This window comes from Chiloscyllium plagiosum, unplaced genomic scaffold (assembly GCF_037043375.1).
Source record: "Chiloscyllium plagiosum isolate Xiang-an unplaced genomic scaffold, Cpla_swu_hap1 HiC_scaffold_3, whole genome shotgun sequence".
Taxonomy (NCBI): domain Eukaryota; kingdom Metazoa; phylum Chordata; class Chondrichthyes; order Orectolobiformes; family Hemiscylliidae; genus Chiloscyllium; species Chiloscyllium plagiosum.
This window is the reverse complement of record NW_028270141.1, coordinates 28683662-28744609: the sequence shown is the minus strand read 5'-3', so window position 1 is coordinate 28744609 and position 60948 is coordinate 28683662. Positions and strand designations below refer to the sequence as shown.

At 40.5% G+C, this 60948-nt stretch overlaps 1 protein-coding gene across 2 annotated transcripts; it reads right to left on the bottom strand.

The window, feature by feature from the left end:
• Window positions 1-779: 779 nt before the first annotated feature.
• On the bottom strand, window positions 780-44948 carry fbxo25 (F-box protein 25). Of its 2 annotated transcripts, XM_043678874.2 has the most exons (10): window positions 44637-44948; window positions 37376-37479; window positions 30538-30587; window positions 30365-30457; window positions 29497-29590; window positions 16333-16517; window positions 11792-11974; window positions 7996-8139; window positions 1977-2003; window positions 780-1716 (listed from the first exon to the last, which is right to left on the bottom strand). In XM_043678874.2, exons 1-10 carry the CDS (start codon window positions 44774-44776, stop codon window positions 1627-1629), a joined length of 1110 nt encoding a protein of 369 aa, XP_043534809.1. In that variant the 5' UTR covers window positions 44777-44948; the 3' UTR covers window positions 780-1626. The 2 variants fall into 2 exon arrangements, with proteins under 2 accessions (XP_043534809.1, XP_043534816.1); XM_043678881.2 differs by lacking the exon at window positions 1977-2003 and having other exon boundaries at window positions 44637-44945.
• Window positions 44949-60948: the final 16000 nt, after the last annotated feature.

The following is a 60948-nucleotide window of genomic DNA, read 5'->3' as shown; positions in this document are numbered from 1 at the left end:
GGGAAACCAAAAAATAATTGATAAACGTTTTTATTTCCAGATGAGATCGGGAAGCAGCACCAATGACATCATCATTAAAATTACAGAAAGGGCTGTGGGAGTGGGTCCTGTTTCGTACTGAAAAAAGGGCTGTTCAAAACAGAAAAGGTCTAGCAGTATAACGGTATTGACCCTACCTCTGGATTAGAATGACAAATCAAATTCCCACCTCAGGTGGAGATTGCCATAGAAACACAAAACATGCTTGAATAGGGCAATTTGGAAAAAAAAACGCACAGAGGAACCTCTGTTATCCGGCATTCAATTATCCGAATATCAGATTATCCAGCAAGATTGCAAAGTCCCGATGCTTGGCTAAACTATGTTATCTGGCATTCGATTATCCGAAATTGAATTAACTGAATGAAATACTCCCCGCCCGTGTCCTTCGGATAATTGAGATTCCTCTGTATATGGTTGTTTATCCGTAAATACTAATTCAAATATGAGAAAGAATGACAAGTAATTTGTAATCTCACACTAGTAAGACTGTGGACATTTATATTGACTGTATCCTGAATAACCACTGCATCTTCTATGGCTTACACAAAGAGGAGTCAGTTTGTTATCATAAACTCTACCACAGCAAATGCAGCACAAGAATAAAAGGGAAACAAAGCAGTTATTCTTCAATTTTAAGTAAAAATGAATACAACGGTTGGCACTTTATGAACAGAGTATATCTCCGAAGACTTCAGTTTCTAGTATAAAATACAAATGAATAGATTAAACAATCAGAAGTCAATCAAATTCTCTTTATTTCCTTCAATTCTCCAAATGTTTACATGATAGAAGGTTTGGAAGTATATTACTGTTTTTGCACTTAAAAAAAACTTACATATTTAATTCATACATGGGAAATTTTTCCAGTATTAAACAGCAATGGTGCATTCTGCACCATAAGCTTATAAGAATATAGTATTTACTTTCAAATAAGCTTTTTATACCAATAACATTATAGGCAGCTGGAATGATTATTTTACAAATTACTGTACATTTGCAATATATCTTTGAACATACCTTAGGTATTATGATTCAAAGCAGTAATATAGTTTAATCCCATTCACGTGGAATCTTAAAGAATAATGATCGTACATAATGCTTTGTAAGGGCCAATGTTCTCTTCAAAAGACAGCTTAAAAACATAAAGTGCTTTATGTTTTAAAATTATTGTACACTAAATTATAGATTGCATCAATCTCAATGCATCTCAAACATGGGCTGCTAAAACAAAAGCTAAAGCAATTCTTTTGTTAACTAAAATCACATTTCAGACTAGATGTATCACTATGCAAAAATATCCACTTTAACTCAAGTTGTAACATTATTGAAGCTTTCAAATTAAGAATTAACTCCATGCAAACACCTAAGAGCTATGTGTTTATTGTTTATGGAAACAAGTCTACATGATTTTTTTTCCCCCTAATGTAGGCATTGTTTCATCTGCAGTTTTATTATTTTAAAAACCTTTTCTTAAATTGTAGGAAGAACAATGAGTATTGCACTAGAATAAGAAAAGCAGCAAAGTGCTTGCCTACAAAAGAGGGTCCCTTGAAAATAAAATCTTTTAAGCATACATAGTTCTGTTTAAAACTTAAAAAGGTCTATGAAGTGCTGAGGTGACACTGGTGTAGAACAGCTTTCAGGATTGTTGGCTGTGCATGGATGTCCTGTATCCTGATTTAAAAAAAGAGAAATAGCAAATTAGAAACCTTTAAATACTTTGTCAGAAATCAGAAAGACTGGGTTCCCTTTGCTTCCTACTTCTCAAACAAGTCAACATAATATATCCTTATGAAAAATTCTATAAGCAGCTTTACAATCCATTTCTTGTCTTGTAGATTATGCTTAACTAAGGCTTCAACATTTTGACTGTTGTACTGTTCATCTGATTTGCTAAAGGGTTAGAATTTGAGGACACAAATGTTTCAAAATACCTTGAATAATAAAGCAAGATGGTAGTCCTTTGAGATCAAGGAAGGAGCAGGAAGGGCACGCATGAAAGAAGAAGGAAGAAAAATGATGAATAGGTTCTCTTCTCCCAGAGAAACTTCACTAAAATAAAAGGGTCCTGTTGTGATATTTCTTTTAATTTATAAATGGGAAACAAATAAATTAAGTAACAATATTGCTGATATTTTCAAGATATTGAAAAAATTGATTATATTCACTCATTTGTGGTTTGAGCCAACTGTAAAGAATTAAAACAGACTAATTCAGAACAGAATTGATGAATTGAAGATGCTAGATTCCTTACTGCCCATAGCAGATATGAAATACCAGTATAATGCCCCTATTTTGATTCAATAATTGGGGAACACAAATAGAACAAAAACTCAGATCTATGGTAAATGTAATGGTTGAGCGCCAAGAGGCTTTAAACTTTCCATAGCTTACAGGAAGATGACCATATCTCCTTTTATAGTGGTTTTGTTCACACAAATTTTACAATCGGTGCACATACTGATCATTTGCAGAAAATGCATCTTGGCTAAATATGACAGGAAGAGAACCATGAACTGATAGAACACGATAGTTTTAGATTTTTGCAATGCCTATTTTTTTTACCCCAGCCAAATTTTCAAATATAAATCTTCTCCATCAACATTACCAAATTCTAACACTGCATAATGATTCTTGTTTTGCCTCAGTCCATCTGCTGCTCAAAGTTTCATCCATACTCTACTTCCAGAGTTGACCAACTGATCTCTTGTCCAGACTCAGTCATCCACAAGCTTGGGCTCATCCAAAATTGCTTGTATCTCAACTTGCAATAGCCCAATTCACCCACTGCTCAATAACCTACAATAAAGTGTCTGGGAACCAGGAAACAATTTTAACATTCTTATGTTTAAACCTTTCTGTGACCTTACCTCTCAGTTGTATCCCAACTATTCTGAGCTCATGAATTCAAGAACAGAGCTACAACATCTATTGCTATGAAAATAATATAGCACTTTTAATTAGAGTATAAAATGAATGGAATAAGAATCTTATGGCACAGAGGAAGACATTACCAGGCCTGTGCTGGCTCATTAAAGACAAAGCTGCCAAATTAGTCTCACTTCTCTACTTTTCCACTCAGAATACTGGAAATTACACCTCTTCAATTAAATATCCCAAACATCTTCAAAAAGTTGCTACACAGTTTGACTTCACCATCTTTTCAGGTACATACACTGAAATAACTCCAGAGACGAGTAGCCAATCATCAAGTTACCCTTTATTTACATGTGGAGAGTTCTTGACACTGATCTAGCTCCCTCTCAGTGAGCAGGATGTTTAACACTCTTGTTCTTATCTGTCAGTCAGGGCTCCCTGTTTGGACCAGATTAACAGGGAACTCATTGTATGAGGTCCATCTGGCTGACATTGTTACAATCACTATCTCTCCCCTCTCCAAGACAGAAGACATCGGCCACTTCTTGTTTTGTAGCTTCTCCTAGCGCACTTTAGCATTGGTCAGGCAATTCCAACACTGCCCCTGTACAGGTAGCATGCAACATACAATAGCTTGCCTCTTGCACCCAGAACTTTTCAGAAGAAATTCATTCAGTAGTGATCTGGTCACTTCAGGTCCAAAAAGGTTTCAATTCTGGTTGTAACAGCCCTTTTGTTGCCCCCATTACCAACTGTTTCAGTTTTGCCATTATCAAATCTTCCTGCATCCAAAGTCTAATATTGTCAGCTGTGATTGGAAGGAGTCCAGAAGATTTAGAACCATTATGGACTCTAGTGGCAGTACCACCAGTGGTATATCTCCCAATGGCAGGCAACACCATGCCTCCTCATTTGCTACTTGGCATCCTGATGGTGTTCTGACTTAATGGAGGTGATGGCCTAGTGGGGGAGGTGATGGCCTCGTGGTATTATCACTGGACTGTTAATCCACAAACCCAGGTAATGTTCTGGGGACCCAGGTTACAGATAGTGGAATTTAAATTCAGTAAAATTCTGGAATTAAGAGTCTAATAATGACCATGAATCAATTGTCAGGAAAAAAAACATCTGGTTCACTAATGCATGGGTGGCATGGTGGCTCAGTGGTTAGCACTGCTGCCTCACAGCACCATGGACCAGAGTTCAATTCCCACAATGGGCAACTGTCTGTGAGGAGTTCGCACATCCTCCCAGTGTCTCCGTGGGTTTCCTCCGGGTGCTCCGGTTTCCTCCCTCAATCCAAAGATGTGCAGGTTAGGTGAACTGGCCATGTTAAAACTGCCCATAGTGTTCAGGGAAGATGTAGAACAGTAAGGGAATGGGTCTGGGTGGGTTACTCTTTGCAGAGTTGGCGTGAACTTGTTGGGCTGAAGGGCCTGTTTCCACACTGTAGGGATTCTATATCATTCTCTAAAATTATACATACTTAGTGTTACAGCCTACTGCTGAATTCAGCCTGAAGCTATGGGTAGCACTGCTTGTCCCTTTGAAATAGACCTAGCAGAGGTTTGTGGCCTGTTATTATTTAACTTTAGGTCCATAAAGGTAAAATTCCCAAATCCAAATATGACCTTTTCTATCTGTGAAGATTGACATTCTACATTAGCCAAAGTCCTAGAAACATTCACTATTGGACATTTCTCTCTATTGGGCCACCTATGAGCAAATACTACCCTGATGCATTATGGGGAGGCATCGCATGTCAATACCAGATCTCGCTTGGGATCATAGAGTGCCAACACCTTAGAGGATGATCGCTGTTTCTTTACTTCCCTGAAACCATGTAATTATTTCCAAGGCTGACCCTGTAAGAATTGATAAAAAAAAAGGTTCTTGGATGGAGGCCAGGTTATGCATGAACTTTCTGTAATAATTCACCAAACCAAGGAAAGACCTATGCTCTGGTACAGGCATGGGCCAGGGCACCTTTGAAAGCTCTCATTTTATCTTCCAAAAGGTGTAACCCGGTTTTGTCAACTCATCCCCAATCAGGGAACTCATTGTATACGGTTCATTTAACTGATCTCATTAATATCATTACATACTCTACACTTGATTTTAGCAACCCGTATAAAAGAAATGCCTCATTTCCCATCTTGTACTTTTGCAAATTCTTTTTCACTTACACTTTTGGACTAATTTCTCATTTTCTTTTCTTGATCAATTAAATACTCTCAATTAAGAATATCTACATTAAGTCTTCCTTTCTGTATAGGACTGAACTTAATATTTGTTCATACTATTCTAGTAAAACCTTTCCAGACCCTGACATCCTTCTTTAAAAAAATGTGTGAAGGCCAGAACTGTACATGATGCAATTTGGACTTCAGCCAGAGTACTTTGTAAAGTTTTAGCACAACTTCTTTCTTTCTGTTCTCAATGTCTGTACTTATGACACCAATTGTCGGAGGATTTGAGCTATAGGGAGAGGCTGAACAGCCTGGGGCTGTTTTCCCTGGAGCGTCGGAGGCTGAGGGGTGACCTTATAGAGGCTTACAAAGCTATGAGGGGCATGGATAGGATAAATAGACAAAGTCTTTTCCCTGGGGTCAGGCAGTCCAGAATGAGAGGGTATAAGTTTAGGGTGAGAAGGGAAAGATATAAAAGAGACCTAATGGGCAACATTTGCACGCAGAGGGTGGTACGTGTATGGAATGAGCTGCCAGAGGATGTGGTGGAGGCTGGTACAATTGCAACATTTAAGAGGCATTTAGATGGGTATATGAATAGGAAGGGTTTGGAGGGATATGGGCCGGGTGCTGGCAGGGTGGGACTAGATTGGGTTGGGATAGCTGGTCGGCATGGACGGGTTGGACCGAAGGGTCTGTTTCCATGCTCTACATCTCTATGACTCTATTAGCTTTCTTACATGCATTTTCAAACTTACCCTGTCATCTTCAAAGATTAGTAAATATGCACCTGGGCCTCCATTCTTACAGTGCTATCGATGTAGAATCCATTAGATTCAACTGTTTGCAATGCTCGCCAAAGGCCAAAACCTACAATAAGTTTATCTGCTGTGCAGTTACTGATTTAGTCAGTCAGTCTTAGTTCACCTGATCTCTATCATGCTCACAATTTACTACATGACATGTTTTAAATGTCCACCTAGTTCTCGTATATTTATATAAAAGAGAGCTTATTTACTGCTTTCCAGCTTGTTTCAGTCTATACTAGAGGGCATTGGGGGTGCCGGGGGGGGGGGGGGGGGAAGACTTTAAAAAGAGACCTTGGGGCAACTTTTTCACACAGATGGTGGGGCGTGTATGGAATTAGCTGCCAGAGGAAGTGGTGCAGGCTGGTACAATTACAACATTTAAGAGGCTTCAGGTATATGAATAGGGAGGGTTTAGAGGGATATGGGCTAAATGCCAGCAAATGGGACTAGATTTAATTTAGGATATCTGGTCAGCATGGATGAGTTGGACTGAAGGGTCTGTTTCCATGCTGCACAGCTCTAGGACCCCTCTTGCACGGAAGCCTGCCTTGAAGTTTTCCTCCTCTCTCTACAAGAATCTCGGAGTCCCTCTCCCACTGCAACTCCCAGGTCATTTCCTCTGCCTTGAAGCTCTTCAACCATGTCCTGGAACTGTGCTACTTTCTCCCCACCCCCACCCTCCTCTCATTTATCTCTCCACCCTTCAGGCTCTCCGCCTATATTCCTGATGAAGGGCTTTTGCCCGAAACGTCGATTTTACTGCTCCTTGGTGCTGCCTGAACTGCTGTGCTTTTCCAGCACCATTCTAATCTGGACTCTGGTTTCCAGCATCTGCAGTCATTGTTTTTACCTAGCTCTATGACTCTACCTGCTCTAGTCCCCCCTCCAAAATCATTGAAATTGCCTCTGAAATGTTGAGTATTATCTGACATTTTTGTCCCTATCATTATTTTGAAACTCTTTATCCCTCAGTTATATATTTTTAGCAGGAATTTTGAGTTCCCATTCATCCAAGTTGAAACCACATCTCTGGCTATTACATTATAACTCCAAGTTGAAATTTGAGTCTGCAGTTACTTCTCATATTAATACACATGCATTTTAACACCATCTTAACCACTTTGCTATTTTTCGCTATTCACTTTGTTTTTGTTCCATTACTCGTTGTTCTATTACAAATTGTTCTTCCTTGTTTTCTCTCCATCAGATCTCACCTCTCTGCTGTTGTGGTGCCATCTAAATCCACCTTGTACCACTAGGTGTCATTGTGGAGAAGTTAAAGGTCAGCCCGGTTCGGCTGTTTCGTTTAAAAAAAAACAGATCCTTCTTACCCAAAGAGCCTGAAGACTTCATTCCTGAACCCCTCTTAAGCCAGGTGTTCACCACCATCATCTTTGAAGGTCCTTGACACTTTTCCCTAGATCATTCTACCTGTAGAACCCAATCCTATCCTGTCAATGTGACCACAACTTTTAACTGTTTCTTGCAGAAATTGATACTTTTTTTCTTTTAGAAAGCATATTTAAAACTGTTCATTTAGCAGCAAAAACTACTTCTAAAAACATTAACCATTAAAATAAAATTAAATTAACTGAACAATAGCCAACCTAAAGACGAAGATGTGTACACTGTAACCCAGATTCAACCTTACACTACGTTTCTTCAGTTACATCTCTCTGTGGTTGTTGTGGTATACTCAACTACTGCTGTGCTGTCTGTATATGTTAAAGCATAAAACCACCACAAAAGTTACCATGCCAAAACAAGTACAAAATTGTGTATTAGCCTGAGCTATTTTCTCTACTTCTGAATAATGAACATTTGAAAATGATGAAATTTGACCAAAAGTTAATGTTTGAAATGGATGCAAATAACCAGCTAAATTATGCATATAGACACATCTCTAGAGTGAAAGACAGAGCGCGAGAGACTGCGAGCGAGAACCTTATGCATGCAGAATACTGTTTATTAGTCTGTTAATGCTACTCAAAATGACAGACATTTTTTTTAAGCATTAGAAACAGCATAAAATATAAAGATGATTTTCAGGTGAATTTCATACGGAAATTAAAAATTACCTTCCAGAACAAAATACTGCAATGGCGACAAAACTGCAGGGCATCACCATATTGTTCCTTTTTTGGACAATATTTTTGTAGTGTGAAATACATTAGCTTCCAGTCAACACAGCCATTCTCAGTCAGCATCAGGTGTCTGCAGAACTGTAAAGGACATTAGATTCAAAAGTTTGACATAACTTCATCCTTCAAAAAAGTTTCTTAATTGAGATAAAAGAGTATTGAAGGCAATGGAGCTAGCATGGTGTAAATGGACTTCCAGACGGAGATGGATAAAGTGCCATCCAACATGTTTGTCAGCAAATTTGAAGCCCACGAAAGAAAATGGTCAGTGGCAAGGTTAACACTCCAAGTTTTGTTTTCTTATTTAAAGTTTAATTTCCATAAAAAGACAGCTGGTGGAATAATTAGCCTTGGGTAATGTTGGATAGGCAGAAAGAAACTCAAATAGATAAGATCACTTGCAAAAGTGGAATAGCAACTATTAGAAAGCCAAAACAACTGTAGTACAGAGTAGTGTTGGGCTTTTACTTTAACTTTGTTTTAATTAAGATACTTGAAGTACAGGAGTTAATTAGTGTGAGAAAGTGGAATACAGAATATTACATGCATTTACTGCCTGCATTGTGCATTTTTTGAGCAAAACTAGAATGTATCTACAAATATAATTCTGCAAATACAAATACACTTCATGGATGTGTATGTGTGTGTACATGCATGAGAGAGAGAGAGAGAGAGAGCGAGCATGAGAGTGCATGCACGTGTCAAAGCTTGGGAAATTGTGTGTGGGTGCGATGGAGTATAACGGTGTATAGGTGTGTGTGGGGGTGTATGAGAGAGCGTGTGTATGAGAGAGGGTATGCATGAGTGTATGAGTATGTAGGAATGTGTGCAAAATAGAGTGTGTATAGTGTAGTGGGGTCACCTGTTGTGTGACGTGCCCTGAGGTATGGTACATTGGCGAGAACAAACAGACGCTATGACAACGGATGAATGGACACCACACAATCAACAGATAGGGGTGCTCCCTCCCAGTCAGGAAGCACTTCAGCGGTCATAAATATTTAGCTCGGATGGCCATCCTCCAAGGCAGACTTTGGGATAGGCAACAATGCAAAGTTGCTGAACAGAGGCTAATAACCAAGTTCGGTACCCATGAGGATTGCCTCAACCAGGATACTGAGTTCATGTCAGATGACAGGTGACCCCACTACACTATACACTCTCACACATATACACATGCTCTCTCTCATACACACACCACCCCCCACACTCTCAACATCCTCTCACAGGTTTATACTCCGTCATGCCCACACACACTTTACAAAGCTTTCACACATGCAAACACACTCTCATGTGCACTCACATGCACGCACGGAATCCCTCTCGCTCTCTCATGCATGCACACAATTCCATGAAATGATTTTATATTGCAGAATTATATTTGTAGATACATTCTACTTTGCTCAAAAAATGTACAATGCAGACAGTCAATACATGTAATATGTTGTAAATTCCCCTTTGGAAATAGAACCAGTCTGACTTAAGAATGGGATACAGACAGACTGACCTCATACATTTAATGCATTATCTGAGCTGAGATGTCACTTTTTTTAAAAAATAAAACCTTAAGGTATCTCAAGAAGGTGACTTAAAAGTAGTTCTGGGATTTACATATTCATGATTCGAAACCTGAAATCCATTCTAAAAGATGTAAGATTTAACAATCCAGGTTTGTTCAATATATCACTGTATGACACTGTAAACTTTTGCTATAAATTCTGTGTCTTACAATCTTATACTCCACAACAAAATAAACCTGGCATTGTGAGATTTTTAATAGATGTGTTCGGACACACCTCTGGAGCTTGAACTTGGTCTTCTGATCAGAAATAGGGGGCACTACCATTGTTACAGGAACTCTTAAATAGATTGGAAGACCCACTGTTTGATTTTGGATTTTGATGGAAATCTGCAATGGTTTAATTGGAAACAAGGTATTTGGTGGGATTCTCGGGGTTGATATTAGGCCCATCTCTTTTTCCTGGCCCTATTTTAAAATCCAGGCTTGAGTGTAGAGGGCATACTTGCAAAATTTAGATGACAAAATAGTGAACAGTGAGGATAGCAATAGACTTCAAAAGGACTAGGAATGGGCTTATCACATGGGTGACCAGGTAGCAGTTTAAATTTAGTGCACAAAATTGCAATTTGATACAATTTGTTTGGAAGAAGAGGAAAGGCAATAAGAAATACATGGATAAAATTATATAAAAAGGACCTGGTGGTATGGGTGGACAATGTTTGAGAAGATGATAGGTGGTAAAGGTTAAGATGATATGAAGAAGTCTTTGGCTTTGTAAATAGAAGCATAGAGTACAAGATGCAAGAAAGTTATGAGAACTCATTGGTTTAGTTTCAACTGGAACACTGTTAAGACATTAGAAAGGGAGAAGAAAAAAATTATGCAAATAGACAGAGATAGGGGCTTCCATTACATGAATTAATGGAGAGGTGGAACTATTTCCTTTAGAGAAGGTTGATAGAAGACTTGACAGAGATGTCCAAAACAATAAGGGGTCTGAACAGAATAGTAATGAAAAACTGTTCCCAAAGTCATGTGGCATGACAACCAAAGTTAATTGAATCAAGGTGATTGACAAAATAATCCAAAAAAAGTGTGAGGAAAATTCACAATGTACTGTTACTATTTCAGAACTCAGATTCCAAAGTAGATGGAAAATGGAGTTTAATTTTTGGTTATAAAGTCATAGAGAGTTATACAGCAGCGAAACAGACCTTTAAGTCCAACTCATCAGTGCAGACCAGAAATCCTAAATTAATCCAGTCCCATTTGCCAGCATTTGGCCTATATCCCTCTAAAACCTTCCTATTCATGTATCTATCTAGATGCCTAAATATTGTAATTGTACTGGTCTCCACCATTTCCTCTGGCTGCTCATTCCATACACGCACCATGCTCTGCATGAAAATGTTGTCCCTTACATCTCTTAAATCTTTCCCCTTTCACCTCAAACCTATGCCTTCTAGTTTTAGACTCCCCTACTGGAAAATGAAGGTCGAACATTTCTTGAAGAAAAAGATCAAAAATAATATTGAACATTAAGGTTTAAAGCAGCATTCATGTTTTTCATACTTCTTTACTTTGCATTCTGTTCATGATCTTACAATGAATCAAATACTTAGATTTATTTTGCCTGGTTAAGACTCTGCATGTATTCTCAAATCTTATTATATGTAAAGCTATGCTGTTGCTTGCGTACATACCACAGATCCAGTAGAGGTGGCTAGCTATCCAATGAAGATGGATGATTAATAGCCCACAAAAGGCCATGGATACCCCAACCCCTTTTAAAAAAAGTGAATGGACAGCATCAAATCTTTTGGCTCTGAATGCATAATCTGAACTCGTATCACGACTCTCGTATTACTGCACCATAAGTGAGGTAAAAAAAAATTGCATTTTTGACATGATCATGGGAACAGGGAATACACAAGAGTTCCTACCACGAATGGTGCCAAGTAGGTGGAATTGGAGGAGTCAGACAACAGAAGACAGCCACAGTTCTAAATACAGAGACAATGTACACTTGCAAAATACTGAAGTAGTGACTCTACGTACAGCTACTTTACTTTTACTATCCTCATTTTTCATATATTCTAGGAGTAAAACAGCATTTTAAAAGTAAAACTATACACTTATGTACAGTATTAGGTCTTCAATGGAGTGTTTGTATTTTATTAGGTCGTTTGTAACTTCATCTGCTGGACTTACCTGTGTTTCTGCAAAATGGTACTGGCAAAGTTTTTTCCACAGATGTCTATCTTCACTGAGCATGTGCAGGGTAGAAGTCACCTGACCTAAACTGATAATATCCAGACCATCAGAAAACCTATATAGGATGCTGTTTTGCATGTGAAGTGGAAGGTCACTCAGTGTTGTTCTGTTATTCATTTGCTGTAAATACAAAAAAAAAGAATAACTGCCATTAGCCTCATTCAAAACTGGAGAAAACAATATATATTAGGGCTGTTATAATCTGCCAGACCTGGGGTATACGATACCACCTCCATAATGCAGCTACAGCTTACACTGGTTGGGGGTTTTTGTTGGGGGGGGGGGGGGCGGGGAAAAGGTTAGGGGAGGGAGGGAAGGAAAGGAAGGGAAAGGAAGGATGCTTGAAAGACAAAGGGAAGAAAATTGTGCAGATATAAAATCCTCTTTCAATTCAGCAGCTCTCCCACTGGGTGAGAAAATAGCCAGAAAACTGAATGCTTGATAACTAGAAGTTATTTATTGATGCATCTAAAATCACAAACAAAAACCACACTGGCTCCATCTCACAAGAACTTTTGTAAATGCACAATCATTAGGACATAGAGTACAGCAAAATGTTATGAGTCTTGAGAATAGTCCAAATGCAGAGCTGAAGACTTGTGTTCCAGAACTTACTGCAGTGAGTTATTACAATGATTGAATCATTGGTATCTATCAGAAGTGGAAAATTGGACAGGGATCCTTGTCCAATAACTTTGCTGTTCTCAAGACAGCATTCAAGTAGCACTTACTCACCAATACTTTGCCAGGACACACTATTTCAGACCTCATTGCAGTTCTAGGCCAAACATGGACAAAAAAGTAAATTCCAGAGGGGAGAGATAAATGCACTTGATATCAAGACAGCATTAAATTGTGTGTGACACTAAGGAATCGTATGAATAGATTTTTTAAAAATCTTCACTGTCTGGATAATATTTAATGAATTACTGATGGCCAATCATCCCAGCCCCAGGGATTTCCTCAAGGTACAAAGTCCAAGCATTTACAGTGGCTTTATCAATGATTTCCCCACTATCATAAAAAGGTCAAAAGTGTAATTTCCACTGATAGTTGCAGAATTCAGTTTATATGCTGCTTCAATATTTGAAGCTTTATGTCCAATTGTTGCAAGATTTTAACTACAATCAAGTTTGGATTAATAAATGGCAAGTAACATTTACATAGCGCAATTGTTAGATTACCTTCAGTAAAGAAAGAGAGTGTAACTACCCATTCCAGAGAACATCATCTGGATCTTCCACCATTAACATTCAGAATAATGATGATTGAACAGAACCGGAATTGAACCAACCAATAGAGAGTGCAACCACAAGAACAGATCAAAGGTTGGAAATTTTGAAGCAAATGATTTACCTTCCAATTTGCCTACCATCTGCAAGGCACAAAGTCAGGAGTGTGATGGAATAATCTCCACCAGCTTGGATGATTGCAGTGCCAACAATACAAGCTAACTGTCATCTTGAACAGCTGACTTGATCAACACCTCATCTATCACCTTCAACATTAACTCCCTTCACTATCTTTGCTACATGACTGCAGTGAGCAGCATTTGCAACTGCATTACAATATTCTATTAAAGTTTCTTTGATGGCACCTTCCAATAATTAACCTTGTAGTTAACTTTGAGCAACAAGGCAGCAGATACATGGAAATGCCATCAGAAAGCTTCCTAAATTGCACACCATCCTGATAATATATATTAAAAGGTTCCTTTCCTGTTGCTGCATCTGGATATACCAATACCATGCAAGACTGCTAAAAATTTAAGAAATAAAACAAGGAATGCGATGCTAGAGACTGAAACAAAAACAGAAATTGCAGATGAAATTCAATAGGTGTGGCAGCATGTTGGAAGAAAGCAGAGTTAACATGGAGTCTGGTGACTTTGTCAGAACTGCCACAGATATGGCCAGACCTGCTGAGTTTTATCAGCAATTCCTGTTTTTGAACAATTTAAGAAAGTAGCTCACCCAATCACCTTCAAGGACAATTAGGATGAGCAATAAAAGCTGGCTTCACCAGTAATACCCACATCATTAAAAATAAATTTAAAGCCATTTCTACTTCCTTTATGTGCTAGGCTACCTGATGCCCTGCAAACCAAATTCCATGAGTGAGCAATAAAACAATTTGGGGCGGCACGGTGGCTCAGTGCCTCGCAGCACCAGGGTCCCAGGTTCGATTCCAGCCTTGGGAGACCGTGTATGGAGTTTGCACATTCTCCCAGTGTCTGCGTGGGTTTCCTCCATGTGCTCCGGTTTCCTCCCACAGTCCAAAGGTGTGCAGGTCAGGCGAATTGGCCATGTTAAATTGCACATAGTGTTAGGTGTATTAGTCAGGGGGTAATGGGTCTGGGTGGGTTACTCTTCAGAGGGTCGGTGTGGACTTGTTGGGCTGAAGGGCCTGGTTCCACACTGTAGGGAATCTAATAATCTAAAAAAAAATAGAAAAACCGAAGGCCTGCATGAAATTTCATGTAAATTGCCACTTTGGCCATTTCTTTTTAAGGGAAGAAGAGAGTTCTGTATATCTGAGAGGAGATTCCGCTCAGATCTCCTTCAGAAATGTAGAGCTATACTCCCATTCCAACAGTTTTTTCATTGCACAGAACTGTCAAAGGAAGGTAAACCATGCCCCTTTTTCACAGGAGTCAGCTGCTGTATTTTGAAATTTAAACAATTTTGACAGTTTCTATCAAAAAAGAGTAACAGTTGAATATAAGCTCAGTATTAGTGTGCTGGAAGGGTGCTTGATAGATAAGGATAGGGTAGTGACTAAGTGGTCTAAAGATGGTGCCTTGCATGTGTCTGCAAGGTAAAGGCAGGTTCTTTAATAATTACTCAGAAGTTAGACTGTGTATTTAGTAGTCAAAATTTTTTCCTATGTAACTATTTTACTTAATTTCAGGAGCCATTTGAAGTTTCCAATTTTAAGAAATATTTTGGAGGGTTCCAGTCACAGAAATTGCCCAGGAGGAAAATTTAATATCACTTGCAATTCTTTCAGAATATGCTTACCATGGAAATTCCCCAGTGTCCCTAAGCACAACTCAAATTTACAATGGAACAACAACAACTGTCCAGCCAATGGAAAATGTACCCAAATGTCTTTTCACTAAGCCGCTGCCAGAGAGCAGATTGACTGCTTATCCCCAGATCCACGGTAAACCAGAAGAGGGCAGAATGGACATTCAAAAGATGTTAGCCTCCCATTCCTCCATTTTTAGGATTTAAAGTTGCCATTTTGCAGAAGTATGGCCAAAGACAAAATGATCTATCTATGACAAGGAGTGGTATCTTCCATTATGGAAGCCTTGAGGCCACTTTCTCCCATGACAGGTTGAGGTTTTCCACATGACTTTTCAGCTGAGCACGAGAGAGTTGAACGGCAAATGTAAACATACAAATACATGTCAAAATTGTCCATTGCCCAGGATATTTATGCATATTAGCATTCTTTAGTCAGTTGCCTTTAGCAAGCTGTTTTAAGATGGTCTGTCCTGCCAAGACAACTAACTCCAACCACTGCGCCCCACCCCCAACCCACAATAAGATCCAAAGGGGACAGGCAGACCTGATAGTCTTAGTGCACAATCCTGCCTTAAAAGTTTTTAGTTGTATGTCATCCAAACTGTATGCAAAGCATCAGACTTGGAAGTGTAAAAGTATTCTAATTTTTATGCCCAAAATGCAAATGACAATTATAAGATTACTAGCTTACTAGCTGTACCGGCGTGGTGAGAAATTATTGGAAATATTTGAGCCTCTTCAGAGCTATCACTCAAGATCTATCACAGTGACTAAAGCTTTTAACCAAACAGAGAATCTTTATAGGGATCTGGACCTCCTTCCATTAATCAGCAATTCCTACATCCAGATCTCCTAATCCTCACCTTAAAAACTGGTGCTTATACAAATATTTTTTATTTCTCACCTCTCTTCAAAATGAGATCTTGCAAACTCATCCAGACTTTGTATTATAAGAATGTGAAAGCTTAGGTGAGCGAATAATCCAAACCTGGCCTACAGGCATGGCAGGTAAATCCTGCCTGGCGGATATATTCTGCCTGGTGCAAGGTTGAACAAAAAGGGCATTCAACGTCTTCACAGATCAGTTAAGTCACAGGTTTGATTCCCACATGATTTCCACTCATTTCCCTGCTTCTTCTCTTTGCACTGCCAGATGATGTTGAATATATTGGACTATCGTCCAGCAGATGTTAAAAAAAACAATTCATGACATCATTGCCTTAAATCTCTGGAATGCAAAATAATGTACAGATAAATACAGGACTGCACTTAACTTGTCCAGAAGCAACTCCAGCGTGGTGACCAGTTTAAAGAGATCAGACTCAAATTCAAGTTAATCTAACATTCTGATCAACTATCAACATAAAAGACTCAGATGTGATCAACAAGACAGTCAAAACTTAGACAAGTAAGCAAATAATAAAAATGCAAGGTTAATACTCTCACCCTGGTAATTTGCAGATTATTTAGCTGGTGTTGCCAATTCAGAATTGTTTCCATACGGCAAACCCAGATGTTAATGTTCCCAACAAGGACACACCTTCCCACCTCACGGACTAGGATACAGAGGGCAGAACCCAAATCCTGAAGAAGGTTTTTGATTAGTCGAGGATTCTGTTGGTCCTCAAGCACTGTAAGAGAACCGGAAAATCATACTTCAATGCTATACAACTAAGAAAAAAAAGGATATAATTGTAGCTAGCCTAGATTGTGCAGTGGTTTACAAATGATTGTTTCAGTTTGAGTTTGTTCAGACCAATTAAAATCAACTGAGATGAATGAACCCTATCTTTTTCTAGTTACAGATGTGTTTGGCAAGCACCAGCTCAGTTACTAGTTTGTGCAAAATAATTTCAGATTTAATATGAACAAAATCTTTATTTGGGGATCATTAGGCTGGGTGGGATAGGAGTGAAGGTAGTGCCCCACAATTATGATTCAGCTCATTTAAGCAGACCAAGGGATATTTCACACTGAGTTGGTAATAATTACCTGCCCGAAGACAATGTTCCACCTTTGGTAGTTGGCAAAGTTGTTTCAACTCTTCCTTCAACACCCCATTCCACTCCGCCAAGGTCACGCAAGTCCTGGACCTCCTCCACGCCAAATCCTAGCCACCTCTATTTACAGTCTGGAGGAAGAACACCTCATCTTCCACCTAGGGACCCTCCAACCAAAAAAGCATCAACACTGATTTCACCATTTTCCTCAAGTCCCCTCCCCTCACCTTATCCCAGATCCAACCCTCTAAGTCAGCACATCCCTCTAACTTCTTCCACCTCTTCATCTTCCTTCCCGCCTATCCGCTCTGACCTATCACCACCACTCCTCAACTGCATTTACCTATGACCTTCCTAACTACCTCCACACCCCCGCTTTCCCCCCAGCCCCAATCCCCTCCTATTTATCTCTCAGCTTCCCCCCCCCACCCCGAATATTCCTGATGAAGGGCTTATGCCTGAAACATTGACATTCCTGCTCCTCAGATGCTGCCTGACCTACTGTGCTTTGCCAGCACCACAGATTTTGACTCTCATTTCCAGCATCTGCAGTCCTCACTTTCTCAAAGTTGTTTCATTCCTTAGTAAAGGCTACTGGGACTTTTTTAAAAAAAAGGACTTGCATGGCATGAAACCTACCATAATATTTAGCTTCACTATTTAGAACTGCTACCTCTTTCAGAAGAGGCGTACTTTGATTATCCAATTACCCAAGAAAGAATTTACTGGCCAAGGTCTTTTTTTAAAATTTTGGATTCCCCTACCCTTTACAAGGCATAGGATTAAGGTGAGATGGGTAAGTTGTAAAAGGTGTAGGTTTCGTAATTGTTCCTATACCTAGAGATACTATACATATGAAGGTTGATTTTAGGTATGGCAAGATAAGGGAGCTGCAGGTTTACATAAGTAATGTACTACATTTTGTTAACATGTCAAGATTATACCAAAAAATGTAAAAAAAGTTATTTCTGCTTACAAATTAAGAAGTCATGAGGCAAGGACAAAATCCATAATTCAAGGCTAAAGACTGCCATAGTTACAGGAGAGAGCAAGAGAGAACGCGCGAGAGAGAGAGAGAGAGAGAGAGAGAGAGAGAGAGAGAGAGAGAGAGAGAGAGAGAGAGAGAGAGAGAGAGAGAGAGAGCGCACGATCATTTCAATACAACCTATGGCAATGACTGGATAATTCATGACTGAAGTGGCTAAAATCAATCCTATAAAATACACATTAATGCATTAAATCACTGACTAGTTTGTGAATTTCATAAACAAAAATCAGGCAGAAACAAAAGCTGCTTCGGCTCCAGGAAACGCAAAACAAAATAAAAGTCCATTAAACCAAAACCACATCTGCCAAGCTATCTGGCTTGCTATGCAGAAGCCAGTGGACATCAATCTGAAAAAAATTCAAATAAAATATAAATGGACGTAGGTTTGCTCGCTGAGTTGGAAGGTTCATTTTCAGACATTTTATCACCATACTAGGTAACATCTTCAGTGAGCCTCCGGATGAAGCACTGCTGGTGTTTCCTGCTTTCTATTTATATTTTTGGGTTTCCTTGGTTTGGTGATGTCATTTCCTGTTCTTTTTCTCAAGGGATGGTAAATGGGATCCAAGTCAATGTGCTTGTTGATAGAGTTCCAGTTGGAATGCCATGCTTCCAGGAATTCTTGCGAGTGTCTCTGTTTGGCTTGTTCCAGGGTGGATGTGTTGTCCCAGTCGAAGTGGTGTTCTTCCTTATCTATATGGCTACACTATTAGAAGACCCAAAGACACATACACCAAACACCACCAATTTCATCAGCAAGGACAGTATCTGCTTTACTGGTACCATTTTATCTTTCTGGTGTATTAAGCTACCAGGAACAAGTGGCTATAAAAGGGTCATTCTGATCAGATAGCAGAAAGAATAAATCAGGAGACTGTAGTAAATGTGAGGGCCTGGGATGTTTTTTTTTTAAAAAGTTAGAACAGTAGAAGTAGCATGAATGAGTGGAGTCAGGCTCCCACAGTAGCAAGGTTTTACATTAGTTTTTTTAGTTGTTGGAGTTTTGAAGTTAGTTGTGGAAGCTGTCATACATCCCTCTTCGCCAGAATGTTCTCTTGGTGTTCTTTCCTCCTGGACTAGAGAAACACCACGTGAGAAATCTATTTTACTGAATTTGCTTTTGCTAAGGGTGTGTTTATGGAATGTTACCATATTGAAACAGTTGCTGTTTAATAGTCAAATAATCTATTATTCTGTTAAGTTTTCCAAGAGTTAAAGTTGTACCAATTTTTCTTTCTTTTGTTTGTAGTTTAACTGTAGTGCAAGAGTAAAAAGTGTGTGTTTTGTTTAAAGCCGAATAGTCCAACCAATCAAATCCCATCTGGAATGCAGCACCTTGCACTTGCCTGTAAATAAGAAAGTTAGGCTATCTCCTTGATATTTTGAGGGGGTTTGATCTGGTTCATAAACTGGGGACTCTTCTCAGTATCAAAATCTCTAATTCCAGGTTGGGTTTAGGATTTTTGGACACAAAGTAGAGAGTGGTGAGTATTGGGTTTTTGCTGTTGTATTTGGTTGGTTTAAACTGAAGTGCTTTGCGTAATATTTGCTCTTTCAGTTGCAAAGACCTTCTTGGGGGTGGAAGAAGTCACCATGGATAGTTTATAATAAAAACTTGCAAGACAAAACTTTTGGAACTGATGAGCAAGCTGAATTTGCAGCTGCCTGTATCGGAGAGGAAAGAGGAAATAATTGAGGCTATAAGTCAACATTGAAAATTGCAAGGAATGTATTCAGAATAATTGGAAATGGCTAAAATTCAATTGCAAATGAAGCAGCTTGAATTTGAGGCAATGGTGAAGAAAAAAAGAGAAAAGAAAATGTAACAGCTTGAATTACGTTTAAAAGCAGAAGCAAAATGGCCCTATTAGAAGAAGGGAAGAAAAAAAGATAGAAAAGAGGGAGAAAGAATTTTTGAATTTCAGAAGTTGGCAAGGTCAAAGGCAGGAGTAGTGACGAGGTCAGTGATGAAGAGTAAACCCATTATAGTCAAAAACCTGATGGGGGATCTCTTTAAATATGTCCAAGTGTGACCAATGTTTGAGGAGAAGGACATAGAAGCCTTTTTCATTTCATTTGAGAAAGAGGCTAAGAAATCAAAATGGCAATTGCCTAGTTATAGGAAGGATATTAATCAAGCTAGAGAGTGTTCAGAAAAGATTAAGGAGGATGTTGCCAGGTATGGAAGGTTTGAGTTATAAAAGAAAGGCTGGATAGACTGGGACATTTTTCACTGGAACGTAGGAGAATGAGAGGCAATCTGATAGTAGTTTATAAAATAATGAAAGGTATAGATCGGAGTTAATGGTAATTGTATTTTCCCTAGGATGGGGGAATTCAAGACTCGGGGGCACTTTTTAAGGTGAAAGCAGAGACATTTAAAAAACATGAGGCAAACTTTGTTTCTACACACATAGGGTGGTTCGCACATGGAACAAACTTGCTGAGGAAGTAATGGATGCAGGTACAATTACAATGTTTAAAAGACATTTGGATTATTACATGAAAAGGAAATGTTTGGAGGGATATGGGCCAGGAGCAAGCAGGTGGGACTAGTTTAGTTTGGGATGATGTTCAGCATGGACTGGTTGGACCAAAGGGTCTGTTTCTGCGCTGTATGACTCCCCATACCTTTATGATCATGTGGTATTTCTTGATTCAAATAAAATGGTATGTAGGGCTAGTGAGGCATTTGCATCACTATCAGAGGAGGTATCTGGGAAGTGTGAGGTGAAAAAAAGCCATCTCAAGTGCATATGAACTAGTGTCAGAAGCCTAGAGACAGCATTTTAGAAATTTAAAGAGGGAACCTGACCAAACTACAAAGGGTTTGAAAGGATCAAACAAAATAACTTTGATAGGTGGATAAAGGCATTGAAAATAGATCAGACATGTGATGCTCTTACAGAGACTTAGTTTGGAGGAGTTCAAAAATTCACTTCCTAAAGTCATGAGGACTCCTGTGGAAAAACAGTTAAAACTACAAGATTAACAACTGAAATGGCAGTTAATTAAGAGTTTGTTCATAAACCAAAGTTTGGCTTCCACATCAATTTCAATCTGCAAGGGATAGAAATTGGGGGGGGAAAGAGACCTCCTCGTGGTAAAGGAAAAGGAGATCTTATTGAAGATGGAAAAGAAAGTTTACCACAGGTTAAAAAGGAAACACACTAGATGGGGGCAGGTAGAGAAGTAGAAATCCTCGGGTGTTTTCACTGTAATAAACCAGGACACATGAAGTTGCAAAATTGGTGGTTTAAGAAAAGCACTGGGAAGACAAATGTGGCAAAACAGGATAGGCAAGTGAGGCCTATTAAAGTGGTAAAAGGTAATCCCAGTGGAAGATAAAGAGATGCAAAAGAATGAACAGCCTGGTCAGGATTGGTTAATAGGAAAATACCAGATCTGTTTAAAGAATTTACCTGTATGGGTAAGGTTCACTCATGTGTACCATTGAGTAAGAGATGTACAGCACAGAAACAGACCCTTTGGTCCAACTCGTCAATGCTGACCAGATATCCCAACCCAATCTAGTCCCACCTGCCAGCACCCGGCCCATATCCCTCTAAACTCTTCCTATTCATATATCCAAGTTGCAATTGTACCAGCCTCCCCAACTTCCTCTGGCAGCTCATTTCACACGCACCACCCTCTGCGTGAAAAAGTTCACCTTAGATCTCTTTTATATCTTGCCCCTGTCACCCTAAACCTATGCCCTCTACTTCTGGACTCCCCCACCTTGTCTATTTACCCTCTCCATGTCCCTCATGATTTTATAAACTCCATAAGGTCAATCCTCAGCCTCCGACACTCTAGGAAAACAGCTCCAGCCTATTCAACCTCTCCCTACAGCTGCAATCCTCCAACCCTGGCAACATCCTTGTAAATCTTTTCTGAACCCTTTCAAGTTTCACAACATCCTTCCGATAGGAAGGAGACCAGAATTACACATAATATCCCAACAGTGGCCGAACCAATGTCCTGTACAGCTGCAACATGAGCTCCCAACACCTGCACTCAATACTCAGACCAATAAAGGAAAGCATACGAACCTGCACTCCAAGGTCTCTTTGGTCAGCAACAGTCCCCAGGACCTTACCATTAAGTGTATATGTCCTGCTAAGATTTGCTTTCCCAAATGCAGCACCTCATATTTAGATAAATTAAGCTCCATCTGCCACTCTTGGCCCATCTGATCAAGATCCCGTTGTAATTAGAGGTAACCTTCTTTGTTGTCCACTACACCTCCAATTCTGGTGTCATCTGCAAACTTACTAACTATACCTCATATGCTCACATCCAAATCATTTATATAAATGAGGAAAGGTAGTGGACCCAGCACCAAACCTTGTATCACTCCACTGGTCACAGGCCTCCAGTCTCAAAAACAACCCTGCACCACTACTATCTGTCTTTTACCCTTGAGCCAGTTCTGTATCCAAATGGCGAGTTCTCCCTGTATTCCATGAGATCTAATCTTGCTAACCAGTCTCCCACGGGGAACCTTAACGAAAGCCTTACTGAAGTGCATTTCGATCACGTCTACCGCTCTGCCCTCATCAATCCTCTTTGTTACTTGTTCAAAAAAATCAATCAAGTTTGTGAGACATGATTTCCCATGCATAAAGCCATGTTGACTATCCTTAAACAGTCCTTGCTTTTCTAAATACATGTACATCCTGTCTCTCAGGATTCCCTCCAATAACTTGCCCACCACCGATGTCAGGCTCACTGGTCTATAGTTCCCTGGCTTGTCCTTACCACCCTTCTTAAACAATGGCACTACGTTAGCCAACATCCAGTCTTCTGGCACCTCACCTGTGACTATTGACAATAGAAATATCTCATCCAGAGGCCCAGTAATCACTTCCCTAGCTTCCCAGAGTTCTAGGGTACACCTGATCAGATCCTGGGGATTTATCCGCTTTTATGCATTTCAAGACATCCAACACTTCCTTCTCTGTAATATGGATATTTTTCAAGATGTCACCATCTAGTTCCCTACATTCTATATCTTCCATGTCCTTTTCCACAGTAAACACTGATGCAAATAACTCGTTTCGTATCTCCTCAGTCTTCAGTGGCTCCACACAAAGGCCGCCTTGCTGATCTTTGAGGGGTGGAAATGTGTTGCTGGAAAAGCGCAGCAGGTCAGGCAGCATCCAGGGAACAGGAGAATCGACGTTTCGGGCATAAGCCCTTCTTCAGGAATGAGGAAAGTTTGTCCAGCAGGCTAAGATAAAAGGTAGGGAGGAGGGACTTGGGGGAGGGGCGTCGGAAATGTGATAGGTGGAAAGAGGTCAAGGTGAGGGTGATAGGTCAGACTGGGGTGGGGGCAGAGAGGTCGGGAAGAAGATCTCAGGTTAGGAAGGCGGTGCTGATCTTTGAGGGGCCCTATTCTCTCCCTAGTTACCCTTTTGTCCTTAATGTATTTATAAAAACCCTTAGGATTCTCCTTAACTCTATTTGCCAAAGCTATCTCATTCCCCTTTTTGCCCTCTTGATTTCCCTCTTAAAGTATGCTCCTACTGCCTTTATACTCTTAGGCTTCACTAGATCTATCCTATCTATACCTGACATATACTTCCTTCTTTTTCTTAAACAAACCCTCAATTTCTTTAGTCATCCAGCATTCTCTACACCAACCAGCCTTTCGTTTCACCCTAACAAGATTATACTGGCTCTGACTCTTGTTGTCTCATTTCTGAAGGCTTCCCATTTTCCAGCTATCCTTTTACCTATGAACATCTGCCCCCAATCAGCTTTTGAAAGTTCTTGCCTAATACCATCAATATTGGCCTTCCTCCAATTTAGAACTTCAACTTTTAGATCGGGTCTATCCTTTTCCATCACTATTTTAAAACTAATAGAATTATGGCCGCGAGCCCCAAAGTGCTCCCCCAGTGACGTCTCAGTCACCTGCCCTGCCTTTTTTCCCCAAGAGTAGGTTAAGTTTTGCACTCTCTCAGTATGTGGATGTACCAATAAGAATCAGAAAATCCTCTTGCACACACTTGACAAATTCCTCTCCATCTAACCCTTAACACTATGGCAGACCCAGTCTGGAAGTTTGGAAAGTTAAAATCCCCTACCGTAATCACCCTATTATTCTTAGAGAACTGAGATCTCCTTACAAATTTGCTTCTCAATTTCCATCTGACTATTAGGGGTCTATATTACAATCCCAATAAGGTGATCATCCCTTCCTTATTTCTCAGTTCCACCCAAATAATGTCCCTGGATATATTTCCAGGAATATCCTCCCCCAGTGCAACTGTCATGCTACCCCTTATCAAAAACACCACTCCCCCCTCCTCTCTTGCCTCCCTTTCTGTCCTTCCTGTAGCACTTGTATCCTGAAACATTAAGCTGCCAGTCCTGTCCATCCCTGAGCCACGTTTCTGTAATTGCTATGATATCCCAGTCCCATGTTCCTAACCATGCCCAGAGTTCATCTGCCTTCCCTGTTAGGCCCCTTGCATTGAAATAAGTAAGTAGGTAAAGAAGTTAAAATTTTAAGAGATACAGGAACAAGTCAATCTTTGATGGTGAGAGATGAGGAGATGTGTACTGCAGAAGGAGTATTGCCAGAAAAGGTGGTAATATGTGGAATTCATGGTGAGAGGAGTACTGTTCCATTGTATACGGTGAAGTTGGACAGTTCGGTGAAAAGTGGTAGGAGTAATAAAGAAATTCACTGTTTTAGAGATACAGTTTATCCTTGGGAATAACAACAACTTGGTCACAGGTGGAAGTGATGCCTACTGTGATTGGAAAGCCAGTGGAAAAATCAGGCAACTAAGCTATTATAGATAGCGTATCCTGGGATTTTTCCTGACTGTGAGGTAACTAGATCACAAAGCCACAAGTTGAATCAGGAGGAGAAATCAAAGAATAAAGATAAGGAAGTTGAAATTCAATTATCAGAAACTACATTTGATCAAATGGTTGAGAAAAACAAACAAGAATAGGTGGGGGGACAAAAGTAGTGCTTTTAGTTCAGAGAGATTAGTTGAATTACAACAAAACAAAAATGAAAAAAAAGCAGTTGTATAACAAAAGAAGAATCTGAGTGTATTGCAGAATGCTGCTATCTTAAAAATGAAGTCTTGCTAAGGAAATGGAGACCACTGCATATTCAGGCAAAAGTTCAGCAAGTTGTATTACCAGTCAGTCAGTCACAGAAAGTTGATGTTGTAGGTAGCACATGAATTACCAGGAGGTTGTCGTTTGAAAGTAAGGAAAACAAAAACATTTTTATTGGTCTAGACTGCACAGAGATATGGTTGAATTTTGCTGGACATGTCATAAACGTCAAGTAATAGGAAAACCTCGGCAGTGGTAAAACCAGCACCATTCCTGACATTTGAGGAACCTTTACGAGAGTCTTCATTGATTGTATAGAACACTCCACTAAAACAAAAACTGGGAATCAATACTTGGCCATAATAGATTTCAGAGGCCATTCAATTACACAATATCAAGGGTTGTAGAAAAGTTACTCAATTTTTTTAAAAAAATAGATGAGGACTACCCACAGACATGAAATCAAAAATCCAGTTTTTTAAAAAAAATTACTTACAGTGTGGAAACAGGCCCTTCGGCCCAACAAGTCCACACTGACCTGCCGAAGTGCAATCCACCCAGACCCATGCCCCTACATTTATCCCTTCACCTAACACTACGGGCAATTTAGAGTGGCCAATTCACCTAACCTGCACATTTTTGGACTGTGGGAGGAAACCAGAGCACCCGGAGGAAACCCACACAGACATGGGGAGAATGTGCAAACTCCACACAGACAGTCGCCTGAGGCGGGAATTGAACCCGGGTGTCTGGCGCTGTGAGGCAGCAGTGCTAACTGCTGTGCCACCGTGCCACCCACGGTTTTGATCGGAGGAGATAAACTGCTAATACTACCTGTGGTAAGTGAACCTATAAAAGTAAGATTTCGTGGGTCTTATCAAATTCGAAGTGGATTGAGTGAGTTAAATTATGTCAGAAGAACATCAGACAGAAGGAAACTTCAGTGCTCAAATGGTATTTTGATAGGGAAGAAAAGCAAAAGAATGTGGTACTTGTTACAATTCAGAGTGAAGAACCAAACACGGATAAGTTTGAAGTTGATAGCCCTCAAATTAAGTTGGATAATAAAGAAGTCCTTAAAAATTGAGATAAATTGAATTACCTTTCAGTGAAAAATTGAAATGACCTGAAGTTATTACAATCACACAGAGATATGTGGGAATAAACTGGGAAACACTAACATTATTACACATGATGTAAAACTGTTCCAATTAAGCAACATAGTTATAGATTTAACCATCTAACATTGGCACAGGTTCGAAGAAATTGAAAGTATGCTCAAAGACATTACAATTGAAGTAAATTGCAGTGAACAGAGCTCACTCAGTGATGATGCAAAAACCAAATGGTACCCAATGTTTGTTAATTACTGCAAAGTCAATGCCATTACAAAATCTGATTCACATCCTATTCTCTGGCTGTGTAGAGAAAGTGGGACAAGCAATTTATATTTCTAAATGGCACTTACTCAAAGGATACCTTTGTACCTTTATCCAAAAGAAAAGAAAAAGGAAGGAAATCTTGGCAATTGTGACACCAAATGGACTTTACCAGTTTCAAGTTATGCCATTTAGCATTAAAAGATGCACCAGCAACACTTCAAAGACTAACCAACAAAGTAATTTCTGGATTATCCAATTGTGTTGTGTACATAGACAATCTGGTGATTTTCAATCACACATGGAAGGAATAATTGAAGTATTTATCAGAATTGTTTGATCAACTCCAGAAAGTGTGTTTGGTAATAAATCTGACTAAAGAGTTCACTCACAAAAGCCCAAGTCACATTCCGAGGCCACATCATTGGACATTTTTTTTTAATCCCATCAGGTCATCAATCAAAGGTTATTGGGGAGTTTCCCATACCATCGAAGAAGAAGGTACTACAATTCCTGGGCCTGAGTGGTTTTTAAATTGGAAAATCAGACCAAATTTTAGCAACATGGTCGCTCCATTGGTTGACTTGAAGTGCACAAACTTTCAGTGGATAGAGAAATATCAGAAGACATTTGACAGCCCCAGCATTAGTCACACCTAATTATGGAAAGTCATTTCAGGTGCCTATCAATGTGAATGATGTGGATGTCACTGCAAGATGAAAAAGACATAGAAAGACCTGTTAGGTATTTTTCACAAAGTGGAATATTTGTCAACAGAAATATTCCACAATTGAGAAGACCCCTTGAGGTTGGTGTTGACTTTGCAACATTTCACCATTTATGGTGCTAATAATGCATCTGCGACAACTGCAATTATTGATCACTTACTTTTTAACATTTTTGGAAAAAAATTATGATAAAAATATCAGACTGTTCAATTTGAAAATTATATAGATGGCAGAACTAGACAATGTAACTGCTAACATATCATCACAAATTTGGTGAAGGCAAAGGTGTTGAATAGCAGAAGAAATTGACTGTAGTATTGAATGTTTGCATGCTTAGAGTCAATGTAAAGTATGTGTATTGTATTGTACTAATGGTGTAAAGCTAAAGGTTTTTAAAATTGAAATAGTCTTTGGATATTGATGGGGGTGTTTAAAGTTAGAACAATAGAAGGAGCATGAATGGGTGGAGTCAGGCTCCCATAGAACCAGCGTGTCGTTTTAGCTTTAAGTCACTGAGGTTTTGAAGTTGGTTGTGAAAGCTGCCATTCATCTCTCCCTGCCAGAATTTTCTCTTCCTGTTGTTTCCTCCTAGACTGGAGAAATACTGCATGTGAGATGATCTGTTTTACTGAATTTGTCTTTGCCACAAGTGTATTTATGGGATATTACGACATTGGAACAGTAAAGTAGTTGCATAACCTATTATTCCATTAAGTTTTCCAACAAAGTTATACTGGTTCATCTGATAGTAAAAGGGCAACAACTGAGGATGAGCATGAGCAATGACTGAAGGATCACATTTGTGATTGTGGGAGAGAGGGGGAGAGGAGGAAGGAGGAGAGTGGAAATAAGATCTATTGCAATGAGATCAAATCTCAATGAAAAATATCCAGAGTTAGCAAACCTAGCTAACACAAGCAGGTTTCTTTCTTCTATCTCTGATCTGCAGCATCTCTTGTATTTTGAAGTTTAATATATTCTGCTGTTCGCTATGCAAAAACGTTGAAGAAAAACAACTGAAGAGATGGAACCAGACCTTCAAGAGAAAAGGATTACAGCCTATTGACATTGAGTCTGCATGACTATTTAACTTTGAGATCCACGAGTTATTGGTTTGAGATTGGATCAAAGTCAATGTAAACTAATTTAGATATGCCACTTATTTTAGAAAGCAACATTTGGATTTACCCAAGACATTAACAGAAGTGTCAAGAGTACTTTCTAAAAGTGGAAAAAGGATATGTAAACCTTGAAATAAACAGGATTTTTGGTTTGAACAATCGTGAGGCACCAATGGGACTTACAGGGAAGTGAACAATCAGTAGCTATGTGAACTAAGTGTGTTCCAACTTGGGAATTCACAGTAAACGGTGAAAATTGGTCAGCGTTCCCCACATTAAAATAATACAATTCACCAGCAGTAAAGCTCGTATCTTGAGATCATGAAAGATGATGCAATAATGCAAGACTTTGTGTTTAAACCACTAACATACAAGTATTATTTTATTTGAGGCAAGCATTCCAAAGGCCTTTATTGCAAAGTGAATTGAGTTTAAGAGTTGGGATGTCAGGAAGCACATGTACAGGACGTTGGTTGAGCAACTTTTGGAATACTGGATTCAATTCTGGTTTTCCTGCTACAGGAAGCATGTGGTGAAACTTAAAAGGGCGAAGAAAAGATCTACAAGCATGTGCCAAGGTCAGAGAGTTTAAGCTACAGGAAGACGGAGAATAGGTTGGGACAGTTTTCCCTGAAGTATGGGAGGCTGAGGGATGACCTTGTAAAGGCTTATAAAATCATGGAGGGCATGGATGGGACGAAGAGCCAAGGTCTTTTCCCAGGGTAGGGGGGTCCAAAACTAGAGGACATAGGTTTAAGGAGAGATTTAAAAAAGGGACCTGAGGGGTATCTTTTTCACACAGAAGATGGTGTGTGCATGTAAGTAACGAGCTGACAGAGGAAGTGGTATAGGCTAGTAAAATTGCAACATTTAAAAGGCATCTGGATGGGTAAGTGAATAGAAAAGGGTTGAGGGATATGGTCCAAATGTTGGCAAATGGGACTAGATTGATTTAGGCTATCTGGTCGACATGGGTGAGATGGACCAAAAGGTTTGTTTCCATGCTGTAGAATTCTGTTACTCAAAGTCTATAGTGTCCCAGACAAAATAAGTTGATACAAAAAAAGAGACAATCATTTCGCATTGCGTGGAATTAGACTTAAGTGCTTCTTAATACAGAACAAAAAAAACCAGTCACTTTTTGGCAATTAATGCGTCAGTGTGTTGGGCAAAAGGAGTGCTCTGCATTTCTGCTGAGAAACAGGCTTTACATATTTGCACATTAAAAACAAACATGGTCAAGTTTACCTTTCCGAACAATCTTTTCCAAAATATTGAAGTAGTTCTTCTGTGCAGCTCCACTTAGAGAGGTCAACTGTGAATTTGCTATAAGCTGCAAAAGCTAAGTTTTTAAAAAGTTAACTTAGCTCATATAAGTATCTTTTCTCAAGGCAAAATTTAGTAACACTGGCTATAAAACAGTTCTTATTGAACAACTGGCTTTCATGTTAAATACAGTTTCTGAAATTGTAAGCCTTTTCTAAATAATGAACTCTTTCACAAGAAGCACTCAGACAAAGCAACATTAATAATTTGCACTGTTCATGCTATATAAAATCAATATGAAAATCTCAGATTTCCATAGTGTCAAACAGCACTAAACTATTTCATGAATAAGTAGAATCTCTTTGCCCTGGAACTCAAAGTTCTACTACACCGTGATAGGTGTTAAATGTCAGAGGTGTCTCAGTTAAGTTAAATATGTCAGATAAGGATAAATCCACCTAACTACAAGCTCACTTCTTTGATGTGGCTTCTTACTCAAAACTAATATAAGTATCTGAAATCTGCAAGTAAATTAGAAAGTTAATAATAGAAATTAGCATATTCTAATCAGGAATGAGGTTAATTTTGATTCATTTTGTATATAAATCAAATGTACTCATAATACCCATATTTAAATTTTTTACTATTAAATTTATTCCATGGCAATGCAATCTTCTGCATAACAAGCCATGCAATTTTTGCAATCAAAGTTGTGATTAAATACAAGTCAACATTTCATGGTTACTGTGTTTTTGGAGACAATAAAAGCCCAAAAACATCGGAGGGGGGAGTTGTAGAGAATACAGGTATAATCTTTAAAAGAATGCAAAGTTCAAGGAAAACAACTTACTTTAACAACATAGTTGAATCTTCTCATGTCTTGAATTGCACTTGAAAAATCTAAGCGGTTAAATGCTTCTCCCAGTGTACAATAACCATGTCTCTGCAAACAAAGTACAGCCACAACATTTAAAAGAAGGATAAAAATTAAAATGACAAAGATTACATAGCAAATAAACCTACTTCTCTGGTGCTTCCTTTATGAACATAGATCCACTTTTCCTGACAGAAGTCTGAAAAACAAAATGAGAACTTTTTTTTAACCAGAGTACTCCATTGTTCATGAATAGGTGATGTGACATTAATATATGCTAAGTAAATGGCTGACTACTAAAGTACTTTGCATATTAAGATTTTTAAAATTCAGTAGAAAAGGATGTTATAACATCAAAAGACTGATTGTGAATATTTTCATATTATTGCTCTTAAAATTTAGTCTGTACAAAATGCAAACTATAATATATCTTCTACTTATAGCTGGTAGAAGAATCTATAAATTCTAGCATGGGTCGGAACCCACTTTTAAATCTCAATCTAGATTCCCCCATTGTTGAATCCCTGCTTCTATCTACTCAACAGATCATCATTTCTTGCACAGAATAACTTTTGCCGACAACCATCAAAAGGCCAAGAAGTTATAGAGTCAGAGGTGTACAGCATGGAAACAGACCCTTCGGTCCAACTCGTCCATGTCAACCAGATATCCCAACCCAATCTAGTCCCACCTGCCAGCACCCGGCCCATATCCCTCAAAACTCTTCCTATTCATATACCCATCCAAATGCCTCTTAAATGTTGCAATTGTACCAGCCTCCACCACATCCTCTGGCAGCTCATTCCATACATGTACCACCCTCTGCGTGAAAAAGTTGCCCCTTAGGTCTCTTTTATATCTTCCCCTCTCACCTTAAACCTATGACCTCTAGTTCTGGACTCCCCCACCCCAGGGAAAAGACTTTGTCTATTTATCCTATCCTTGCCCCTCATAATTTTGTAAACCTCTATAAGGTCACCCCTCAGCCTCCGACGCTCTAGGGAAAACAGCCCCAGCCTGTTCAGCCTCTCTGTAGCTCAGATCCTCCAACCCTGGCAACATCCTTGTAAATCTTTTCTGTACCCTTTCAAGTTTCACAACATCTTTCCGATAGGAAGGAGACCAGAACTGCATGCAATATTCCAACACTGGCCTAATCAATGTCCTGTACAGCCGCAACATGACCTCCCAACTCCTGTACTCCATACTCTGAACAATAAAGGAAAGCATATCAAACGCCTTCTTCACTATCCTATCTACCTGCGACTTCACTTTCAAGGAGCTATGAACCTGCACTCCAAGGTCTCTTTGTTCAGCAACACTCCCGAGGACCTTACCATTAAGTCCTACCATAAGTCCTACTAAGATTTGCTTTCCCAAAATGCAGCACCTTGCATTTATCGAATTAAACTCCATCTGCCACTTCTCAGCCCATTGGCCCATCTGGTCCAGATCCTGCTGTAATCTGAGGTAACCCTCTTCACTTTCCACTACACCTCCAATTTTGGTGTCTTCTGCAAATTTACTAACTGTACCTCTTATGCTCACATTCAAATCATTTATGTAAATGACAAAGAGTAGAGGGCCCTGCACCGATCCTTGTGGCACTCCACTGGTCACAGGCCTCCAGTCTGAAAAACAACCCTCCACCACCACCCTCTGTCTTCTACCTTTGAGCCAATTCCTTCCCACAACAAAAAAATTGTAAATTTCTACACCCATCTAACATGTTTCTTCCATCAATTACAGCAAAGAAAACATACAGCCTGGTCCAAGTATTTCACTGACTAATGAAGTGATGTGAATGATCAAAAATACCAGCTGCTGTAACCAGGTTTCTTTAACTTCCCAGCAGCAAGAAAAGAGTGATTTTCCATGGATATTTTAAACATTTTAAGAGGCTTGTGTGTGGTCAAGATGGGTTACTGTGTTGCATTTAGCCCACCTTTAACACAAGATGGCATCTTGATTAAAAAAAGGTTATATGCCACTGAGAATACCCATGTCAAGGATCTGATCAGACATTAGCAACTCCAAGCAGCCAATTTAAAGATGTGGCACATCCCTGTTTTTCTGGCTGACATTGATAGCAATGACCTCTTCCAAAAGCAGCCAGCTAATACTGTTATGTTTGCAACTGAGTAGTTTAAGTAGCATGAAAGACCCATCTTAACAGTGCTATGTAAATGGGACAATGAATTACTTACAAAAGTTAATTGTTAGATTATTCCAACTAATTTTTGGAACATTTCTGTGTTTTTGGAATTATCTTATATTTGAAATATTATACAAAGTGTCTAAAGGGAGGGGTTTGTTTGGTGCTTTACTACTTTTTTTTTAAAAAAGTAATCTAAAGGTTTACGCTGAAAAAAAAACTGCCTTCCTGTCATAGTTGGGTTGGGTGTCTTCCTTTTGAAATTGAGCATAACAGAATAACAAGAAACAACCACTGCAAAACCAGAATGCTACAAAACAGAAGATGTGAGAAGGGGCTCTCTGGAAGAAATCAGAGGATCTTTAGGGTGAAATTCTCTTCGTCAAACTTCAGCAATGACCTACATACAAGACACCTGCTCTTCAATTTTTCTTAAAAAGTAAATGACTGAAATTTAGTGTTGTAGTCACAAGAAGTTAATTTTGGAGATGGCAATAATTGAATTGCCCAAGGCGGTCAGTCATTACAGTTCTTAACTGGTGGTGTGTCAGACTCCTTCCAGGTTGGTACTGGATATAAGCAATGCCTTTTATCTCACATTATGCTGATGCACAAGATATATCAAAAGACACTGTTAGAAACAGCTGCAGAAAGTAGAGCAAGAGACAAGTTTTCAAAGGCTTCCTTGTGGTGCAGGATTTTGTGTGCATGCACGTAATACTTGCGTGTGCCTCTTGACTTCAGCCATTTTTCTGAATGCAAAGGGATACCAGACCCCGAACGCATGTGGTTGCAAAATATTTGCACGATGCATCATACAGGTGAATGGAAGTCGTCACCAATCCTTCACTCTATAATATTCCTCTGTTCCAAATGCAATGTATACACCACAGCAAGGCATGAAGAATACTGTGACAAGGTTTACTTATTCATGAAATGACTAGTGCAGAATCCACATACTTTAGATCCACACTTCAGACTTATAAATGAGAACACAATGACTTCAGAAATACTCTATTCCTGGACAACGTGAAGAGCCCAAGACAGTCAGCTGGGTAGCTATCAAGATCTGTGGCATGCATCCTGGCCATTACGAGCAAGCAACCGTTGCAGCCATCTGTCAGGTGAGAGCAGAAACAAGGAAATAGGAAATACATGACACTAGACAGATGGAACAGGAAAAGTTAATCAAATCTAGCCTCCCTTGCTGTCTGGCTTCTATCAAATAACGCCAAAGCAATACCAGTTACCTCAAACACAACTCTCCATTCAGCAACAGTCCCACACTTCTCACCTTTCTTCTGACCATTGCATCATACTTCGGAAGGAGATGCAAGACAAGTTATTTAGAAATGAATTCAAGAGAATAAACACACAATAAAAAGGTCACCTTTGTACATTGTTAGAACATTAGACGAAGCAAAGGCACAGGGAAGAGGTACTTTAAAAAAAAAGTGTTTTTCCCAGTGGCAGGCAGGAAGTAGCAACGGCACTAGCAAACTTGAATGGAGGGGACACAAATAGAAAACAGTCCTTACAGAAAAAGCAGTAAGAGAAAATATAGTTAGTAACAGTTACAGGAATGAGTGGGATGACAAGACTGTAGCATAAAAATCCTATCCCCAGAAATGGGGATAGAAAGAGTCAAGGAAGTGAAGAGGCTAAGAGTTAGAGCACACGAAATTAGCAGCATAGAGTCATCGAGCTGTACAGCATGGAAACAGACCCTTCAGACCAACTTGCCGATGCTGACCAGATATCCTAAATTAATCTAGCCCCATTTGCTTGCATTTGGCCCATATCCCTCTCAACTCTTCCTAATCATATACCGATCAAGGTGCCTTTTAAATACTTTAACTGTACCAGCATCTACAACTTCCTCTGGCAGCTCATTCCATACACGCAGCACCCTCTGTGTGAAAAGGTTGCCCCTTTGTTCCCTTTTAATTCTTTCCCCTCTCACCTTATACCTATGCCCCTTAGTTTTGGACTCTGCTACACTGGGGAAGAAGATCTTGTCTATTTATACTATCCGAAGGGACTGTTTCCAAGCTGTACATCTCTATGACTCTATGCCCCTCATGATTTTATAAACCTCTATAAAAAGTCACCCCTCAGCCTCCTACATTCTAGGGAAAATAGCCCCAGCCCGTTCAACCTCTCCCTAAAGCTCAAACCCTCCAACCTGACAACATCCTTGTAAATCTTTTCTGAACCCTTTCAAGTTTTACAACATTCTTCCTATAAGAGGGAGATCAGAATTTAATGCAATATTCCAAAAGTGGCCTAACTAAGATCTCCCAACTCCTTTACGAAATACACTGACCAATAAAGGCAAGCATTACAAACGCCTTCTTCACCACCAGTCTAACTACAACTATACTTTCATAGAACTTTAAACCTGCAACCGAAAGTCTTTTTGTTTGGCAACACTCCAAGACCTTAGCATTAAGTGTACAGTCCTGCCCTGATTTGTCTTTCCCAAATGCAGGACTCACTTATCTAAATGAAACTCCATCTGCCACTCTTCATCTCAGTGGCCCATCTGATCAAGATCCCATTGTACTCAGGGATAACCTTCTTGGCTGTCCACTACACTACTTATTTTGGTGTCATCTGCAATCTTACTAACCATACCTCCAAATGTTCACATCCAAATCATTTATATAAATGACAAAAAGCTGTGGACCCAGCTCCAATCCTTGTGACACACCATACATAGTACATTTTCTACTGGGGAAGAGAATAGGTAATACAGCTAATAACAACATTGACACACAAAAAAAAACATGATCCTGTATTTAAAAAAAAAATAAACAAAGGAATGTTCCACATAATTCATGAAAAGCAACTTTTGGTAATGATTCTACTTACAATGCCTCTTATGTTTCTTGACCCTCTCCTTTTGCTTTGCATCAGCATCCCTTTTAATCTCTCCTATCACATACATTCTTCAATCACTCCTTATTCTCTTATTTCTGCACTGCTGAAAACCTGTTACATCTCCAGTTTTTTCTACTTCTGACAAAGGTTGAAACTTAATAGTCTCCCTTTCTTATACAGAGATAGAGTCATAGGGATGTACAACACAGAAACAGACCCTTTGGTGCAACTTATCCATGCTGTCTAGATATCCCAAACCAATCTAGTCTCACCTACCAGCACCCGGCCTATGTGCCTCCAAACCTTTCCTATTCATGTACTCATCCAGATGCCTTTTAAACGTTGCAATTGTACCAGCCTCCACCACTTCCCCTAGCAGCTCATGCCACACACGAAGCACCTTTTGTGTGAAAATGTTGCCCTTTAGGTCTCCTTTATATCTTTCCTCTCTCACCCTAAACCTATGCCTCTCGTTCTGGACTCCCCCACCCCAGGGAAAAAACCTTGTCTGTTTATCCTATCGATGTCCCTCGTGATTTTATAAACTTCTTTAAGGCCACCCCTCAGCCTCCGACACTCCAGGGAAAACAGCCCCAGCCTATTCAGCCTCTCCCTATAGCTCAACTCCTCCAACCCTGGCAACATCCTTGTAAATCTTTTCTGAACCCTTTCAAGTTTCACAACATCCTCCTCTCAGTCATATCAGAATATTTTCTGCTTTTATGCCTTCATGTAATACTTTACACTCACTAACAGATTCCTGCTGCTGAGTACAGCCATTGAACAGTGTGGCGAGCACTTGCGTGCTCCATGAAATAATTTCACCCAGAAGGCAGCCTGAATTTGCCATGCTTCCAGCATTAAAGTAAACAGATGCCAGTTAACTGTACCATCACAACTGTCCAATTTAACCCCACATTCTACTGCTTGTTATTAGTTTGACCTTTTCCATTATCAAAATTTCTCAAATGCTTCCCTAAAAAGGTCAAAGAAACTTCAAAATTGTTTGGGCATGTGGATGATTATGAACATAGTGGTTTTTGTTATAGATCTAGTAACAACCTAGCAAATATTTAGTGCACATTACCAGGAACGTGTTCTTGTTTTACATGACTTTGTTAAAAGGTTGCTGCTAAATCAGGCTCATTCTTGGAGATGGTTGCTGTCCTCACAGCATTCTGAAAGCAGAAATTTGCACATATTGTTCTTTGAGCTAGAGGGTCCTTTAATGGGAACAAGCATTCTGAGCAATTACACTCCAGAACTTCCTCTTATACAAAACAGATAATGTTTGAGTATCTCAAAATGGAGCAGTTTGAATAACTTGCTAAATTATGTATACTTCAAACAGAAGGGGAGTTGGTGAGCTGAGTTGGCTGGACAGCTGGTTTGCAATGCAGAGTAATGATAACAGTGTGGCTTCAATTCAGGCACCAGCTGAGGTTACCATGAAGAGCTCTCTTTCTCAACCCCTCTTCTTGCCTGAGGCATTGTGACCCTCAGGTTAAACCACCACTAGCTATCTCTCTCCAATGACAGAGTAGCCTTAGGGGGCTGGTGGGACTCTGGCAACTTTACTTTTATATTTAAAAAAGGAAGTTAGGCTTTCTTTTGAAAAACAAATTAGAAAAACAAATCCTGCAGTAAAGAAAGGTCGGCTGTTTTCTAAACACAAAATGGATGAGCATACATTTTAAAAAGGTATTCTGTTCTCTAAAATCAAAATGGATGTGGATACTTTTTTTAAAAAATTAACAGTTTGGCACTGAGTCAATCAGGGTACTTTATTAATTAGAGAGTTTGGAATTAATGAGTAATTTGATTAATGTACCTAATTTACACATAGATAATCATTTGCAAGTTTTGGTATAGCTGAAAAGCTCCAATAATTTGGAGCTCCAAAGCCTACCATGTTCGCTTCAAAATAAGTCGCTTTAAAAAAACCTTACACTGAGTCTTTGTGTTGTTATTGAAGTGATCTTTCTTCCTCTTTTTCACTATCACCTCACAGTCTTCCCCAATAATTCTATTTTCCTGGCTCTCTTCCTGCAATCTATTGAAAAGAAAGAAGTTCAAAACACTTTATGTAAAAAACATGATATAGTAAAGATAAGACTTTTTTTTTACAAAACGTGCTTGTGAATAAATAATTAAGATCTATTGTGTTAATAAGATCTTGTAATGAAACAATACACTCAAAGAGGATTCATAGTTCTTAAAAAAACTATATCTTATGAAAATGGGGACAATAAGTTTTTTAAAAAAAAATTCCTATTTTATTCTATGTGTTGCAGATTGTTCACTGGTGATTTTACAATTTGATATGAATGCATACAGTTCCAAGGATTCTAATAATGTCACACAAATTGAACAATTAATATACATTTATATTTTATGCATAAAATATAGTTGCAAAGATTGCCTCATGGTGAATGCCTCATCTGATTTATTGTGCGAATGATTATCAGCACAAATATTTAGATTTAATATTAATTTATTTTGGGGATTTCCTGCAGACATGCCTTTAGTAAGTAATTGTGGATTGAGGTGGCATGCAATTATAACAATGATGAGAGTGTGGTCCAGACAGATCCCAAACAGTTTTTCTTTCCCCATGTTAAATTATTAACAAAAACATGTTCGTATTCAGCAACCTGCAATTCACTCCTCAGTTGAGGCAGAGTCACGTGACCTGAAACGTTAACTCGGATTTCTCTCCACAGATGCTGCAGAGTCTTTCCAACAATTTTGTTTTTTTGTTTATTTACAGCATCCGCGGTTCTTTTGGTTTTTATTTGGTATTCAGCAATGTTTTTGTGTGCTTTACAACCCCAAGCATATTCATAGGTGCCTGAAATGTACTCACTGAGTTCTTCAAAACTGAATAAATCAAATGCAAATACGAAAAATAGTTACAGATTAATAGTACCTGTAGCAATACAGGTATTTCACAGTGGCAGAACAAACAACTATCACACGTTAGAAATACCTAATGGTGGAGCAGAAGGGGATAGAGTGTGTGATTATAGATTCAGAACCTATTGAAGTAACAATAAACAAAGCAATTAGGACACAATACCAAGACAGTTCAGTACAATTCAGAAAATATCATAATTAAATCATAATGTGTCCCAATCAAACTGCATGTTGAACTCTGTTCTATTTTTCCCTCAGTCATAAAAGCAAAACACTCAAGCAGTGCAGAGAAGGACATTGCAGCTAATTCCTGGCATTTAACATTTCTGATCTTAGGACAGACTGGCAAAATTAAGACTTTCCCCACATTGAAAATAGCTAAAGATAGGATCCTAAAAATATTAAAACATAATGATCATGTTTGGAAAAAAGATAGCTGAGTAAGTAAACTAAAAGCAACATTTGGACATTTTATTTAATGTCTGTTAAATAATGAAGGGAGAAACACATGCAATTTATTTCAGATTTGGTGGCATGAATGAGATTCAATTGTACCACTTATAAATGGTACAAATGTCTCAGCAAAATTGCTGTACTTGAAATAAATAGCAATAGTTCAATGACAAATTTAACTCAAAAGTGTATATTTGACATTAAATACAAAAAAAATGAATTCAGGCTACTTGATAATGCAAAGTTCAAACAATTTAAAACAAGGTGATTTGAAATTAAGTCTTAAGCAAATATTCAGATTTTTATACTTAAAAATTCAAACCTTCTAATTTGAATTTAAGTAAGACAAGGTGGAATGAAATTACACAAATCAATATATGTGGCAGACTGATCCAAAGAATTTTCTCCTTACCATTCTATGGTGAAGCATATCACTAATCAGAGATACTCTGATACTCTTATTAATGAAAGAACCAGAATCTGATCTTGATAAATTTGTAGATTTAGACGATAAGAAAATACCAAGGCTTGATATCTGGACCCTAATCAAGTGATTATGTACAGGAAGAAGACATCCAGTCCTGTGATGCATGTCAGCTCTGAAATCAGTGTCCAGAGCTGGTTATGCTACCATGGCCATGAAAGTTTCTCCAGCCATTTTCTCTTGAAAGGGATTATCAACTGTTTCCATCATCCTTCTTAGGCAGTGTATTCGATATCATAATTGGCATTAATATTCTTTATCATGCTTCTGGTTCATCAATTACCTTAAATTGGTGCCCTCTGGAACTCTTTGCTACATGTAACAGTTTCCCCTTATTGACTATCAAAATACCTTCTTCCACCTCCCCCCCCCCATACCTCTATTAAAATAAAATCTCCTGTATTCCACTGACAGCAATCTCAATTTATCTAGTTTTTCTACAATGAATTCCTCATTGCTGTTCAAGGCCTTCACTTCTTACTTGCAAGCAACCTTGAAGCAGAGTTTTGGGCAATATATTGAGACTGTCTGTCTCCAGCTACTTCACCAGTAAGAATAAAAAATCCTTAAGTCGTAATAGTTTTTCATTCTGCAAATATGCACTCAAGCCAGCAATGGTACCTCTGCTTTAAGAGAGTCAGCATACTTGGAAGAAGTGCCTTTGAGAGGACTGCCACATGTGTGATCTACCCTGCTTGCGATAAAAAAAATTCATCCAGCAAGGTGAAAATTGGGCTTATGTTTCATGTCCAGACAGCAAGAGAGAGCAGAGGCCTCAAAACCTTGCATTTTTGTCCTAAGTATTAGCTTGATGTTATTCCATGCACATTTTGTGAAGATTCTGAAGGTGGTATTTACTTTCCCTATGCATACAACTAGCTCTGCATTCAGAGATAGATTATTTGTCATCATGGACACTAGGAGGCAAAATTTGCTATTCACCTAAAATAGGGTGTTATTTGGTACAATGACATATTCTGTTTTGCTTACTGCCAACAGAAGGGGGGGGGGGGGTTCATCTGATGAAAAGCAGTTACTAGAATCATAGAATCCCTACAATGCGGAAGCAGGCTATTCAGCCCATCATGTCTGCACTGACCCACCAAACAGCATCCCACCAAGACCCACCCCCACTAACCTTAATTGCTTTAACGCTGCATTTCACATGAGAAATCCACCTAACCTGCACATTTCCGGACTGCGGGAGGAAACCCATGCAGACACGGAGAGAATGTGCAAATTCCACACTGACAGTCGCCTGAGGGTGGAATCAAACCAGTGTCCCTCATGCTGTGAGGCAGCAGTGCTAACCACTGAGCCACCATGCCACGCCATTGATAGAAAGATTCCCTTTATCCAACTAAACGCTTCCAAAATTAACTTGCTCAAGGTAGGATTCAAACCTTGGGCATGTGTTAGTTAACAAGCAGTTTAATACTTTAAGGTTCTATACACCAGAGAAAGTATGGGCATACATTAACTAAATTGCCAAAGTACCACAAAAGCTCTTTTTATAACGATCTTAGTTAGCTTCAATTTATACCTGGTTAACAAATTTAAAACTGAAAAGGGAAAATAAAATCCTATTTCTTTTGCACAAACAGACCACATATGTAATGCAGCATTGCTAGTCTTGTTCAGAGTATAATGGAGTTTTATTTGTGACAGATAACAGAGCTAACCAAAAGCAAGTGCAATTTGAGTCTATTTATTTTCAGAGAATCTGCAGTCAAAATATCCATGATTCAACTTCCATCTAAGCAGTGAGGGGGATAGTCATCAGACATTAGTTCTACTAGCAGCCTCCCCAAAATGCCTTCATTAGGGAATGGAATTGCAAGACCCAGTCAAAATTCACCAAAATTTTCCAGTCTTCCTGGAACAACACATCAACAATAAAATTTGAAAATTCATCGACTGCAAAATTGTATTTGAAGTAATGTAGGCTGAAGAAGTTTAGGTGGTTTAACTTTAATGGTTCAGTGATAATTCAAAGAAGAACTTATGTTCATCAGAACACAGCTATAAATATTGAAAGAAAACTGTACTAAATGAACATTACCCAAGAAATCAAACTTGTATCCTTTTCACAAAGGCAAGCATCACTTACTGATAGGTCAGATGCAGTGTTCCACTGGAACTCTTACCATACTGATCTAACAATAACAAGTGACTACTGATGAACAACTGCAAAAAGAAGTTTCTTTCTGTCTTTTGTGTATATTCTCCTTGGATAGTATATCATCCATGTGAAATTCCTCCAAGTCCTAAAAAGAAAAGCCCAACTTTCCTTTTGAAAAAGTAGAAGCACCAACATCAAAGTTACACTGCAATCATTTAACTTTTGAAACTTTTGAAAAATATTGAAACAGTATACACAAGATGGTTTTAAAAATTTCGGTGTGGCTTACAAATTTGTAAATTCAAACTTTTGGCATATGCACTTCTAAAATAAATCCCTTGTGTCTAACCCAGTTTAAAGGATGTCCAAGGATAGTAGTTCAATTTTTAGGAAAAGCTTGTTTTAAACATGCATGAGAGTACATTTTTCAGTTCCATGTAAAAAAAAATGTTTGTGGGATGTATTGGTAGAGGAAGAAATGAATGTTTGAATGGTGCTGGATTGTGTGGCAATCAAGTGAAATTCTCTTTCTGGCACTGTATGAAACTTCTCAAGCGGTAACTGAGCTAGAAGGTTATTTCTGATCAATGATGACCAACAGTGATGTGGTTTATGTAGAGACCCTTGCTGGAAACAGTTATTCCCTGGCATTTGTTCATTTCTTTGAATTATATACATATATAAATCCAGAATGAGAGAAGTGACACTAAGAGGGCAAAAGAGTAATTGGTAATACCACTGCATTCAATCACGCTTTGAACAGAAATAGATATTTCCTTTAAATCATAGCAAATTATATTCAATTCCTTTTTAATTACTTAAGTGTACTGTAAACAGAACAATTATATAAAACACATCACATGATGAAAATAGCACCTGTGACATTGCAAGTTATCAGGCCCTTGTTTCTCCCACTGTGCATGCAAGACAAACCAACCTTGCAGATAACAATGTGGATGGTAATTATACAATTTCAAACTAATAAACTGCCAAGTGTAAATTTCTAAAACACCCATTCTACATTTTATCATGATAAACAAATGAACCTTCTGAAACTACTGTGACATCTCAAAAACATCAGCTCAGCATCTCTATCAAATATGAAATATTCTTCTCTATGCTCAAATCTGCAGGTAAACAATACAATGAAATTTATTATTGACCACAAAATCTCCCATGGTTAACTATCCAAGCTTCTAATATTTGTCTGCATCAGTTGTGTTCCAATTTGTTTGAAAACAATTGCCATTTGCTTCAAAATAATAACTGGTTTTTGACATGTGACTATAACACAAAAGCAGGTCACAAAACAACTGACTCACAATAGATGAAAATGCAGAATTTAAAATAGCTAAATTCTCTTCTGAATTCAACACATATCCAATGTTGCTCATCAGTACATCAAAGAACACTGATCCTTTACTAAGGCAACTACAGTATGTACCCAGAACACCCAATATCCTTTACTTTGTCTATTGTAGGCCCGTGAATGGTGAATTTTACCAGACTTTAGAGAAAGCCAACCAGAAGATCCTCAGCCAACTTATGCCCAGCACACCAACACCCACACCCACCACCATTAATAACACATGCTCCTACAGAATCAGTGGTGGTGAGAAATTCAGCTCAAACATTAGGAACATCTCTTTTACAGTCAAAAAGGAACTGCAAGCTTGAGACTGCATATACATGTACTTGATGCATCAATTCCACTGCAAGAGTACATGAGATATTCAGGAAGTGGCTCAGTAATCTTCAGTGTCACTGGACCGCATAATATCTCCCATCGCAAACATCACTGGTGCCAGAATGGATTTCCATAAAAGTTCTCTTTGCTGCCTCCACTATCCACAAGAATCAGTCACTGAATTTATCAACAGTCACTGTCCCTTGTTACATCATGTACAATTAACAAGACAGACCACCAGTTGGCTGCTGTGATAACATATTGGAGTGCAGTGGGTCTAGGAGTCTACACAGGGTCTAGAGCCCGTGAAGTGGGCAGCACGGTGGCACAGTGGTTAGCACTGCTGCCTCACAGCGCTGGAGACCAGGGTTCAATTCCCGCCTCAGGCGACTGACTGTGTGGAGTTTGCACGTTCTCCCCGTGTCTGCGTGGGTTTCCTCCGGGTGCTCCGGTTTCCTCCCACAGTCCAAATATGTGCAGGTCAGGTGAATTGGCCATGCTAAATTGCCCATAGTGTTAGGTAAGGGGTAAATGTAGGGGTATGGGGGTTGCGCTTCGGCGGGTCGGTGTGGACTTGTTGGGCCGAAGGGCCTGTTTCCACACTGTAATGTAATGTAATGTAATCTAATCTAATCTAATCTAATAGTCTCACAACATTAGGTCAAAGGCAAAGATATCTTCTGCTGATTATTACACCAACCCACCAATGAATCCTGAATTATGCACCACTTGGCAGAAGCACTGCAAAAGAAAACTCCACGACGTCAACATCTATAACTGAAAATGACTCAGTAGCACCTCCAACAAAAGTGCTGACCAAACCCTGAAAGAGGTAGATGCCTGACCAGGTATGAGAGGGCCAAAAAGAAAATCTGACTTCACATCAACCTCAACAATCCAACCTGCTGCAGAGACCTGTATCTGCAAGACATCTGCTGGCTTGTTGACCACTAGACAACCCTTGTAAGGACCAAGCCCCAAGTTCTCCATTAATAAAGAGGCTGCTCATCATCTTGCCCACCGCCATGTCAAACCTGTAGAAGGTGCAGACAGCTCTTGCAAGGATGCAGTTTCGTATCAAAAGTGTGACACAAAGGTTTTTTGCTGTTTCTCTTAAATGTTACAAAACAAGCAGAACCTCTGAAGTTGGTGCAGTGTCTTTGTTGGGATCTGGGAGTAATTACAGTGAGGGGCTGGTTATCCAGATCCGCTCCTGCGATCTCCCCCCTCCCCTGCCCCCCCAACATCCAACCTGATAGCCACAGGAAGCTGGAAACAACACTAGGTTGAGGATTACAGGAATGGACCTGAACACAGCAGTGAGCCATAATACCAAACAAAATGAAAATCAAACCAAACAACAGGGAGAAATAAAACAGAAGAGGAATCCACCCGCAAAACAAAATAAAAATGACAAACAAAAAACGTGGAAGCATTTGTTTACTAAAGTGCAACTTTTAGTTAACGTTCCTGATATTGCGGGGTAAAGAACACTTGTCGCCAGTGTTTATGGAAGGAGGGTCAATCCCCCGTTTGCTGACCACTCACTGTCCGAGTTCCGGTTGGCGCCTGTGGCTGCTGCTCTCCTCTTCCTCCTCCCGTCGGTAAAACTCGAAGCGTTTCCAGCCGTCGTCAGATTTCACCCAATACCCTCCCGGGGATCGCCAGTCCTGCCCTAAGAACGGCATCTTTCCTCCCGCTGGAAGCAGTGGCTCCTGCTGCCTCCCGTCCCACTTGCCCAACCTCCACCACTTCAGAAGGAACTGGGTATCTACTGACGCTCGCGCCGCGGCCGTTAGTCGGCGGTTGCGATCAGAACGCACGGACAATCACAACTCGCGACACCTGTGTTTACAAACAGCGAACAGGTCCCGCCCCTTCCTGGGCCTTTATTGACGGAAACGCAACGGCCATCCGACCCGAGCCGGAAGTCTCTGCTTCTCCCGCCCCTATACCTTATCATAGCCAATCAGCGATCCGTTTCGTCCTTCCGCCCCACCCCTTCCCCGAAAGCTTCACATTGTCGGTCCTCACTGGTGGAGGTAACAGTCAATCATCGAGGAGGCGATTTGGACGAATACTGAAGGACGCCTATGAGGCAGTGTCCAATGTCTTACATTCTCTTTCTCCTTACACTGTTTTTCTCTCCCTCCACAGGTGCTGATCGACATGCTAAGCACCTGCCAAAACGTCGATTCTCCTGCTCCTCGGATGCTGCCTGACCTGCTGTGCATATCCAGCACCACACTCTCCACTCTGATCTCCAGCATCAGCAGTCCTCACTTTCGCCTATGCTAAGTTTACCAGTCTTCTCTGCCTTTGTTTCAACCATCCGTTCTTCTTGAATCTGTGGCAGTCACAGAGCGCAGTGTATGGGAGAGATGCTGCTAGAATTGTGGAGGGTGGGGGGCTGTAAATATATCACTTCCTTGTGCATATCCATCTGCACATGCAAAGTCACCCAATCTGCACTGTGTAACCAACCAAACTTTATGGGTAAACGCTGGCCAACAATACCCACTACAAACCAAATGATTCCCACAGTTACCTTGACTATATATCCTCACACCCACTTCCTGTACAGACTCTGTTTCATTCTCCCAGTTCCTCCATCTCCATCACATCTCTCCTGATGATGCCAGCTTCGAAAAGGAGACCTCCGAAATGTCCACCTTCTTGCTCAACTGAGGATTCCCCATCATAGTTGACAGCGCCCTCGGCTGGATCCGACCCATCACTCATATTTCAGCCCTCACCCCCCCCCCCCCCCCCTTCCCTTTCACAACAGCGATTAGGGCTCCTCTTGTCCTCATCTACCAACCTACCAGCAACCACATCTAGAGGATCATTAGCTGCCATTGCTGCCACCTCCAGCAGGATGTCAGCATCACTCTCCTCTCTCCTCTCCTGTCAGTCTTATGCAAGGACCGTTCCCTCTGGGGCATCCTGGTCCAATTCTCACTCACTCCTAACACACCCCACTGCCCCATGGCATCTTCTGCAACTGCAGAAAGTGTAACACCTTCCTGTTTATTACCTTCCTCCTCAGTATCGAAAGACCTAAACACACTTTCCAGGTGAAGCAGCATTTCACCTACACCTCAATCTAGTCGATGTCATTCACGCCTGTACATTGGCGAAATGAAGCGAAGACTGGGTGACCGTTTTGCAGAAGACCTATGTTCTCTCTGCAAAAAAAGACCCTAAGCTTCCAGTTGCCTGCCACTTGAACACATCACCATGTCCCCTGGCCAATACTTCTGTCTCAGGCTTACTGCAGTCGTTCAAGCACAGCTCAGCACAAGCTGGAGGAACTGCACCTAAGTTTCATCTTGGGAACAATAGCCTGCTGAATTCAATATTGAGTTCAACAATTTTAGGGCTTGATGCACGTTCTCCCATATCCTTACCCCAACACCCACACACCAGAGCTTGAATTACACATGGTCTGCTATTACACACAACCTGTTGTTAGCCACTAATTGTTCCCATTAGTACTTATTCTCCAGGCTGATGATTATCCATTCCTTGTCTGTCCAACTGTTCTCTCTGGGCTCTATTTGCACCTATCACTTATCTCTTATCCCTTCTCCCTAACCTGTCTTCTGCATAAAAAAAAGTTTTCTTGCTACCATCAGATCTGAGGAAGGGTCACTAGATCTGAAACATCTGATTTCTTTCCACAGATGCTGCCAAACCTGCTGAGCTTTTCAATAATATCTGTGGTTTTTTTCTGATTTCCGAAATCTCTGCAGTTATTTTGGTTTTTATTATATGAACTATGTTGAATTGAACCATGATGCGGTGAGAGATCTTGCTGAGCCTCACAGAGAGAAACTCTCCATGAAACACAACAAAACTGACATAGCCAGAAAACAAAATATTCAGACCTTGGTTTATTAGTTGTGTTAGGCCGAAGCATCACTCTTTTGAATAAAGGTGCTCTACCTCTCATTTTCAACCCATTGTTACCTCTACTTGTCTGTTATTGATTTTAGTTATTTATTGTCATTTGTATTTTATTAAAACATTCAGTGAAAAGTATTGTATAATATCATCACTCTGCGGCGTCTCCTTAAGATACAGAAAAATAAACCAAAACATAGAATATAAAGGCAGAAAAGAAAAAGAAAACAAAAGAAAAAGAATCACAAATTATAGAATCATAAAATCATAGAAAGTTTGCAGCACAGAAGAAGGCCATTTAGCCTATTCTATTAGATTAGATTAGATTAGATTTTCCTACAGTGTGGAAACAGGCCCTTCGACATAACCAGTCCACACCGACCCTCCAAAGAGTAACCCACCCAGACCTATTTCCCTCTGGCTAATGCACCTCATACTCTGGGCAATTTAACATGGCCAATTCACCTGAGCCGCACATCTTTGGATTGTGGGAGGAATAGTCCTGACTACCTGCAAAACTAATGCACCCAGTGCCAGTTGGCACCTTTTTCCTGTGTTGTTGCAACTTTTTCCTCTTCCATTGTCTATTGCCATCTTCATAATTGTTAGCACCCGAGAAATTTTCTTCTTTTGTCAATCGGCAAACAATAGTGTCAGCTCATTATTTAGGGGGGGTAAAAACAATGACTGCAGATGCTGGAAACCAGATTCATGATGAAGTGCTTTTGCCCGAAACGTCGATTTCGCTGCTCCTTGGATGCTGCCTGAACTGCAGTGCTCTTCCAGCACCACTAATCCAGAATCAACTCATTATTTATTTGTTTTGAGCTGTTTGTGCTTGTGAGAGATTTGCATATCATGTTTATTAAAGAAATGGATTTTACTTTGGTTATATTTAGAGTCATAAAGATATACAGCACAGAAACCCTTTGATCCAATTTGTCCATGCCACCCAGAAATCCTAACCTAATCTAGGCCCATTTGCCAGCACTTAGAGTCATAGAGTCATAGAGATGTACAGCATGGAAACAGACCCTTCGGTCCAACCTGTCCACGCTGACCAGATATCCCAATCCAATCTAGTCCCACCTGCCAGCACCTGGCCCATATCCCTCCAAACCCTTCCTATTCATATACTCATCCAAATGCCTCTTAAATGTTGCAATTGTACCAGCCTCCACCACTTCCTCTGGCAACTCATTCGATACACACACCACCCTCTGCATGAAAAAGTTGCCTCTTAGATCCCTTTAATATCTTTCCCCTCTAACTCTGAACCTATGCCCTCTAGTTCTGGACTCCCCCACTTCAGGGAAAACACCTTGTCTGTTTATCCTATCCATGCTCCTCATGATTTTATAAACCTCTATAAGGTCACCCCTCAGTCTCGGAAGTCCAGGGAAAACAGCCCCAGCCTATTCAGCCTCTCGCTATAGCTCAAATCCTCCAATCCTGGTAGCATCCTTGTAAATCTTTTCTGAACCCATTCAAGCTTCACAATATCCTTCAGATAGGAGGGAGACAATAATTGCACGCAATATTCAAAAAGCGGTCTAACCAATGTCATGTACAGATGCAACATGACCTCCCAAATTCCGTACTCAATGCTCTGACCAATAAAGGAAAGCATACCAAACGCCTTCTTCACTATCCTATCTACCTGCGACTCTACTTTCAAGGAACTATGAACCTGCACTCCAAGGTCTCTTTGTTCAGCAACACTCCCTAGGACCTTACCATTAAGTGTATAAGTCCTGCTCTGATTAGCTTTTCCAAACTGGAGCACCTCACATTTATCTAAATTAAACTCCATATGCCACTCCTCAGCCATCTGATAAAGATCCTGTTGTAATATGGGGTAACTTTCACTGTCTACAATATCTCTAATTTGATGTCATCTACAAACTTACTAACTATACTTCCTACCTTCACATCCAACTCATCTATATTAATGATGAAAAGCAATGGACCCAGCACTGATCCTTGTGGTATACCACTGGTCACAGGCCTCCAGTCTGAAAAGCAACATACCACCACCACCATCTGTCTTCTGCCTTCAAGCCAGTTCTGTATTCAAATGGATAGTTCTCCCTGTATTCTATGAGAACTAACCTTGCTAACCAGTCTCCCATGAGGAACTTTTTGGACCCCTTACCGAAGTCCATATAGATCATACCTACTGCTCTGCCCTTAACAATCTTCTTTGTTACTTCTTCAAAAACTCAATCAAGTTTGTGAGATGTGATTTCCCAAACACAAAGCCATGTTGGCTATTTCTAATCAGTGCTGAAAATGTGTTGCTGGAAAAGCGCAGCAGGTCAGGCAGCATCCAAGGAACAGAAGAATCGACATTTTGGGCATGAACCCTTCTTCAGGAATGAGGAGAGTGTGCCAAGCAGGCTAAGATAAAAGGTAGGGAGGAGGGACTTGGGGGAGGGGCGTTGGAAATGCGATAGGTGGAAGGAGGTTAAGGTGAGGGTGATAGGTCGGAATGGGGGTGGGGGCGGAGAGGTCAGGAAGAAGATTGCAGGTTAGGAAGATCCCTGGCACCTTCCCCTGCAACCGCAAGAAAAAATTAACCGCCTCAACCTCTCCACCCCTCTCACCCACTCCAACCTCTCACCCTCGGAACATGCAGCCCTCCACTCCCTCCCTTCCAACCCAACCTCACTATCAAACCAGCAGACAAGGGAGGCGTGGTAGTAGTTTGGCGCACCTTTACACCGCTGAGGCTAAACGCCAGCTCGCGGACACCTCCTCCTACTGCCCCCATGACCATGACCCCACCTCCCATCACCAAACCATCATCTCCTGAAAGATGCAGTGAGTTGTTCCTGACCTCATAACAAGTCTTGCTGCACTTCCAGTATGACTGTCACATTTCTCACCATTACCCATGTCATTCAGGCCCCTGTAAGATTCCACTCTTTGACCCTGGAGAATATCAACTTGAACTTTGGAGAAGGAGATGTGAATGAAATCTATGCCTTTATCCAAGATTAGAATTAATACTATCCTGGATTGTTATGTCATGTCCACTTATTAATCCATGATGTATTATTATATTATGTTTAATGTTTTGTGTTGCAAGCTTTGTTTGAGAGTATCCTTCACAACCACTTGAATATTTCTGAGATGAACATCAGTCAGCGCTGCATGTTTCTGAGTAAGAGAATACTTCGTAGATTCCCACCTCACTTGTGTCAATGTTCACAACATCAAATAAAGCTCCATGCACATACAAACAGACACATGTATTCAAATAGTGAGTTTAGGTGGCATTCATTAATTCATATTACTCAGGTGAGGAGAAGCAAATGATGATACTAGGAGAGCAGCAGAAACTCACTGGCTGGATAACCAAGTGAATAGCATCCGGTGTTTTGTGGAATGTAGCAACACGTCATTCTGATCATAGAGTCATAGAGATGTACAGCATGGAAACAGACCCTTCGGTCCAACCCGTCCATGCCGACCAGATATCCCAACCCAATCTAGTCCCACCTGCCAGCACCCAGCCCATATTCCTCCAAACCCTTCCTATTCATATACCCATCCAAATGCCTCTTAAATGTTGCAATTGTACCAGCCTTCATCACATCCTCTGGCAGCTCATTCCATACACGTACCACCCTCTGCGTGAAAGAGTTGCCCCTTAGGTCTCTTTTATATCTTTCCCCTCTCACCCTAAACCTATGCCCTCTAGTTCTGGACTCCCCGACCCGAGGGAAAAGAATTTGTCTATTTATCCTATCCATGCCCCTCATAATTTTGGAAACCTCGATAACGTCACCCCTCAGCCTCCGACGCTCCAGGGAAAACAGCCCCAGCCTGTTCAGCCTCTCCCTGTAGCTCAGATCCTCCAATCCTGGCAACATCCTTGTAAATCTTTTCTGTACCCTTTCAAGTTTCAAAACATCTTTCCGGTAGGAAGCAGACCAGAATTGCACACAATATTCCAACAGTGGCCTAACCAATGTCCTGTACAGCTGCAACATGACCCAACTCCTGTAGTCCATACTCTGACCAATAAAGAAAAGCATACCAAACACCTTCTTCACTATTCCATCTACCTGTGACTCCACTTTCAAGGAGCTATGAACCTGCACTCCAAGGTCTCTTTGTTCAGCAACACTCCCGAGGACCTTACCATTAAGTGTATAAGTCCAGCTAAGATTTGCTTTCCCAAAATGCAGCACTTTGCATTTATCTGAATTAAACTCCATCTACCACTTCTCAGCCCATTGGCCCATCTGGTCCAGATCCTGTTGTAATCTGAGGTAACCCTCTTCGCTGTCCACGACACCTCCAATTTTGGTGTCACCTGCAAACTTAATAACTGTACCTCTTGTGCTCGCATCCAAATCATTTATGTAAATGACAAAAAGTAGAGGGCCCAGCACCGATCCTTGTGGCACTCCACTGGTCACAGGCCTCCAGTCTCAAAAACAACCCTCCACCACCACCCTCTATCTTCTACCTTTGAGCCAGTTCTGTATCCAAATGGCTAGTTCTCCCTTATTCCATGAGATCTAACCTTGCTAATCAGTCTCCCATGGGGAACTTTGTCGAACGCCTTACTGAAGTCCATATAGATCACATCTGCTGCTCTGCCCTGATCAATCTTCTTTGTTGCTTCTTCAAAAAACTCAATCAAGTTTGTGAGACATGATTTCCCACACACATGTTGACTATCCCGAATCAGTCCTTGCCTTTCCAAATACATGTACATCCTGTCCCTCAGGATTCCCTCCAACAACTTGCCCACCACTGAGGTTAGGCTCACCGGTCTATAGTTCCCTGGCTTGTTTTTATTGCCCTTCTTAAACAGTGGCATCACGTTTGCCAACCTCCAGTCTTCCGGCACCTCACCTGTGACTATCGATGATACAAATATCTCAGGTGGTATTGCTATTCACTGAAAATAGTCAAGAATATTTAGCCTGGAAAGAGGTTGTCACTCTTAAGATTGACAGAAGAAATAACTTTGTTACTGCTGGTGGTGTTCTAGTTCTGGAATGGCGATAGTGATCTTTTTAACAGATGGTGCACTCCTACAACTTCATTGTTACAGTATAGTTCCAGGACCTGTAGAGATGATTAGTTTTATAATGATGTGTTTCAAAAGTCCAACTCTGTGTTTTCTGAACTCCCTGCCCTCCTAGGCCATTTTTACATTAACGCCCCCATGATAGAATGGTTTTGTATTGGTATAATGAGATTGTGATGAGGAAGATCTGAGACACCAAACACATATAACGTCTCTTTCTGATGGCTATTGAATCTCATGTCCTATTACCACTGGACGGGACAATGAGATTTCATGACAGTCCTATGAAATAGTGTGGGTGAGGAATCATTTTTTTTAGATTAGATTACATTACATTACAGCATGGAAACAGGCCCTTCGGCCCAACAAGTCCACACCGACCCGCCGAAGCGCAACCCACCCATGCCACTACATTTACCCCTTACCTAACACTACGGGCAATTTAGCATGACCAATTCACCTGACCTGCACATCTTTGGACTGTGGGAGGAAACCGGAACACCCGGAGGAAACCCACGCAGACACAGGGAGAACATGCAAACTCCACACAGTCAGTCGCCTGAGGCGGGAATTGAACCTGGGTCTCAGGCGCTGTGAGGTAGCAGTGCTAACCACTGTACCACCGTGCCGCCCAAAAGGATGGAAGGAAATCAAGGTTTCCTAAACTGGGATTCTCTGGCCAACATTTATTCAGTTATTCAGCAGGGGAAGCACATTCATCAATGGGAATTTTGGTTCGAAAATTATTCTAAAGTAGTTAACAGCAGCCATCATAATACTAAATATTATTTTTTGTCAATTGACTATTTGAGACAATGTGGTGAAAAAAGTGATTGCGTACAGCTCCTTATTGCAGGCCAAAGATATGGTGTCAATAAGCTTGGTGTTTTCACTACAGATGCTCTAGAATGCTTAAGGGCAATCATGCAAGTATTGCCATGGCAACACCTAATGTTTGCTGATGGCAAGAGGATGAACGTGACTACTTGATCTATTTTTAATTGCCTGCTGACTCACAGAAAAGTAGCCTTGACTGACATATTTAATGTACAAGAAATAAATTGTTGCATACTTTTCACAACAGTGTAGAAGTTATTTTCACGAAATATCATGTGAGACTAAATCACACTGATCAGAATAGTTGTCGATTCAAACTCTGCTCTGTGGTTAACCAGCTAATTTATCATTTCAGTAAGAATAGCATCACTGGCTTTCGCATCCACAGGTGGAACTCAGAAATTGGAGACCAATCGCACTGTTGAATGCGGATTACAAAATTCTGTCAAAAGTAATCGCCAATCGGGTCAGGTCTGCTCTGGGGTCGGTGATTCACCCTGACCAAACCTGTGCTGTACCGGGCAGGAAGATCGCTGAGAGTCTTGCACTCCTCAGGGATGCAATCGCCTACGTGCAGGACAGAGGGTTGGACACCTACCTCATCAGCCTGGACCAGGAGAAAGTCTTTGACAGGATATCACACACATATATGAGAGACGTACTCTCCAAAATGGGCTTTGGGGAGGGAATCTGCAATTGGATTAGACTGCTCTACACCAACATTGTCAGTGCAGTTTCAATCAATGGGTGGGAATCAGATAGCTTCCCAGTCAGATCTGGAGTCAGGCAGGGCTGCCCTCTCTCTCCTGCCTTGTTTGTGTGCTGCATAGAGCCGTTTGCCGAGTCCATCAGGAAGGATGCGAGCCTGAGAGGGGTGACTATTCCTGGCAGCGGGGGCCTGCAGGTTAAGGCCTCTCTGTACATGGATGACGTCGCCGTTTTCTGCTCGGATCCGCTGTTCGTGCACAGACTCATGTACATATATGACCAGTTCGAACGGGCCTCGGTGGCCAAGGTAAACCTAGGCAAGACCGAAGCCATGCTCTTTGGGAACTGGGCTGACCAATCCTCAATTCCCTTCACCATAAGGACCGACCACCTAAAGGTGCTGGGTATTTAGTTCGGGAGGGCTGGGGCATGCGCCAAGTCTTGGGAGGAGAATATCAGCAAAGTGGGGCAGAAACTGGGCAGATGGAAGCTACAGTCGCTCTCCATCGTGGGAAAAAACCTGGTCATCAGGTGTGAGGCACTGTCATTGCTGTTATATGTGGCACAGGTCTGGCCTATTCCCAGAACTTGTGCCGCTGCAGTCACCCGGGCCATCTTCCAATTTATATGGAGATCAAAGATGGACCGGGTCCGAAGGGACTCAATGTATAAAGATCTGGGCAATGAGGGAAAAAAACACACCCAATGCCACCCTCGCCTTGATGGCCACCTTTGTGTGTGGCTGCATTAAGCTGTGCGTGGAACCCCGGTACGCAAACACCAAGTGTCACTACATACTGAGGTTCTACCTGTCCCCAGTGTTGCGAAGAATGGGCCTGGTCTCGCTGCTGTGGAACGCTCTGAGTAGTTCCATATCACCTGTCCTTCGTGGAGAAATTTATGAAGAAAAACACCTTTGACTACAAGTCCATCAAGAAGTGGTCAGCACGTAGTGTCCTTGAGACCGTTCTGGAAAAGGAGAGGGCAGATCCTATCGAGCGGTTCCTTGAGCAGACTGTCAAAGTCATTTGGCAGAATGCCTCATCGCCAGAACTTTCCAACAAGCACCAAGACATGGCTGGTCATGAGAAGAGCTCTGCCTGTGAGACCCTTTATGCACGCCCGGACTCTCAGCCGCACCGCATGCTGCCCTCAAAGCGGCTGCGGGGGAGACGAGACTGTCACACACCTCCTTCTGGAAGGTGCCTATGCAGAAGAAGTCTGGAGAGGAATGCAGTGGTGTTTGTCGAGGTTCGTCCCGAGCAGCGCCGTGATGTGGGACTCCATGCTCTATGGTCTGTTCCTCGGGACGCACACCGAGATGAACATCAACTGTGCCTGGAGGAGCATCAACTCGGTGAAGGATGCTCTCTGGGTGGTCCGAAACCTGTTGATCTTCCAGCTGAAGGAGTTTGCCCCGACTGAGTGTTGCAGACTGGCACATTCCAAGGTCCAGGACTACGTGTTGAGGGACGCGCTGAAACTTGGGGCAGCTGCCGCCAAGGCGCGGTGGGGAAAGACCACCATGTAATGTCTGCCTGCCTAAGCACAGGGGTCCGACGCAGTGAGGGAGCTCCGTTGACCACCCAGCTAAATATGTGGATAGTAATCGTACAGACCTGTATATATGAATGATTACTCTGTCTCTGTATGCAAAGAAATGGAATGTTTACGTATGTATGGCATGATCAATTGTACAGATCATCAAAATATTTTATGAATAAAGTATATTTTTGAAATTTAAAAAAATCCACAAGTGGTGATGTTGATGGCAACTGCATGGTCTTTATACAGCAAACCCTGATGGGAATGTCTTGAGTTTCAAATTGAGTACACAATCCAATTAGATTTAGATATCCCTGGCCAACATTTAAAATGCTCAATTACATCCCAACTTCATAAAAACACAATTGCATAAAATTTCAACCATTGCCTGAAGATGAGTAAGGAAGGGATACAGTATTTAAAAGAGATATAGAAACTTGTGAGTTATATGCATATGTACCCCATAGCTTGCTAAATATCTTTATCGCAGGAGAATCGACGTTTCGGGCATGAGCCCTTCTTCAGGAAAGGCTTATGCCCGAAACATCGATTCTCCTGTTCCTTGAATGCTGCTTGACCTGCTGCGCTTTTCCAGCAACACATTTTCAGCTCTGATCTCCAGCATCTGCAGTCCTCACTTTCTCCTAAATATCTTTATAATAAAGTAACAAAAACATTGCCAATCAACATTTATCGGTAACAAAGGAATTTAGATAATGTATAGGTTCAGTTTGTAATAGAGTGAACTATTACATGTCAGCATAGTTGGCAACACACTTGGGATTTGTGCTACCAAATCTAACCGCAGAGCATTAAGAACAATCTCTGTGATTTCTAGAGCTGCTGCAGTCAATGTGGTGAAGATACTTCTACCATATTACTAGGCAGGAGTTCCAGCATCTGATCCCCTCATGAAAAAGGAAAAGCAATGTGTTTTCATCATTTTGGTTTGTGTCTTGAAGGCAAATGTAGGGATGATAATGCTCCCATATGCCTGATACCCTGCCCTATGTGGTATAGATTGTAGGTTTGGGGGTGCTGTTGAAAAGCTTTTGGTGGGTTGCTCTAGTACACCTTGCAATGGTACAATTAGCAATCATGTTGCACCAGTGGTAGAAGAAGTGAATGTTTAAGGTGGTAAGTGGAGTGCTGGTCAAACAAGTTGTTTATATAGAGTCGTGGAGATGTACAGAACAAAAACAGACCTTTCGGTCCAACTCGTCCATGCTGACCAGACATCCCAACCTAATCTAGTCCCATTTACCAGCTCTTGACCCACATCTCTCTAAATCCTTCCTATTCATACACCCATCCAGATGCCTTTTAAATGTTGCAATTGTACCAGCCTCCACCACTTCCTCTGGCAGCTCATTCCATACACGCACCACCCTCTGCATGAAAACGTTGCCCTTTAGGTCTCTTTTATATCTTTCCCCTCTCACTCTAAACTTATGCCTTTAGTTTTGGACAAGAATTGCAGTGTGTTGCTGATCTTCTTGAGCATTGCTGGAGCTGAACTGTTTGAGGCAAGTGGAGAATATTCCATCACAAATAGATTGCTGTAAATGACACAATCTTAGGAAACTGTAGTTCTTATGTGGCCTGATTAGTTAAGTTTCTGGTGATCCCTTGACGGTGGTGGGGAAGCCAATGAATCTCAATATCAGGGGAGGTGCCACAGTATACTAGATGTGATCTAATCAGCATTGTTACTTGTTTGCAAGTGGGTGTCAAATTGGCATTCACTTGGGTTCCTTTGGATAGGAACATATTGCTATTGTGTTAGGTGGTACATGTTTCTGAATGTGGTACACCTTATAAAGGCTAATATTGCATTAGTCCTATTGCTCTGTATGATACACACATTTACTGAATTGTTATAGTGCAGGAGGAGACAATTTGGCCCATTACATCTGCACTGGCTCTTCAAATGAGAATCATTACCTGATGCCTAGGTCCTTTATCCCCATACTATTGCTCAATGTTTCTATTCAAAGACTAATCCAAAATTTCTCTTGAATGCCTTCACTGGACCAGACTCCATATGTGCACTCCGTATGCTAACCACTTGCAGTGTAAATATTGTATTCTCTCATATCACTTGTGTCTTTTGCACATCACTTTTAATCTAAACCCTTTTTTCTATTCATTTATGGGATATGGGTGTCACTAGCTGGCCAGCATTTATTGCCAATCCCTCAATGTCCTTGACAAGATGTTGTCAAGCTTCCTTCTGAACCACTATAGTCACCTGCTGTAGATTGACACCACATTACTCTCAAGGAGGGAATTTCAGGATTTTGACCGAATGTTAAGGAACAGTAATATATTTCCAAGTCAGCTTAGGTAATATTTTGGAAGGGAATATGCATGGTGGTGTTCCCATGTATCTGCTGTTCTTGTCCTTCAAGATGGAAGTGGTCATGGTTTTGGAAGGTCTTGTCTCAGGAATTTTGGTAAATTTCTGCAGTGCATCTTATAGGTAGTACACACTGTTGCTACTGAGCATTGTTGATGGAGGGCCTGGATGTTTGGATACAGTGCCAATCAAATAGACTGCTTTGCCCTGAATGGTGTCCATCTTCTTGGGTGTTGTTGGAGCTGCACCCATTTAGGCAAGTGGGAAGAATTCCAATGCATTCCTGACTTGTGCATTGTAGATGGTGGGCAGGCTTTGGTGAGTCAGGAGATGAATTACTCACCACAGTATTCCTCACCTGCTCTAGTAGCCACTGCATTTATGTGTTGGGTCCAGCTGAGTTTCTGGTGAACCTCTGGGGTGTTGATGTGGAAGATTCAGTTATGACAACATCATTGAATGTTGAGTGGCAATGGTTAGATTGTCTCTTATGGTCATTGCCTGGCATTTGTATTGCACAAATGTTATTTGCCACTTATCAGCCTAAGCCTGAATATTGTCCAGATTTTGTTGCATTTCAACATGGACTGCTTCAGTATCTGAGGACTTGTGAATTGTGCTGAACATTGTGCAATCTCTGGAAAACATCCTCACTTCTGATGTTATGATGGAAGTCGTTGATGGTTAGGCCTAAGACACCACCCTGAGGAACTCCTGCAGAGATGTCCTGGAGCTGAGATGACTGATCTCCATCAACCACAACCACTTCCTGTGTGCCAGGTACGACTTCAATCGCTGGAGAGTTTGCTCCCTGATTCCCACTGATACCAGTTTTGCTAGGGGTCCTTGATGCCATACTTGGTCGAATTTAACCTTGCAGTCAAGGGCTGTCACTCTCACCTGACCTCTGGAATTCAGCTCATTTGCCCATGTTTAAACCAAGGCTGTAATGTGGAGCTTGTTCTTGTTCCCTTTTTTTTTAGCAGGATTCATTCTTTATTACTTAGTGTTTTTCTCTCACACTTACCTGCTGTTTCCATCACTTATTCTATCAATGCCTCTTTGAAATTGTATGGTCCCCTGTCAACAATACTTATCACACCATCCATTGTCAGACTTAGGCAAATCACTCTTGACAACATTATTTGTCATTACTAAAGGGCTGCAATGGGATGTCTTTTGCTTGGAGAAATCTGAGCATTTCAAATTACTGTTGACAATATAATTACAGGTCTGAAATATTTTGGATCCTGGCCACCTGCTGTGAAGCTGTTTTTGCTGCATTTCTGGGCTCCGGGCACATCAAGGGGCCTGTGCATCACTGTCACATTTTCAACCCACTGCTAAAAAAAGGACTGACTTTCCTATAAGTTACTCTGATTGGCTTCACACAGTCAGTAGCTGACACTTGCATTACTCAATGGGATAATGTGTTGGAAATGAAGTACCATATTCCTGGAGTGACCACAAATGTGAAGATTTAATGAAACTACCAAAATATCAATTTGCCGCTTACTGTGGAGGACAAAAGCAAACCCCACCAGGTTTCTTCAGTACTGTTCTAAAACCAAAAAATTGTTGTAACACTCAACTTCAACCAGAACAGTAAAAGAATAGGATTTCTAATTTATGTGTCTTAAAGTTACCCGCTCTTATATTCAAATGCACAAAGAAGAATATAGACAAAACACAAATATGAGTGAAGGGTAACAAAATAATCATGAGAACAACAGTTCCGTATCACCAGTCCAAGTTATAAAACCAGATGAGTTGGTGTCACAACTTTTTTTAATTTCTTGATGTTACCTATATAGTGGTGATCAGTCTGTAGTTCACTGGTTGTTTGGTTGAACCCAGATCTTTACGGACGCCTTTGGGTTTTAGACTTGTTTCTTGCAGTATCTCCGAATGTAGTTTTTCCTGTTCGACAGAAAATTGGAGAGAGCAACTTTTACTGAGAGAGAAGTTGATGCAGTTAACATCTGGAGGTTTCTTTACTCCTGTCTGTTTTGTTTTCCTCACAGGATCTGTGGTAAACTGCAACCTGACCAATCAGAGGGTTGTTACCATGTAGAACTCACCTGATTCCACAACAAGTGGTGACAGATAGTATGGAATTAAAGTCTCCAAAAAGTAACACTGTCTCATATGCATCAGTTAGCTTCACTTGTTGTTTTCCATGTTGCAAACAATTTTTTGTATATTCTCCCCTTTTAAAAGCAACATCCATTTTTTTCTCATTTTCAGTCCATAGTTGGACAATAAAAAAGTGTAGTCTCTTACACACTGCAAGGAACTAACCTTTGGATAAAGAACATGGAAGAGGGAGCATGATGTGGAGCTGTAAGATGTGATTTCATTAAAATTTTCATGCCCCTGCCCACCCACACCAGTCCCAAGTCACCAATCACTCCCCATAATTCCAAAGCTGCCTCCGCAGATCAGGAAAAATAGAGTTCATTATCTCCATTCTCTGCCTTCTACTGTCTAACCATTCTCCAAACCCCACATAATCTGCTGTGAATTTCCATGAGTTGTAATTTTAACTGACATGTCCTTTGCGGAATATTCTTGAATGCCTTCTCGTAGTAAAACTAAATGACAGTCAGAGACATTTCCCTCTCTGAATTTGATCAAAAAATTAAATTGGATTTGGTAGAATTGTCTACCATTTTAAAAATCTATGTTGGCTCTCTAATCAGCTAAAATTTCTTAAAATGTTCAGTTACTCTGCATTCAAATCTGTTATGTCATTTGTGTGTGTTGTATGAGATAATAGTTCTGAAAGGGTTAACATTGGAGACTGCATTAAGCTCCACCCAATCTGTGATGCTATACAGGCTTTGGTAGGGATATCAGGACAGTAGGTCTGGATCTTGAAGTGGAAAAATTCTCCACCTATCAATAGTGTTAGCAACTGCGCATAACTGGTTAATGCAATATGTTCCTGATTACTATTATCCAACATGTTACATCTCAGGACAATAACCTCTTCACGTTAAGAAGAAATAGTGAAAGTTCCTTTACCCTTATACCCAGTCAAAGAAAATGGAAAGGTGGCAGGATCCTTCAATCCCTAAGTTCCACAGTGTACTCTGCCTGAAAATAAACCTTTGGTTCATTGTCTGCTGATCCTTCATCTTGAGCAGTTTTCCTGACCATTTTTGTCAGTACTGTATTGATCCACTTTCAGAGGAGGGGGAAAGAGGTAAGACCCAAGTCTACCTTGGCTGGTGCAGGAATCAAACTCACACTATTAACATTAGTCTGAACCACATGCTTGCCATCTTGCGAGCTGAACTAACCATGATCCCACTCCCACTCCCTCACTTAATTATAAATTCTAATAACATAGCCAGATGCTAAACTAACAGGTCAATAATTGCCTGAATCGTCTCACTCATGTATTGTATGGATTTGAGCACATGGAATACACAAATATTGCGGCACAGCAA

Excerpts from the sequence above, each read along its gene's own strand:
- fbxo25 (XM_043678874.2), bottom strand. The coding sequence starts at position 44,776 with ATGCCGTTCTTAGGGCAGGACTGGCGATCCCCGGGAGGGTATTGGGTG. Across the intron at positions 16,518-29,496 it reads GGAAAAGATTGTTCGGAAAG|TGCTTGAGGACCAACAGAAT; the intron begins GTAAACTTGACC and ends GTTCTCTTACAG. Across the intron at positions 1,717-1,976 it reads ATCTTGCTTTATTATTCAAG|GATACAGGACATCCATGCAC; the intron begins GTATTTTGAAAC and ends TTTTTAAATCAG.